This window comes from Pinus tabuliformis, chromosome 1_2, assembly GCF_031772625.1.
Source record: "Pinus tabuliformis cultivar Carrire ecotype Pingquan chromosome 1_2, CPIR1, whole genome shotgun sequence".
Lineage (NCBI taxonomy): Eukaryota > Viridiplantae > Streptophyta > Pinopsida > Pinales > Pinaceae > Pinus > Pinus tabuliformis.
In genome coordinates this window covers 1,071,590,286-1,071,662,374 of record NC_142298.1, presented here as the reverse complement: position 1 = coordinate 1,071,662,374, position 72,089 = coordinate 1,071,590,286, and the positions used below count along the sequence as shown (strand labels likewise).

At 36.9% G+C, this 72,089-nt stretch overlaps 1 protein-coding gene across 1 annotated transcript in view; it reads right to left on the bottom strand.

Moving 5' to 3' along the window:
• Nucleotides 1-71,185: 71,185 nt before the first annotated feature.
• Nucleotides 71,186-72,089, bottom strand: part of LOC149209834 (short-chain dehydrogenase reductase 2a-like) — a 1,479-nt gene continuing 575 nt past the window's right edge. Inside the window, exon 2 of the mRNA XM_089394325.1 lies at nt 71,186-72,089. This exon is cut by the window's right edge and continues 270 nt beyond it. Coding sequence (XP_089250451.1) covers nt 71,552-72,089 — 538 coding nt within the window. The 3' untranslated portion in view covers nt 71,186-71,551.

Below are 72,089 nucleotides of genomic sequence, written 5' to 3'. Positions count from 1 at the left end.
TTTTATAATGTATATGCTAATTTGGTGAGCCGAACCAGTGTGTATACACGCTTTTACCAAAGCGAACCAGCGTATGGATATGCAAATGCAAACTTAAAACAACACAACTATTTGAGACTTTAGTCTTAGCTATATCAGAACATTTTCAATGTAAGTCTCACGTTAGCATTTCGATCTAGACTATCCATGATCAAATCATATAATAATAATTCATTTCAGATCTCGATCCATCATTAGATCTCATTCCTCATCAATAGCTAAGGTTCATCCTTAGTTGAGATCAAGCAAAGCACAATAAACCCATAACATGCATATTTTCTTTTGATCTCACTCTTCATAAGATATTCATAACTTGCACATCTAGCCTAATGATCTTCTCCTCCTTATATACTCTTAGGCAGTTCTCAATACCTTGGACAAAAACCACTTAGGACCAATACCTTGGACCAAATACCTAGGATCAATACCTTGGACCAAATACCTCGAACCAAATACCTTGGACCAATACCATGGATCAAATTACCTTGGACCAAATACCTTAGACCAAAAACCTTGGATCAATACCATGGACCAAAATACTTTGGACCAAAACCTTGGTTTTCCAACGTGTCCATGCTTTTACTTTTGTTAAAGTGTGTGTATATGTATAGGCTCCTTTTGTTATGTTAACCCATGTGTATACACTGCTTGGAAAAAGTGAACCAACTTATACATATTAAACCACTCTCTTTCCTCAATCTTTGGAGTCTGATTTGTAAGTTTACCTATTGCACTATGAATTGTCATCTGTGTGGGTTGCCATCATGGACAACAACTGTATCATAATGATTCTTACTCTCTTTGTGTTATTCATTCAGTTGTTTATGAGAAGAGTTCTTATATTTCTTCTTCATGAGAATGTTTTATGAATAATGTATGATTATGAAGATCATGTTATAGATAATTTGTTTATATGAATCTAAGGGTTCTCAGTATTGATCTGATAAAGCATAGAAGAATAGTTTGATATTACGAGGTTGTTTAGACTATTAAGAAATGAGTATGGTAACATGAATAATATTGGTCCATGCCACGATAAATATGGACAATTAGATCTTATCTGTAGAAATAAAAAAAATTTTGGATTGCGAGCCTAATACGTTATTATTTCGAGATAGGCCAAAGAGTTATATTACAGAGAGACTCGATAGAAGAGCCTATTACGACCAGGGTTATATATCTCACTACAAAGGTAAAGATTTATGAGTGAAGTCTTCTGAGAGAGGAGAATTGTAAGTCATGCTCGAAGTAGAGGGATGATTCAACATTGCCTTGAGTCAGACAATGAAATGCTAGAAATAGCCCGAATTTGAAAGCTAAATGGAGTTCATGGCAAGTTTGAATCTCCTACAAGGAACTACAATAGAATTTGATTAGTCGACGAAGAATAATTCCGTGGAGTGGATTGTAGTGAACGAGATAAGATCCTCTTCATTTTAGTCTTTTTTTTTAAAGGGATAAAATAACCAACTCAAACATGCTCACTTCACTTGTCGTGAAGGAGCGCCTATTTTGGGGGTTCATCAAAGGTGGAAGTAAATATAAGTAATTAAACTTAAGCTTTTCTCTAAAGTGTTGAATATGTTTCTTGCATGTGGAAAATGATAAGAATTAAGGCTCTCATCTAGAAAATGAGACTACATATAAATATGTTTTTTGGTAAAAAAAATATAACTATTCTTGAATTTGATACTTTCATAGAGACAAGTAACTTGCGAAATAAAAAATTTACATGAAAAAGATCAAGAAGTGAGGATTAAAAATATAGGATGGATTGTAGAAACTCATTTTCTCACCATGGAAATTGAGGTGAGTAATAAATCTTGTAGTTTTCTTGAAAAGAAAACAATGGTTTTGTGCTTATTCGTGGTAAAATATTTCCATGGTGTTGGCAAATATTAGTTATTTAATAAATCGATGGAAAATATTCCCATGGATTCACATTCCCAAGAGAGTTCTTTTGAAAAAAATAATACTTAGTATTGAGCAAATATAATAACCTATGCATAGGTCAAATGGATAGAGATAATATAAGTCATCGGAATCTTCTTTGGAAAGGCTATGGTTTTCTTGTGCATGAAAGATAAGTCAATTTTGTTAATTCCTTTGCTAGAATTTCCAAAAGTTACCAGTTTTGGTGGGTAAAAATATAAATGATTTGTGTGTTGTATTTTGGATAGTTTGATTTAATTGCCTTCTTTAATTCATAAAAGGTTAAAATTATTGTTATTTTTAAAAGGCTTTCCTAGTTCTTCTGCCCAGAATAAAGGTTGATTATGATACTTTGTTGAAAGCAAATGCATGAGAATTTTGTTATGTTACTTTCTTGAAAAAAATCCATGATAACTTTCTGCATAACAGATAGAGAAACTATGTTGGGTTATTGAAAATATCTATGTGAAAAGAACACATATGTAGAAGCGAAGAGACAATAGTTGACTACATGCATGGATTTGTAGAACTATTATGTCATATCTTTTAAAAGATAAACACGGACTTGTGTGTAGAAAAGAATAAGTATTATGCGATATCCTTGAAATTAAAACAAGTAATTACTTGCAATGAATATGCTAGCTTTCATTTGTAAAATACATATATGCACATGCAAGAAATAATGAATAACACATTCTTTTTTCTTTAGAGCAACAGATGTCTTTGTGCATACAAAAGATTTTATAAGTAACTCTACATTGGGAAAGATATTTTTCACAAAGGGATTTGCATTTTCATGCAAAATAATGATGTCTATCATGTTAGCTTTTCCTTATAAGGGGAGATGTTTTTTTATCTATTATAATAATATCTATTGTATTGGCAAGATTACTCAGTTACATGCACAAGGAAAAAGCTAAGGGGTAGCTCTCTTTTAATAGGTTTTAATCCAATTACATGCACAAAAAATAAAGAGAATTTTCTAGCATCCTTTAAAAGAAATGGATGGTTACAGTGGTTTCCTTTGGATATGAATGTGTGTTAGTGTGAGAATTATTATATTAACCTGGTAATTATTTTGAAATTCTTGATAATTATTTGTTTATACATACACCATGTTCTTAGAAGAAGCATGTTCTGATATTATATCTACATCTCATGTTAGCACATGAATATATGTTAAAATATCATTTTTAAAGACTAGTTATTGATTGATTAATACTCTATCTAATCATGTTACCAAAGCTTGTTGATGACACATGAAAGGATGGTGACTTGTGAAAAAGAAAAATTATCTTTAACATTGTGGCAAATAAATAACTAATGGTCCATGATGATGAGTATAAGTTGCAGGATGGTCCACTAATGGGACAATCATGCAACAAGGATATAGATAGTGGTGATTTGTGGGAAAATGATGTCATGATGAATGTAATAGGTTTTAGTTAGCCATGTTGTATATTAATTATACTTCATTGTAATATTTTATAACAATGGATAAGGGATGGACTCCCTTATAAGCCATTGAGTCAGGGGTGAACTCCCTCATGAGAACTTAATAATAAAATTAAAAGTTTCCTAGTTTTCAACCTACGAGGTTTTAGGGTATATCATTGTTCAATGATGTGATTACTTTAATTTTGATTCCTTGCATAATGTGATGTTGATAATGTCAAGTATGTGATTAAATAATGTCGGTAAAGGAATCATGAAATCAATGCAAGGTTACATCATATAGTTTATGTTATTATACTACAAGAGTGGTTGTTAATGGTTATGCAAATTATTATTTCTCTAGTAAAGCTACTTTGTGTACTAATGAACATTCTATCTAATGGTTAACGAGTAATCCAAAATACTAATTTGGATAATTACATGTGGTAATTTGTGTAAAAAATTTCTAACTCCCTGCATTTTTCATATGAGGTTACCAAGGTATGTTACAAAGATATTTGTGAAATCTATAATCAAACTAAGTTTAGCAAAGAAAAATACCATATCAGTCTTTTCACAGAAGATGACTTTCCTTTCTATTTCATTAACAACTCATATATTATTATTTATTCTATGAACAATAGATTTCATAATATATTAGTTTAAGCAATTGATATCCCTGATTTCTACTTCAAGTATATTCATGGTAGCAGGCGGCTAGAAAAATGAAAAAAAATAATCACTAAATCATTGAAAGAAAAAGCATCCCTTATCGAGTTAAAATAAAATAAAAATGATGAAGTTTATTAAGAACAAATGGATCAAGAGATTTTATCCCTCTTGGTGCTTGATAAATCTAGAGTTAAGATGGATCTAGGATGGTTTCAATTGTGTGGTGCCAAAGAAAATATAATGAACATATGATTAATTTTATCAATACTATGTAACTTCATCTAATATTAATATAATCATTTTTAATATGCCAAATATATCTCAAATTAATCTAGTCATTTTAATTGTAAATTTTCTCATGTTGAGATGATAGATATTGTTAATAACTTTAATGATGAAATACAAATTTTGAATGTAAAGTGAAAATGTGATAGTGTTAAATGATAGAAAAAGTGAATAATAAGAATATAATCAATTATAAATAGTCTTCATTATGATTAATATCAAACTATTTTCCTCTACTATTCTTATTGTCACCCTTGTTACTTTCATCATCTTTTCCTATCTATTATATGAAAAGGATAGGTTAAATCATAATCCATTTAAATATTTAGCTTCAACTATTGTAGTAAACATCATACCTTGTTTGTGTTTCTCTCCAATATTAATAGGTTGAATTACTATAACACAAAAATCAATGTACATTGTCAATAATGTTTTGTTCTTACACAAAATCAATGCATAATGTTAATCCAATGAATTTAAAATTAATATACCTTCATACATCCAATTGAATCAAATCATAAATCAATGTCTACAACGAAGTCAATGCATCTGCTACAAGCAACCAAATAAGATTAGAAAAGAACATTTATAGTCAAATCAATGCATCTTGTGGAAGGAAGCAAATAAGATTATAAACCAACATCTACACTCAAATCAATGCATCTAGTGCAAGTAATAAAATAGGATTAAAAACCAACATCTACACTTAAATCAATGCATATAGCACAAGCAATCAAATAGCATTAGAAATCACCAGGTACACTCAAATCAATGCATCTAGTGCAAGAAATCAAATAGGATTAGAAATCACCATCTACACTGAAATCAGTGCATTTAGTGCAAGCTATCAAATAGGATTTGAAATCATCTACATTGAAATAAATGCATCTAGTGCAAGAAGTCAAGTATTATTAGAAATCAGCATGTACATTGAAATCAATGAATCTAGTGCAAGCAATCAAATGGGATTAGAAATCATCTACATTGAAATCAATGCATCTAGCACAAGCAATCAAATATAATTAGAAATCGACATCTACAATAAAATCAATACATATAGTGCAAACAATTGAGTAGGATTATAAATCAACATCTACACTGAAATCAATTCATCGAGTGTAAGAAATATTCTTCCCTCTCTCCGCCGCCCATCTATATCTATAACTACATCCATCTCTCCTCCTTTGTCTCTCTATCTCAATCTCCCAAACACACATGCTCTCTCACTCAATATATATCAATCTATAATTCCCTCCCTCCCTCTCTCCATCTCTCTCTTCTTTCCTCTCTTTACATTCTAACTATATCTAGATATCTCCCTTTATTTCTCTATATCACCTCCAAAACATGCACTTTATTTCTCTAATCTATATATCTATCCCTTTGTCCTTATCTTCATCTCTCACTCTCTCTATTCCGCTTCTATCCCTCTCCCCCACCTCTGTCTCTCCTCCCTCCTACTATCGTCTCTCCCTCTCTCTCCATCTTCCTTATCAATCCCTCTCTATCTCTCCCCACCTTTCTCTTTCTATTTCTTTCTTCCTAACTCCCTCTCTCTCACCCTCCAAATCCATCTCTATTTCCCTCCCCCTCTCCACTCTCTAACATCCTCTCTCTCTAACAAATTTAATATATCTCTCCCTTTTTCCTCTCTCGTCTTTGCCCCATTATCTTCATCTCTCCTTATTTGTCTCTTTATCTCACCCCAAAAAATACGCTCTCCCTCCATCTCTCCCTTGTGAGTATCTCTCTCTTTACTTCAAACTCTCTATGTATTTATTCATCCCTCCCTCTCTCCCCCTTCAACTCCATATCCCTATCCCTCCCTCTCTCATCCTCTCTCCCTCCCTCTGTCCTCTTGTCTCTCAAGTTTTCTCTTTCGTAATTCCTCTCTCTTCTTTTCTCTCCTACCTCCCTCTATCTTCCCCCACCTCTCTCTCTCTCTCTCTCTCTCTCTCTCTCTCTCTCTCTCTATTTTCCCTACAATACTCTCTCTTCACCCATATCGATCTCACTCTCTCTCTCTTTTCCCTCCAATCCCCTCTCTTCCCCATCATACACACACTCTCTCTCTGTCTCTCCAAATATGTTACTATATCCCTCACTTTCTACTTCTCTCTACTTCTCTCCCCCCTTCTCTCTATCTCCCATTATTTTTCTCTTTATCTCACCCCTAAACACACATTCTCTCTCTCTCCATATCTCCCTTTTCACACCGTCTCACTCTCTCCACTTCTCGCTCTCTATGTCTTTCTTCTTCCCTCCCTCTCTCCCCCTCCAACTCCATCTTTGTATCCATCCCTCTCTCGTCCTCTCTCACAATTCATCTCTCTCCCTTTTTCTACTACCGGTCTCTTTGTTCCCCCATACATCTCTCTCTCTATGCCCTCCAATCCTCTCACTATCTCCATTCCTCTCTCCTTCTCTCTCTCCCCCCTCCATCTTTGTTTCCCCCTCTCCCTCTCTTAACCTTCTCTAACTCTCTCACTCATATCCCTCTCTCTCTTTTCATTCCTCCTCTCGCCTCTCCTTCACTTTACCTCCATCTCTCCCTGGTCACACCCCTATTTCTCTACGTCTATCACTCTATGTCTTTGTTATTCCCTCCCATATATATCTAGAGTTAATATATATTACAATATAACAAATTTAATATTGTATTAACCCAAGGTTATTAAATTTAATAATATTAGTATTATAATATATTAATATGAATATTATAATTAGTAATAATAATATTATTAATCCTTTAATATTAATATTACGGTTAATATTTTTTTTTTGCATGTTATTAATAAGAATTTGGGCCATGGTATTTGGCTCATAGGCTTCACCTAAATAAAACCTCTTTTTTGAGTGTTAGTAAATATAAAGAGGTTTATGGAGTAAACATTTGTAACAAACCTCCTTAGCCTACCTGAGAATTTAGCCTTAAAGACTCATAAATTTAAAATTTTGGGTTCATTCACAGCTAAAGATTTGCCCCTCCTTGCAGATCTTGTCTTCGAAAATTACCTCAACCATATTATTACTAGGCCATAGTACAATTTTCTCATTAATTGTTTTACTGGCTCTCTTAAATGGAACCTTAGATTCATTAACATCTTAGATGCATGTGATCGACCATTGAACTTATGATGGTAGTCATTCTATCAACATATCTAGGTAAATTTTCACCAACAATAGTGGACATTAATTTCATGATCATTATAGTGTTGTAGACCAGTATTTCATTCCCATGCATACTAGTTATACATGCAACACAGATACTTAACCCATTAGTCATAGAATAAGATACATATTCCTCAATTGGAGAGTTTTCATAAACAGATATTACTTTAGAGCATTATGAGCATACCATATCTCTATAGTGGATGTAATACGATAAGTTAGAGAATCCACAGTCATCTCACATATTCATACATAATCTCAGCATAACCCATATTGCTTCCGCTATTAACTCTATTCTTAGATGTAAAAGAGGTCATATGTATAATACTGCCATCACATTCATAGTAACCCATTAGCACAGGTAATCTAATTATGTGCAATATGCTACCCTGCATGGGTATTAAAATTGTCAATTCATTTAATGTACTTCTACTGATAACTTCACACTAGAAAGCCACATGCAAGTCGATCATGAGAAGTTTTAAGCAGTGACACCAGTATCAACAACTAATTACCCTGATACCACCATTTCTCATACACATTAAAGGTCACATACATAAGACACAAATAATACCTTATGTATACAACTGGGCTTCGTGGGTCAACCATTTCAATGGTAGGAAATCAACGTAGAGATAAGAAATCAACCATCAACGCATTTGGACTAACTGTTTTATTTTCATAATGAGTAAGGATTAATATAGAATCCATACAATGTAAGAGAATCTCATGAGAGTAGAGGAAAACACAATTAAGTCTATTAATACATAAACCTATGTAATTCACACGACCTTCTAATGGTGAGGAAACTTGGGAAATCATCTCATAGAAAAACTGGAATAATAATAGAAACTTGTGAAAATATTGTCGTAAACAAATTGGAAACTATAATTGAGAGAGCAAGTAAGAGTCAACATACAACCATTCTAGGAAAATGACACCAACTAAATATCACTTGGAGGGAGGAGCACCACGACCTAGCCATGAATCACCTCTGATTCCCCCCCCCCCCCCGAGCCGAAAATCTTGCCAAGGATCCACTGCCCTCAATTGATCGATGCACTGGGTATTTAATACCCTCTTTCATGATTTAGTTACCATTAGCGGTAGATCTTGCATTATGTATTTTTCCATTTGCCTAGGTATTATCCGGAAAATATCGTCTTTATCTCCCATGACGCTTTTCCATATAAAATATTACCTCTTCCACAAAGATTTTATGTTCGATGGATCTTTATCTCCCATCCATCTAATGGATATCTAATCCATCCAAGCTTATCTAGAATCAGATCTAGAAGCTTATCATGAAAGATTCATCTCTATCCCATTCCTCATGGGATTTGGCAAACATCTCATCTCTCTTGGTTCTCCACCCTGCAAGTGATTTATTTTGTTAATTTATCTAATAGCACATTTTCTTTTCATATTATATATCACCTAGATTTCCTCAACTTATGTTTAGAATACTTTAACCCACAAGGGAGGGTATCAAACCTATCTTTCCTCAGCTTAGGTTTAGAGACATTTAACACACAAGGGAGGATATCACACCTAGCCTTAACTTAGCTTAGGTTTACAATAATGTAGTACACATGGGGGGGTTGGTTGTTACAATATAAATAGAGGTTTTATTTATTTACCATATCTCTGGTTTATTTATATTGATATTTATTTATCATATATCTTTTATTTACCTTGGTATTTGGCCCATAGGCTTCGTTGGGAGGGTGGAGGGCAAGGGTTACAATATAAATAGATGTTTTATTTATTTACCATATCTCTCATTTATTTATATTGATATTTATTTATCATATATCTTTTATTTACCATGGTATTTGGCCCATAGGCTTCGTATATAATTAGATGTTAATTTCTAATCCTATTTGATATATTTTTATTGATTTACCATGCCTCTTTATACTTATTTTATATTTATTTATTTACCATGTCTCTTTTATAAATATGGTATTGGGCCCATGGTATTAATAATTTTTTTCCCCATGGTATTTGGTCGATAGCCTTCACCTAAATAAAACCGTTTTCATAAATATAAAGAGGTTTATGGAGTAAATATAAAAAAATGTTTTATTTGTTTACCATACCTTTCATTTATTTATATTTATATTTATTTACCATACCTCTTTTTTGAGTGTTAGTAAATCTCCTTATCCTTTATATTTATATTATGTTTATACATAATAATAATTACATTGATTTTTAAATAGGGCCTATATGAGATTAAAAATGTTAAATGTTAGAGACTATGTTTATGTTCACATTTATGTTTAGGTTTACATGTTTATATATTTATGTGTTATGAGTATAAGTTTTTACATGAGATCTACCCCATACAGGTTGAGATTAAAAATATTAAATGTCAATCACTATGTTTATGTTTACATTTACATGTTTACATATTTATGTGTTTATGAGTTTAAGTTTTTACATGAGATCCACCCCATTGTAAAGGCACAATTAAAATTCTAGAAGGCTTATTCCAAAATAAAAATTCCTATCAATATAACTACATTTTTCATTATTTAATTATCTAATAATTTAGTAATACTAAATCTCAATTTATAGTAATAAAAATAAAAATATATTATTCATTATTTAACATTTCATCTTTTAATAATATTATAACAATATATCATTATTAACAAATTAGCTTTCTTATTTTATTAATATTTTAATAATTTTTTGTTGTATTCAAAATGTTAGAGATGTACTATAAGCATTTAACTTGGTAAATATAAAGTAAAAATTAAAATTAAAATAACCCAATGTTAAAGTAAAAATTCTAAGTTATTATTTTTATTTTTGTTATTTTTTGTTGGGTAGTTAAGATAAACGTAGTTTTTGAGCTAGGATTATGAGAACCCATGCTATTGAGCTATGATATTCATGTCTAATATATGCTATTTAAGGGGGAAAAATTTTGTTAATTTTTGTTGGGTAGTTGAGATAAACTTGACTTGATCAAGTTGTCCATAATTTTTGAGCTCAAGGTTTATGAGAACCCATAGTATTGAGTCATCGTATTCATGTGGAATATAGCTTATTTAAGGGGAAAATTATACAATCTTAGATCCATCTACTGTACATCTACCAACCCTTGAGAGAGATCAAATCTATTTACATAAGTGATTTGATCCCTATGTGCTTGGTAGATATAGAATAATGATAGATCTAGGTTAGCTTAGACTGAATGATTTTCTTCCAAATCTATTTATATTCTTATATAGTAGAATTTGTGTGATGCTCAGAATATTCATGATATAGTGTTTTCAAAGCCCCTTATAAATTTATTTATTCTCTTCAATACTAGGGTTTCTCTCAAAATATTCATGATATTCATAAATCATCATCATTAGCTTCGCATTCATAGATGAAGCTCTAATCTACACTTTGTCTAAAAAATTATGGACTTATGGTGTTGGGTCCCTATAATACTATTGATTATCCCATTACTATTGTATTTATACCCCTTATTTATATTTTTGTGCCCCTATTACCCCCATATTGTTATTTCTGTGCCCCATAGAATCCCTCTATTTTTATTTTTGTGGCTTTATATTACTATTGTTAGGTCGGCTGGATTATATTGTGACTCCCTAGACTGCTATATATAGAAAGGAGGTTTTGTCATTTGTATCATCCAAGAATTGTTCATTCATGTAATGTAAAGGAGGTTGCCCCCTCAAAGAGGCTGAATTCTAAGGCGTTGATCTATCTTTTCTATCTTTTCTTGAGCTGGTTTCATAACATTTGGTATCAGAGCTTTAGATTCTAGGGTTTCGCTGCTCCAAACAGGTCATCGTGGAATTTTCGCTATAACTTTTTTTTCTGTGATGTTTCAAAAGTCGCAAAAAAAACACATTTGAGAAGAAATCGCGTTGAAGCTTGGGTCCGAATTTCAGAGCTTTTCGCGCGATATTTGCGGAGATATGATCTGAGGAAGTTGGTCTTTTTGCAGACTCCTGAATTACATTCAAAACAGGTGACCTGGGGAAAATCGTCATAACTTTCTCTCTGGGGATCGGATTGAAATTTCATTAGAAGGTACAGAAAGAGGACGGACTGTAGTTTCTTGTATGTGTGTTTTAGATTCAAAGGTTGAAACAGTGACTCGTGGCATGTCATACAAGTTTGCTCTACTGAACCAGTCTAAAAACAAGTCACTGTGGGAGATTTCACATAACTCTTCCTTGAAGAATCCAATTTGGCTCAGACTTGTGGCATTAGAAAGAGGACACAGAAGGCTACTACAGGTAGAAATTTCAAAACTAGATGATTCGAAATTACAGAGATACATCAGATTCAATATCAGGCTTCTATAAAGTGAAAAAAGGTGTGTAGTTTTTTTTTAATTTTTGTGTAAGCTTGGTTTAACGGAATTCAAAGGGCATAGTAAAGCATTATTATCGGTAACTGATGCCCTGAGGAAAGAAAATGCAAACACCTAGTAAGGAACCTGAAAGCTCTAGCATGACTCATGAAGAAGAGGAAGAAATGCTACATGATATATCAAAATTACAAGAACAAGTGCAACAAATGTCACGCTCACAAAAGCTAACAGAAGCTAATATATGTGAAGTGGAATCTAAGATAAATGGTGTGGAATCTAAGATGAAGGGCATGGAAGCTAAGATGGATGATTCGAAGACAGATTTGAAGAGAGACATGGCAGATTTGAAGATAGATTTGAAGACAGACATGGAAGAATTGAAGAAGTTGCTACAAGAAAGGGTCACTAATGGTGAAAAGGTAGTAAAGGAAACTCATGATGAGAACAAAAGAAATGTTAATCATGATTCCATAGACACTAATGTTGGATCGAAGAATCACCATATTCCAAAAATCGATATGAGGAAGTTTGATGGCAAGGATCCCGCCACATGGATATTACAGATGGAGCAATTCTTCGATCTCAATAATGTGCAAAACGCACAAAAGGTACGTATGGCAACTGTATATTTGGAACCAAATCAGTTTGTATGGTATCAATGGCTTTGCTCTCGTAAACAATTTATCACTTGGGCAATTTTTACGGAAGAATTGATAGCACATTATGAAGATACAAAAAGCAACACTTTTTTTAGCCAATTGATAAGTCTCAAACAAAAGGGTTCAGTAATGGAGCACATTGAGGAGTTCCAAAAATTGAACATAAGGGTAAAAGATATTCCAGAGGAGCATAGGATTGATGTGTTCATAGGGTCTTTAAAGGATAATATCCAACATGATGTTCGCCTTTGGGAACCTGATTCATTAGAGAAGGCATTCAGGTTAGCAAGAAAAATGGAAAGCAAAATTATGGCAACCAGGAAGCATACCACTCACAACTATAAAGATGGAAGTGTTGTTGCCCCTAGTCTTCCACAACCTATAAGGTTGACACCACAACAATTGGAAGAAAAAAGAGAAAAAGGGCTTTGTTACAGTTGTGATAGCAAATACACTAAAGGTCATAAGTGTGCTGAGAAGAAATTATTCTACATAGATTGTGAAGAGGAAGAAGAAAAGGAGCAAGAAAGGTCAAAAGAAGAAGATATACTCCAGGAACAAAGCCTAGATGAAGAACAAATAAATCCGACCATATCTTGTAATGCATTGGCGGGAATTACCACTCCTCAAACCATCAAGATAGAAGGACAAATCAAGAAGAAAAAGGTAATAGTGTTGATTGATTCAGGAAGCACCCACAATTTTATTCATTGTAGGGTAGCAAAAGAATTGAATTGCTTCCTATATCCAGCACCAGAGTGTCAAGTGATGATTGCAAATGGAGGAACAATAAATTTCTCTGGAAAGTGCCATAATATCAAGCTATCCATGGGAGAATATGTATTGACTAGCCCAATGCTTTCCATTCCAATGGGAGGTGCGGATGTTGTACTAGGAGTCCAATGGCTACAATCCTTGGGTACAATAGCTTTTAATTTTCAAGAACTTTTCATCAAATTTTCTATGGAAGGAAAGGAAGTTGAATTAAGGGGTATTGCAGGGAAACCAGGAAAGATAATCAGCTCTAATGGTATGACAAAGCTTCTAAAAAAGGAGCAAAGAGGTGTAATTGCACAATTATGCTCGCTAGATGTTTCCACATTGGAATCATCTATTTCTCCAGATCTCCAAAAAGTCCTGGACAATCATTCCAAGGTATTTGAGACTCCCAAGGTCTCCCACCTATGCGTGATCATGATCATGCTATTCATCTGATTCCAGGAAGTGTTCCTCCAAACATCAGGCCGTACAGATATCCCTATGTCCAAAAAAGTGAAATTGAACGTATGGTTGCAGAAATGCTAGAGGCTGGTATAATTCAACCGAGTCAAAGTTCTTTCTCAGCTCCAGTAGTATTGGTGCACAAGAAGGATGGATCATGGCGCATGTGTCCGGATTATAGGGAGCTCAACAAGCTCACTATTAAAGATAAGTTCCCCATTCCTGTTATTGATGAATTACTGGATGAATTGCATGGATCAATTTACTTCACCAAGTTGGATCTTCGTTCGGGATATCATCAAATCAGAATGAAGATTGAAGACATTCCGAAAATGGCATTTAGAACTCATGAGGGTCATTATGAATTTTTGGTCATGCCTTTTGGCCTTACCAATGCACCTTCAACATTTCAAGGTTTGATGAATTCAATTTTCAAACCATTCCTTAGAAAATTTGTGTTAGTATTTTTTGATGATATACTAATCTACAGCAAGTCTTGGAAGGATCATGTTGAACATGTTGACAGGGTGCTACAACTATTGGAGGAGAAACAATTATATGCAAAAAGATCCAAATGTTTCTTTGGAGTCCAGGAGGTGGAATATTTGGGTCATATTGTATCTCATGAAGGAGTTAAGGTAGACCCTAGCAAAATTAAATCCATTAAGGAATGGAAAATCCCCACATCCATAAAGCATCTGCGAGGATTTCTTGGGTTGACAGGGTATTATCGCAAGTTTGTTAAGAATTATGGGAGAATAGCAGCACCTCTAACAACATTATTGAAGAAAGATTCATTTTCATGGACTTCGGAAGCAACAAATGCCTTTGAACATCTTAAAGAGGCAATGTGCCAAGCACCGGTCTTAGCTACACCGGACTTCACAAAAACCTTTATTGTGGAATGTGATGCTTCAGGAAATGGAATTGGTGCTGTTCTAATGCAAGATGAAAGACCCATTGCTTTTGAAAGTCGTCCAATCAAGGGAAAGTTTTTAAGCAAAGCTATTTATGAGAAGGAAATGTTGGCAATACTCCATGCACTTAAGAAATGGCGACCCTACCTAATGGGAAGACACTTCAAGGTAAAAACGGATCATGATAGCCTTAAATACTTTTTAGAACAAAGATTATCCTCTGAAGAGCAAAAAAAGTGGGTCACAAAGATGTTGGGTTATGACTTTGAAATCATCTACAAAAAAGGGAAGCAAAATGTGGTGGCAGATGCACTCTCAAGAAAGGATGAGGATGTGGAAGCATTGTTGTGTGCCATTTCTATTATCCAACCAGATTGGATAAACGAAGCAAGGAAGGAATGGAAGAATGACGAAGAAGTGTGGGCACTTATTCGAAAGCTGCAACAAGATTCCAGTACTTCTGATACATTTCTGGAAAAATGATTCATTATGGTACAGAGATCGCTTATACCTCTGTAAGAATTCCCAGCTAAAACAAAAGATTCTTATGGAATTGCACAATTCTCCCTTAGGAGGGCACTCAGGATTTTTAAAAACTTACCACAGGGTTAAGAAGGAATTTTTTTGGGATGGCCTTAAATCAGATATTCAAAAGTTTGTGGCGGAATGTTTGGTTTGCCAGCAAAATAAAGTTGAAAAAAATAAGACACCGGGTCTATTACAACCTTTATCCATTCCAAGCCAACGTTGGGAGGAGGTTTCAATGGATTTTATCACAGGTTTACCCAAGTCTGAGGGAAAGAGTGTCATCATGGTGGTAGTTGACAGACTTACCAAGTATGCACACTTTTGTGCATTATCACATCCATTTAAAGCCAGTACAGTTTCTACTGCATTTATGGAAACAGTTCAAAAGCTACATGGAAACCCAAAGATTATTGTAAGTGACAGAGATCCCATTTTCACTGGAAATTTTTGGACATAATTATTTTCTTGTCTTGGTACTCAGTTAGCTCATATCTCATCTTATCATCCTCAATCTGATGGGCAAACTGAGATAGTAAACAAAAGTTTGGAAGGATATTTTCGTTGCTTTGTATCTGATAAAGAGACACAATGGGTCAAATGGTTGCCTCTGGTTGAATGGTGGTATAACACTTCCTTCCATACAGCAACAAAAATGACCCCATTTACGGCACTTTATGGGTATCAACCACCATCCACCACATCATATTTAAGAGAAAATTCTAAGGTGCAGGAAGTGGAACATCACATCGAACATCAACAACAAGTCCTCCAACTCTTAAAGGATAACCTCGTGTTGGCACAAAATAGAATGAAATAACAGGCAGATCAACATCGCAGTGAAAGAAGTTTTGATGTAGGTGATTGGGTATTCCTATGGCTACAACCATATAAGCAAATGTCCCTAAAGCAAGCTAAGAAGGATAATAAATTATCACCAAAGTATTATGGTCCGTACAAGGTGTTGCAAAAGATTGGTACTATGGCATACAAATTGGAGCTTCCTGCAGCTTCTCGATTGCACCCAGTTTTCCATGTTTCATGTTTAAAGAAGGTTATAGGTGACAAGATCCCAATTCAAACAATATTGCCAGAACTTGACGGGGAAGGAAAAATTATATTGGAACCGGAAGCAGTCACAGAAACAAGAACTCGACAGCTACGAAATCGATCAATTTCAGAGTATCTTATCAAGTGGAAGAACTTATCCGCTGAAGATTCCACATAGGAGGATGAGAATTTTATGCAGAAGTATCCAGAACTACTCAAGCGTTGAGGACAACACTTTTTTGAAGGAGAGGGGCATGTTGGGTCCCTATAATACTATTGATTACACCATTACTATTGTAGTTATACCCCTTATTTATATTGTTGTGCCCCTATTACCCCCATATTGTTATTCCTGTGCCCCATAGAATCCCTCTATTGTTATTTTTGTGGATTTATATTATTATTGTTAGGTCGGATGGATTATATTGTGACTCCCTAGACTCCTATATATAGAAAGGAGGTTTTGTCATTTGTATCATCCAAGAATTGTTCATTCATGTAATGTAAAGGAGGTTGCCCCCTCGAAGAGGCTGAATTCTAAGGTGTTGATCTATCTTTTCTATCTTTTCTTGAGCTGGTTTCATAACATATGGACTTAAGAATTCTTTTAGTGTAGAAGACTAGATTTCACAAACTAATTTTGAAGTACTTCCATATTATGTAGAATATTGTATAGATAAGAGTTTGATTTTTAAATTTAGTTCAAAAGACTCTTTCTCATTTTTTCTATTAATTTGAATGTATGGCTTATTTATTATTAGGTTTTTACCAAATCATTTGGTTTAATATTTTATATTAATGGTTGTTGTTTAGTTATTTTTTTCTTTCCCTATTTTTTCAAATTGGTCATTTTAGAATTTGTTTTTTATTAGTGGTAAACAACGAGGTGTTTTTTTTCTTGTGATAGATTTATTTTTATATTTGAAAGGAATGTGTTTTATTTTAAATATTATAAGTTGTGATAATAGTTGTTGATTAAAAAAAATTGATGGGGTGATAACCTTGTCACTAACCATTTGAAAGGAATGGGTTTTACATTAAATATTATAAGTTCTTAATTTAATATTTACAATACTTATTGATATAAAAAAAATCAATGGGATGTTAATATTCTTATTAACTCTTGATAAAATATAATGAAATAATGCCAACTTGAGCCCAATATTTGTTATGAATCCTGCTCAAAAAGATAGGAAAGATAGATCAACGCCTTAGGATTCAGCCTCTTCGAGGGGGCAAGCTCCTTTTACATTACAGAAATGAACAATTCTTAGATGATTCAAATAAAAAAACCTTATTTCTATATATAGGATTCGTAGGGGTCACAATATAACCAAGAGGACCTAACAATAATAATATAAAGGCACAAAAGTAACAATAGTGGGATTCAATGGGGTGCAATAATAACAATATGGGGACAATAGGTGAACAACAATAACAATAACGGATACAATGGCAATAGTAATGGGGGAATCACTAGTATTATAGGGAGCTAACATGCCCCTCTCCTTCAAAAAAGTGTTTTCCTCAACACTTGAGTAGTTCTGGATGCTTTTGTATAAAATTCTCATCCTCCCATGTGGAATCTTCAACATGTAAGTTCTTCCACTTGATGAGATACTTTGAAATTGATCGATTTCATAGCTGTGGAGTCCTTGTTTCTTTAATTTCTCTAGGTTCCAATATGACTTTTCCTTCCTCATCAAGTTCTGGAAATATTGTTTGAACTAGAACCTTGTCACCTATAACCTTCTTTAAGCATGAAACATGGAAAACTGGGTGCACTTGGGAAGCTACAGGAAAATCCAATTTGTATACCATAGTACCAATCTTTTGCAACACCTTGTACGGACCATAATACTTTGGTGATAATTTATTATCTTTCTTAGCTTGCTTGAGGGACATTTGTTTATATGGTTGTAGCTGTAGGAATACCCAATCACCTACACCAAAACTTCTTTCGCTGCGATGTTGATCTGCATGTTGTTTCATTTTATTATGCGCCAAGGTGAGGTTATCCTTTAAGAGTTGGAGAACTTGTTGTTGATTCTTGATGTGATCTTCCACTGCTTGAAACTTAGAATTTTCTCTTAGATATGATGTGATGGATGGTGGATGATATACATAAAGTTCCATAAACGGGGTAATTTTTGTTGCAGTATGGAAGGAAGTGTTATACCACCGTTCAGCCAGAGGTAACCATTTGACCCATTGTGTCTATTTATTAGATACAAAGCAACGAAGATATGCTTCTAAACATTTGTTTCTATCTCATTTTTCCCATTAGTTTGAGGATGAAAGATGAGCTATGACCTAACTGAGTACCAAGACAAGAAAATAATTTTGTCCAAAAATTTCTAGTGAAAATGGGATCTTTGTCGCTTACAATAATCTTTGGATTTCCATGTAGCTTTTGAATTGTTTCCATAAATACAATAAAAACTGTACTCACTTTAAATGGATGAGATAATGCACAGAAGTGTGCATACTTGGTAAGCCTGTCAACTACAACCATGATAACACTCTTTCCTTCGGACTTGGGTAAACGTGTGATAAAATCCATTGAAACCTCCTCCCAATGTTGGCTTGGAATGGATAAAGGTTGTAATAGTCCTGCGGTCTTAATTGTTTCAACTTTATTTTGTTGGCAAACCAAACATTCCGCCACAAATTTTTGAATATCTGATTTAAGGCCATCTGAAAAGAAATCCTTCTTAACCTTGTTGTAGGTTTTTATAAATCATGAGTGCCGTCCTAAGGGAGAGGTGTGTAATTCCATGAGAACCTTTTGTTTGATTTGGTAATTCTTACATAGGTATAACCAATCCTTGTACAATAAGGAATCATTTTTCTAGCTAAATGTATCAGATGTACTAGGATATTGTTGTATCTTTTGGATGAGTTCCCACACTTTCTCATCATTCTTCCATTCATCCCTTGCTTTGTTTATCCAATCTGGTAGGATAATAGAAATGGCACAAACAAATGCTTCCACATCCTCATCCTTTCTTGAGAGTGAATTTGCCACAACATTTTTCCCTCTTTTGTAGATGATTTCAAAGTCATATCCCAACATCTTTGTGACCCATTTTTGTTTCTCTTCTAAAGATAATATTTGTTCTAAAAAGTAGTTAAGACTATCATGATATGTTTTTACCTTGAAGTGTCTTTCCATTAGGTAGGGTTGCCATTTCTTAAGTGCATGTAGTATTGCTGGCATTTCCTTGTCAAAAATAGCTTTGTGTAAATACTTACCTTTGATTGGATGACTTTTGAAAGAAATGGGTCTTTCTTCTTGCATTAAAACATCACCAATTCCATTTCTTGAGGCATCACATTCCACAATAAAGGTTTTTGTGAAGTCCAGTGTAGCTTAGATTGGTGCTTGGCACATTTCCTCTTTAAGATGTTCAAAGGCCTTCGTTGCTTTTGGAGTCCATGAGAATGCATCTTTCGTCAGTAATGATGTTATAGGTGCTGCTATTATCCCTTAATTCTTAAGAAACTTGTGATAACACCCTGTCAACCCAAGAAATCCCTGTAGATGCTTTATGGATGTGGGGATTTTCCATTCCTTACTGGTTTTAATTTTTCTAGGATTTACCTTAACACCTTCATGAGATACAATATGACCCAGATATTCAACCTCTTGTACTCCAAGGAAACATTTGGAGATTTTTGCATATAATTGTTTCTCCTCCAATAGTTTGAGCACCATGACAACATTTTGGACATGATCCTTCTAATACTTGTTGTAGATTAGTATATCATCAAAAGATACTAACACAAATTTTGTAAGGAAGAGTTTGAAAATGGATTTCAACAAACCTTGAAATGTAGAAGGTGCATTAGTAAGGCCAAAAGGCATGACCAAAAGTTCATAATGACCCTCATGAGTTCTAAATGTTGTTTTTTGAATGCCTTTAGAGTCCATTCTGATTTGATGATATCCTCAATGAAGATCCAACTTGGTAAAGTAAATTGATCCATGTAATTCATCCAATAATTCATAAATCACAAGAATGGGAAATTTATCTTTAATAGTAATATTATTAAGCTTCTTATAGTCTGGACACATGCACCATGATCCATCCTTCTTATGAACCAATACTACTAGAGTAGAGAAAGAACTTTGACAAGGTTGAATTATCCCACCCTATAGCATTTTTGCAACCATACGTTCAATTTCACTCTTTTGGACATAGGGATATCTATAAGGCCTGATGTTTGGAGGAACACTTCCTGGAATCAAATTGATAGCATGATCATGATCACGAATAGGTGGAAGGCCTTTGGGAGTCTCAAATACCTTGGAATGATTATCCAAGACTTTCTAGACATATGGAGAAATGGATGATTTCGATGTGGGAACCTCTAGTAAAAATAATTGTGCAATTATGCCTCATTGTTCTTTCTTTAGAAGCTTTTTCATTCCGTTAGAGCTGATTATCTTTCCTGATTTCCTTGTGATATCCCTTAATTCAACTTCCTTTCCTTCTGCAAATAATTTCATGAAAAGTTCTTGAAAATTAAAATCTATTGTACCCAAGGATTGTAGCCATTAGACGCCTAGTACAACTTCAGCACCACCCATTGGAATGAAAAGCATCAACCTATTCAATACACATTCTCCCATGGATAGCTTGATGTTATGGCACTTTCTTAGATCAATTTATGGTTCCTCCACTTGCAACCATCTCTTGACACTATGGTGCTGGATCTAGGAAGCACTTCAATTCCTTGGCTATCTTACAATGAATAAAATTATGGGTACTTTCGGAATCAATCAACACTATTACCTTTTTCTTGTTGATATGCCCTTCTATCTTGATATTTTGAGCAGTGGTAATTCCATCCAATGCATTACAAGATATGGTCAGACTCATTTCTTCTTTTTCTAGGGTTTTTTCCTCATGTATATCCTCTTCTTTTGATGTTTCTTGTTCCTTTTCTTCCTCCTCTTCACAATCTATGTAAACTAATTTCTTCTCAGCACACTTACGACCTTTAGTGTATTTGATATCACAATTGTAACAAAGCTATTTTGCTCTTTTTCCTTTGATTTGTTGTGGTGTCAACCATGGAGGTTGTGGATGGCTAGGGGCAGCAACACTTCTATCTTTATGATTGTGAGTGGTAGGCTTCCTTGTTGCCATAATTTTTCATTCCATTTTTCATGCCAACCTAAATGCCTTCTCCAATGAATCTGGTTCCGAAAGGCGAACATCATGTTGGATGTTATCTTTTAAAGTCCCTATGAACACATCAATCCTATGTTCCTCTGGAATATCTTTTACCCTTATATTCAATTTTTGGAAGTACTCAATGTGCTCCATAATTGAACCATTTTGTTTAATATTTGCCAATTGGCTAAAAAAAGTGTTTCTTTTTGTATCCTCATAATGTGCTATCATTTCATCCATAAAAAATAGCCCAAGTGACAATTTGTTTATGAGAGCAAAGCCATCGATACCATACAAACTGATTTGGTTCCAAATATAAAGTTGCAATGCGTACCTTTTGTGTGTTTTTCACATTATGGAGATCTAAAAATTGCTCCATCTGTAGTGTCCACGTTTCGGGATCCTTGCCATCAAACTTCCTCATATCGATCTTTGGAACATGGTGGTTCTTCGATCCAATGTTAGAGTCCATGAAATCAATGCTCTCGTTTGGTGGGAAAGCAAAGTGCAAAGCAGCAAGAATGTTGGTAATATTTATTCCTCTTGGCCTAATTTCATTTCTGCATTAAAGGCACAATTTTATTCGTTGGGTTACATGCAAAAATCTTTAATGAACTGGCAGTATTTAAGGCAAGGCAAAGGTTAGGATGTTTAGAGTTTCACAGAAGAATTTAGGAAGCAAGCACTAAATTTGGGTATTGCACTTGATACACCTGAAATTGTAACTAAATGCATTGGATCGTTACATAATTATATTAGGCATTAATTTTTATTGCTTGAACCAACCACCATTGATGCGACCAACATAAAGGCCATCCACATTAAGAATAGGGGAAAATATGACAGAGATGACCAATCAAAGAGAATGACAATAGTCAAGAGAAGGGGAGCACAACCCTTTGTACACATTGTGGGAAAGAGGGGCATGATGAAGAGAATTACTAGAAGCTGCGCCCTAATTTGAGACCTGAGACGAATGACAGAAATGGGAAACAAAATGCCATCACCACCATACAACAAAGCCAAGATTCTGAGTCAGATGAAGATGAGAAAATCACAACTACGGGATTTGCACGAGGTAGGCCCGTTGACTTGGGGTCTAACTCCAGTTATGAGACAAATTTTGCAACCTTTGGGATTGTGACAGGAGGACCCATAGATTTGGGGTCTGATTCTGGCTATGAATCAAGGATTTCAACCGATATGACAAAAAGGACACTTCCCTCATCAAGACTCTAAGAACTTGAAGAGATCAATCATTGCATCCAAGCAGAGAATGTTGAACTAAGGAGGCTTCTATAGGGGGCGACGGATGAAAACCAAGCCAAGGATGAGGCCTCGGAACAGCCGCAACATAGCTATCGGGAGATAAAAAGTGATTCTTCAATTTCATATGATTTTCATGATGATGAGTTTGCTGCTTTTGAAAAATGTACTACAGGGATTGGATCCAAACTAATGAAGAAAATGGGATATTAAGGAAGGGGCCTCGGCATCAAAGGCCAAGGCATCATGAATCCCATCAAATTCAAGGAGTTGCCACATTATGCAAGACTCGAATATATCTGAAAGGAGATGGAGAAAAGCTCTGATATAGCCAGCAATTAGCCAATGACAGATGATGAAATTCCTTCCTCACAATCCAACGATAGTGAGGGCTCCATGAGCACCTTTTCGAGGAAGACCAAGGGGAAGCACCCTAAGGCCACCCTAAAATTTTGGAGGAGATCAGCAAACATGTTTTTCAAGACAAGGAGAGAAGATTTTTTTGAAGAGGGTGATTTTGGTCCAATATCCGAATTGGGAAAGTTTTATATCGATTTTTCACCTCCCGGAGATGAGAATCCAATGATGGTGTCGTTTTTGCAGCAGAGCTCTCCAATTTTCAGTGAATTTTTCAGCATGGAGGTATAATGCTCCATTTTTGTAACTAATTAATGTAACTACTTTTGATGCCATCCATTGATCGAGTAGGGCCTAGAGATGTAGTACAGGAGGGATGAACTCCATTACCAAGTTCTTGTCTTCTTGTCTTCTTATGCTCTTCTTCTTCTTTCTCTCACATGTGCACATTTAAAGTTTCTCTTTGGTTAAGCTACAAACTATATATGTAATTATTTAAATGCATCTATAAACAAAAGATAACCTGGATCAAGCATACCCCCTCTTTTTCTTCTCAAGCTTATAATTTTTCTTTATGGCTTCCACGAGAGCCAAATCGCCACTTTTTCTTGCTATCATTGTAGGGTTTGTTCCCTTATAGGGAAGCCAAGAGATTCTATGGATGAGATCCATTGTGATGGGAATAGGATCCTCCAGCCATAAGTACCCATCATGCACTAGACAAAGCAGTTGCCTGATGAAAAAAATGGAGATGGGCACGCGGTGAAAGTGTGGTATGCACATCAGATGAAGCAACCCGACCTTCAGCACACTGCGTAGCCATTTTCATGGTTGTAATGTGATCACCAGATGCTCCTTATTGTGTTTCATCAGACTCTCCATCTCTAAGTGTGGGAACTTCTTCCTATCCGCGAGGTCCCAGTCTTCAATTTTTAGGGTGGGTATGCATCCTAGGAGCTGACCCTCAAAGGTAATTCCATCAGGGAGGAGAAGGGTCTAGAGTGCACTCTTCGTTACATAGCACATTTTGGTTGGACATCCACCTCCACATCTTCTTCTTCCTCTATCTCAGCAATCAGAGCCTATAAGTCCTCCTCCTCTTCATCTATCTCAATGGTGACAGCCTTGCCCTTTCCCTCCATTGATAGCTTACTGAACCACGGATTCCTTGGGGACATGCGAATTTGTCCCATTGACTGCTTATATTTTCTCGGTCTTGGCATCCAAGGTGATTTCAGGATTTCTAGCTCAATCCCAGTATCCTCAGGAATATCGTGTACCCTATGGGTTGGCACAGCCTCGCCGACAGTTCCTTCTTCAAAGCCCAAACCTCTCCTCGTATCCTTCATCTTGTCTATAGTGTATGTGGTCTGTTGCAAACTTAGGGGCTCAAATATGGCTCAGTGCTCAACACTCTATGTTCTATTCAACTGCTCAAGTCTCAAGTGAACAGGTGTTGCCTCATGGCTAGACCCTAGAGTTTTATAGCACCTTTTGAATACAAATTCAACTGTTCCCCCGAATTCCGAGCCATCAATGCTTTCTTGGCGGCAGATTTTCCAAAATCTTGCCCATAACTACTGTCTTAAATGTCCACCGCCAACTCCATTTGGCCTCAAACCAGACATCTCGTCATGAACAGTTCCATCAACGGTCACTTCCCAGCCTACCCGTGCAGTAGCGCAGTCCTCTGTGCACGGGCGCGAACCTTATGACATGTTGATTCTGCATGCACCTCCCTTACTTCGCACCTCCCAAATAGACTCGTTTATAGTCCCACGCTCTCTTTCAACTGCCTGGAGTGCTAGGACTATGCTTCCTAAGGCTAGTCAGGTGGTAGCACCACCTGTGCAATGCTTCAGCTCGCCTTCCAGTATAGTCCACAGAAAATCCTCAATCACCCTTGCGACAGCCGGTGCCATGCATTCTATCGTATGTAGTGCGCTCTGTTGGTTACTGCATTTGGTGAGATGCAGTCATAGTCATGGCAGCAGAGTCATAAATTCTCGGCGACAGTCTTCTAATTCAGTGGTATGATCATTCGCACCTTGCCTTGCCATCCTTGGTTTATCGACGAGACATTCTTGCTTCATCACGTTTTCTCTTGACCATTGCGTCCATCAAAATGATTTTCTTCCTTAGTTTTACCAAGTCTTTTTTGAGTTCCTAAAGTCGAAGGTTCCCTCGTCGAATGGCTTCCTGAAGCCTTATGTGTTTGACCTCGCGTAGCTATGTGATTTCTTTGTCCTGGGCTTCGCTCACTGTCACATCTGCGGGTTCTATTACGTGTGCATTCCTCTTTCATTCTCTTCACAAATTACGATCCCTGCTCTATTCCGGACCTTTGGAATCATTTCCGCGGTTAGGCTTTTGCTCATGGTTCTATAGGCCCATTGAACCATTGGTACATGTAGGTCCGAATCAGTGAATTTTTCCTGGTGAACCCTGTTCAGTGCTTCGCACACCCTATCGAATGCTTCGTCATGGATAATCCTTGGTGCACTTTGCCTTCTCGGGTGCTACATTTTGTTATGATTCTCTATTCTATGAGTGGGGTGCACTTGTGTGGGCTGCATGTCATATGTCTGTACCCATCAGGAAAGGTGGGCATGCAAGTTGTTCTAACCCTAGTAACTGGCTCTCATCCTTAGCAGGGGTTTTCCAAATTGTAGGTGCATCATCCTCTTGCATCCGTGCCAATCCTCAAAACTTCTTTGATGTGTACCCCACCATCTTCCGGGTGTTGTGTGCAATGCCCATTTCAGAGCATCGAACCACTATTGTTCTGGTACTGTGCTTTCAAATTTGTTCAGGAATTCATCCAATGCTGTCAACCCATCATACATAGGTAGATCCCTTGCCTTTGTTGTCATGTAGTGTAGTGATCTCATCATTGTATTATAGTTGAGCGTTGTTACTTTTTCCAGCCGATTCTACCATTGTTCTATTTCTTCATTAGAATCTGAAGTGCAGGAGCTTTCGTGCTCCCACGAAGTCCATCCATATGTAGTCAGATTCACCCAATCATGCTCTCATGCAGTTATCTTGTAGATGAAATCGATATCGTCATCACTATCATCATTGCACATCGGTTCAGTGTATCGCATTCCTTCGGCTGGATCTAGTCATACTACTACACGTAGTGACTTTTTCTCATAAATCATTTTTGCGTTTATTCAGGTTTATGACTCCATTCATATCGGTGGCCTAGTCTATTCCTAGTAGCACAGGATAGGGATTACTGTCTTCAACAATCTCTATCACTTCCAAATCTGCCTGTGCGCTCACACCTTCAATATCTACTATTGCCCTTTGCAATCTTCCCATGGGCAAGATCTTCTGTTGGTTTGGCATTCGCAACTGAATAGGAGACCACTGTAACATGGGTCTGCTCATGTGTTCCCAAGTTTGTTTTGGTAGTACATTCGCATCTGATTCGAGATCCAAGATTACTTGATCCATTTCATATTCGCCGATTTGCGCAGACAACCTCATTTCCCTTCCTGTGTGCAATGCATGCTTTCCAAGTTTCAGAACCATGCGCGGTTCTCTTGACCCTGCGCACCTAGTGATAAGTTCATGTAGTCCTTTTACTACCTTGCATGCATGTAGCAGTTTCATGCATGTCTCCAGAAAGGTTGTGAGCATTGAAGGATCCATCCCTAGTTCTAGTTGATCCTTACTACCTGAAGTGGAGGCCTCCAAGAAGCTCTTCTTAGCTTCCATGAATGTTTCCTTTGCGCATTCTAAATAAAATTTTGGTTCCATTATAGGAGCCTTACGAACCCATGAACTTTCTTCTGACTGCTTACCTTTATCATCACTAGTGGTCATACTGCTCCTGAGCATCATGTTTACGTTCAGGTCTTCTTCGCGTGGTTCGGAACTCATCATCTACAAAGTCTGATTCAGAGGGGGCTGGAGTACCCCTTTTCACGCATCCTCGCTATCAACGAAGGGCAGTCTTTTGCCTCATGATCAAACTGAGTACAGTACAAACATGATGTCCTTGTCAAGTTTGTACATTTGTGGGCATAGTGCCCTCGCCCTTTGGAATTGTAACAGATTAGTTGTCTGTGACCCATTTCTAGTCTCATTCCACCTTGACCTGGACCGCGCCCCTGAAATCTAGTGTGTGCCATTCCTGCATTTGGTTCGAGGGCTCACGTTTCAATCTACACCCTGTAGGCAGGAGTCTGATCCATCATTAGTTCGTAGCTTCTGCAAGTGCGTTCATCGTGGCCTACCGACCTACAGAAATTACAAAACAATTTTTGGGACATCTGCGTATACTTTTGCAATAGATAACAATTATCCATAGTGCATTTTCCTCCTATCTGACAGATTCCACACCATAGTGTAGGTGCCGTGCTGGGTCCTGCTTTCACCTTAGGTATTAACGACATCGTCCCTCCTCCCACCAAGAAATTTTCGAACACTGGACAATGGTCCTTGTCATGTCCTTCGCCTTTGAATTTCATGCACCATACCTCCTCACGCGCCTTTGGCCGAGGTGTCCTATCCTGTTTCAAACTTTGCATCTCTAGACATAGATTTTGCAGTTACGCATGGATTTGTTGGACTCCTAGACCATGGTCTTGTATAGGGGTCTCATGTAATCTCATTGCCATCTCCAAAGCTTCAGCCTAGGTGGAAAGTTTTTTCTATGACAATGTCGTCCTTAGATGCGGTGTTAGTGACACTACAAACCATGCGCCGTATTGTCCATCCATCAAAGTCATATTGGATTCACGAATCATACCCTTCAGTCTTTGGTCCAAATGCCAGGGGGTCTCACCTGGGAGCATCACGATCTCCTTAAACCCGATAATTGACTTTGGCCTGAAGAATTCTGTTTTCAGCGCGATCTAGATTTATGCAATTCCTGCATTTGGATGATCATTAGAATGCTTGATGTACCAAGTTAATGCATGATCCTCTAGCGCGCTAACCAGCATAGCCTTTTTTATATTGTCATCCACAACTCCTTGTGCTTCCCATACCGCCCTTACCACGAACTAGAATTGGTTAAGATCTTCATTCCCTACTCCTCTTAATACTGGTAGTTTGATCACGTTCGCCATACTGAACTGTTTTGGTGGCAGAGGTGGGGTGGGTGGAGATGGAGGGGAGGGGGCTGAGATGGGTGGCGGCGTAGGTGGGGGTGGTAAGCATGGAATTCGCTACCTTATCAAACTGATCACACTTCTCGGAGAAAATTTCATGAGCTCTTCCTCACTTTCCCACGAGGGTGAAATTAAGGGACTGGTGTCTAATTCTTCACTACCTCCGCTTATGTAGATCTTACCACTTCGTGTAGCCCCAAACATTAATTTATTCCCATATCTCGCTTTTCACACAATAGCATCTTAATCCAAGTGTTCAAAGATTTAATATACTTACCTCATGGTCCTTTGAGGAAGCCTCACTCCACCTCAATGTAGCTGACAGTCATATCTACCACGAACTTAGTGATAAATCCTCCTATAATTCGGTCGAGCCAATGGTCCACAGCTCACGCGATCTTATCTCCTGATGCTTCTAATCTGCACACTAATTCTAGAGACCACACGATTGGTTTGTCAAGACTACACCTTCTTTGACTGTTTGCTAGCTTCGCGATCCACTCATATAGCTTAGAAGAAAAGGATACAAAGAAAATTTCATGTATTTCCATATATAAGTAGCGCTCCAACTACTGTTCCTTCGATACTCACGGATTCTAGTGATTCGAACTCGTGAATATTCTTGTCCAACCACTCTTCAATTTATTTCTTCATTGGATTCCATTGACATGACATTAGACATCCCTTATGCAGATCTCGATCCCAACAATTGAACCATTTGTTGGCTTGTATGGGCTTGACCTAGGTTCAAAGGTGATTTAGCCAAAAAAATCTTCGTACTACGGGCCCTTTCGGCAAGAGTCCGTGGATCGCGGACTGAGGTCTCACCCAAGTAGTATGGGAGGGTGCTCAAACCAGGTTTCCACACCTTGGGGATGTTTGATAAACTCTGGCGGTACGCAGTTTGACCCTACACGCACGTGTCTACATGCATCTATTAGTTCCACGCAACCCATGATGCTGCCTTCATGCAGCCCTACTCGGGGCGCGATCCGTATTATTACCCAAGCTCTTTACTCTTAATGTTATATACCTAGGGGGGATAATATGGGGTACAAAGGGAGGTACCCAAGGTAATAGTGTAATAATGGGATGGGCCATAGTAATAAATAACGTGGTTAACCCGCATCATGTAAGGGACCACAAGTAGTTAGTAATAATGTAATGGGCCCTTGGTATCAGTTCGATGGTATGAGGGAACCATGGTAATAACCCATGGTATTATATGTATGAGGCCTATATAGAGGTTAGAGACTCCACATGGAGGAAGGTCAAGGATTATTGTATGAACAAGCATATGCCTTGTGGAGTGTTCTCCTTCCTTAAGGAGTGAATGTATGGTGTTGCCCTACCTTAATGGTTGATCAATAAAGAAACATTTTTATTCTATATTTCTATCTTGTTATTTCTTAGGTATATTTTTATTTTCATATATTTCGATATCAAAGCTATAACAAGTGGTATCAGAGCACTTTCTTCGGCAAAAGCGGAGAATATTTTTCTTTAATTTTTTGCAGGATTTTTGGGGTGGTGAGTTTGCAAATCAGATTTGTACATTTTGGGACAAATATGCAAAATCTAATTGTATATCTGGATTCTTTCTTAAAAAATACCCGATTTAAAAAAACAATTGGCCAAATCGGAGTTCAGATGAAGGAAATATCGTTGATTTAATAATCAGTGGTGTTGCAGACAATTTTTTGGGGCAGCAAGTTTCTGGTGTAGATCTGGACGTCCTGGTGCAAGATCTATAAAATTTAATTGCAGATCTGAATTCTTTGTGAAAAAATACCCGATTTAAAAATAAAAAATAAAAAATAAAATCAGTCGAATCAGAGTTCGGATGAGGGAGATATCGTAGATTTAAAATCAGCTGTTTTTTTCAGAAATTTTGGTGCCGGCGGGAGAGTTGCAACACAGATCTTAAATTCCAGTGCCTAGATCAAGATTTCTATCACATGGGCAGATGCAGAATGGTTGTTCCATTTCCAAAATTAGGTCATAATAGGGATTCTGAGCAATGTTGACGGAATTGTGGCCATTTCAAATTTTCTCCAAATTTTTTTGTGATGGCAGACCTAGATTAGAGGAACGTGTATAAATTTGATGGCTATCATCTAGCCAGATGGCTAGCACAAATGGAGAAATATTTGAGTGTGGGAAAAATGTACTTGAACCACGAAAGATGGCAATGGTGGCAGTGTCATCAAAAATGCCATCCAAGGACAACTACTTGGCAGATGTTCAAAAAAAATATTCGTGATCACTTTGACCGTAAATCTAACCTTGTGGATAAGCTCACACAGACAGACACAGAGCCTATCAAAGATTTTATTTTTACAGGAAAGAAGGAAACCAAGCAACCTAAAGGGTTATTTTCTGCTGGTATCTCCTTATTATAGGTTCATGGATTGATTCAGAAAGAGAAGATCATTATTTCTATAAATCCTAGTGGCAAGCATAATTTTATCGTTGTTAATTTGGAAAAAAAATTGCAAGTTCCAGGAAAAGACATTGAAAACACATAGGTGGACGATGAGGATGTTCAAGTGTATAGGGATTTGAAGATTTCTATGGATAAGTATGTGTTGCATGGTGATTTTTATACTTCAGAGATGGATAATATGGATGTTGTTTTGGGATACCTGTTGATGGAATCAGTTGTTACTATAAATATTAACGTGTAGAAGAAATTCCTGAAGCTCTGGTATAAAAAGAAGAAAATTACGTTACAGGATATTTCCATTAATAAACAGGTAGAGTCCAAGGAGGCTGAAGTAGAAGATTTTCTAGGGGTTGACATAACAGATGATGACCCAATGATGATTGACAATCAAACACAAAGAGAGGTTGAAGCAGAAAATGTTACAGGTGCTGATACATCGGATGAGGGCTCAGTAGTTGAAGTAATATTGGAAGATAAGCCACCACAATAGGCACCAAAACATAACAGTCAGGCTCCAGTAAGGGATGAATTAAAGAAAAAGACATTGTGGGTTAAAACTTCAACATATCATCACCCACATCACCCTGCAAGACAACAACCAACAAGATGGAAACCAATTAGCCATAAGGACAACAAGCCTCGTAGGACAGATAGAGAGGAGTGAAGATCCACCTACTACACATCAACACAAGAGATCTACCATGGTAAACTTCCATCTCAAGTGAGTGAGGCACTAGTGAGATCGAGGGTTCACCTTTCTCTTGGATGGCTAGATGTATGTGCATGGTACCAGCGGACTACTCTTTTGAGTAGATCTTATTATTTGTGTTCTTCCCATGTTTTGGTGGCACAACATGCTAAGGGGAGTGGAATATTATATACCTAGGAGCGATAATATGGGGTACAAAGGGAGGTATCCACAGTAATAATGTAATAATGGGATGGGCCATAGTAATAAATAAGGTGGTCAACCCATATCATGTAAGGGACCACAAGTAGTTAGTAATAATGTAGTGGGCCCATGGTATTAGTTCGATGGTATGAGGGAACCATGGCAATGACCCATGGTGTTGTATGTATGAGGCCTATATAGAGGCTAAAGACTCCACATGGAGAGATGTCAAGGAATATTATATGAACAACCATATGGCTTGTGGAGTGTTCTCCTTCCTTAAGGAGTGAATGTATGGTGTTGCCCTAACTTAAGGTTTTTGATCAATAAAGAAGCATTTATTTATTTCTCTCTTATTATTCTTGGGCTTATGTGTATTATCTTATATTTTATGGGTTAGATCTATAACAAGTGGTATCGACCAATTTTTTTTTTTTAAATTGGGTATTTTTCACAAAGAATTTAGATCTGCAATTAGATTTTGCGGATTTTACCCCAAAATGTGCAGATCTAATATGCAAACTCACCGACCCAAAAAATTCCTGCAAAACAAAAAAAAAATTCTCCACTTTTGCCCAAGTAAGTGCTCTGAGACCACTTGTTATGGATCTAACCCAAAAATATATGATAATAGAAATAAACCAAAGAAACAATAAGAGAGAAATAGATAGAAAGAATCATTTCATATTATTTATAGGTTTATTTGCATTGTCTTATATTTTCATATCAGATCTATAACAAGTGGTATTAGAGCACTTTCTTGGGCCAAAGTGGAGAATTTTTTTTTATGTTTTGCAGGAATTTTTTTGATTGGCGAGGTTGTAGATCATATATGTACAATTTAGGGGAAAATATGAAAAATCTAATTGCAGATCTGAATTCTTTGTGAAAAATACCCGATTTCAAAAAAAAATCGGCCAAATCGGAGTCCGGATGAAGGAGATATCACTGATCTAAGAATCAGTGGTGTTGCAGAAAATTTTTCAGGGCAGTGAGTTTGCAGCACAGATCTAGACATTCTAGTGCAAAATCTACAGAATCTAATTTCAGATCTAGATTGCTTGTGAAAAATTACCCAATTTCAAAAAAAAAATCAATCGAATCGGAGTCTAGATGAAGGAGATATCGCTTATCTAAAAATCAGTGGTGTTGCAGACAATTTTTCAAGGCAACGAGTTTGCGGCATAGATCTGGACGTTCTGGTGAAAAATCTACAGAATCTAATTGCAGATCTAGATTTTTTGTGAAAAATTACCCAATTTCAAAATGAAAAATCAGTCGAATCGGAGTCTGGATGAGGGAGGTATCGCTGGTTTAAAATCAACTCTTTTTTTAGAATTTTTGGTGACGGGAGGAGAGTTGCAGCGCAGATCTGAAATTATAGTGGATGGATTAGGATTTCTATCACATGGGTAGATGCAGAATGGTTTTTCCATTTCCGAAAATAGGTCATAATAGGGGTTATGAGCAATATTGACGGAATTGTGGCCATTTTAAATTTTCACGAAGTAAGCGAAATTTTTTCAAAATATTTTTCATGGCGGATCCTAATTTTACGGCGGAAGATGATAACCCTACTATTGAAGAATTCATAAAAAGAATAAAGTTCAAATATGGGGTATTTTGGAGGCTATAGTACCGCTTAATTTGAAACAAAAGGCTGACATATGGTGGAACTCACTTGGCATCAAATAGTTGTCCAAATTTTCGTATGAAGAATTTGAAAAAATCCTTATGGGCAAATGGTCTCAAGCTAGAAAACAAGATAAGGGGAAACATGTGGGGTTATTTCCTACTGTTATATCCTTATTGCAGGTTCATGGATTGATTTAGAATGAGACGATTGTTGTGTCTATAAATCCTAGTTGCAAGCAAAATCTCATAAATGTCAACTTGGCAAAAAATTACAAGTTCCAGCAAAACACATTGAACACACATAGGTGGACAATGAGGATGTTCAACTATATAAGGATTTCAAGATTTCTATAGATAAGTATGTGTTGCATGGTGATTTTTATACTTTAGAGTTGGATAATATGGATGTTGTTTTGGGATATCCTTGGATGGAATCCATGGGCACTATCAATATTAATGTGTAGAAGAAATTCCTGAAGCTCTCGTATAAAAAAAAGAAAATTACATTACAGGATATTTCCATCAATAAACAGGTAGAATCCACAGCGGCTGAAGCATAAGATGTTCCAGGGACTGACATATCAGATGATGAGCCATTAATGATCGACAATTAAACACAAATAGAGGCTGAAGCAGAAAAGGATATAGGTGTTGATACATCAGATGAGGGCTCAGTGGTTGAAGTAATATTGGAAGATAAGACACCACAGGAGGCACCACAACATGCACTAGATAACAGTCAGGCTCCAGTAAGGGGTGAATTAAAGAAAAAGACACCGTGGGTTAAAACTTCAACATATCATCACCCACATCACCCTGCAAGAAAACAACCAACAAGATGGCAACCAATTAGCCACAAGGACAACAATCCCCACAGGACGGATAGAGAGGAGCGAAGATCCATCTACTACACATCAACACAGAAGAGCTGCCAAGGTCAACTTCCATCTCAAGTGAGTGAGGGACCAGTGAGATCGAGGGTTCACCTTTCTCTTGGATGGCTAGATGCACGTGCATGGTACCAATGGACTACTCTCTTGAGTAGATCTTATTATTTGTGTTCTTCCCATGTTTCGTGGACAAAACATGCTAAGGGGGGTGGAATGTTATATACCTAGGGGGGATAATATGGGGTACAAAGAGAGGTACCCAAGGTAATAATGTAATAATGGGATGGGCCATAGTAATAGATAAGGTTGTTAACCCATATCATGTAAGGAACCACAAGTAGTTAGTAATAATGTAATGGGCCCATGGTATTAGTTTGATGGTATGAGGGAACCATGGTAATGATCTATGGTATTGTATGTATGAGACCTATATAGATTTGCCCCTCCTTGCAGATCTTGTCTTCGAAAATTACCTCAACCATATTATTACTAGGCCATAGTACAATTTTCTCATTAATTGTTTTACTGGCTCCCTTAAATTGAACCTTAGATTCATTAACATCTTAGATGCATGTGATCGACCATTGAACTTATGATGGTAGGCATTCTATCAACATATCTAGGTAAATTTTCACCAACAATGGTGGACATTAATTTCATGATCATTATAGTGTTGTAGACCAGTATTTCATTCCCATGCATACTAGTTATACATGCAACATAGATACTTAACCCATTAGTCATAGAATAAGATACATATTCCTCAATTGGAGAGTTTTCATAAACAGATATTACTTTAGAGCATTATTAGCATAGCATATCTCTATAGTGGATGTAATACGATAAGTTAGAGAATCCACACTCATCTCACATATTCATACATAATCTCAGCATAACCCATATTGCTTCCGCTATTAACTCTATTCTGAGATGTAAAAGAGGTCATATGTATAATACTGCCATCACATCCATAGTAACCCATTAGCACAGGTGATCTAATTATGTACAATATGCTACCCTGCATGGGCATTAACATTGTCAATTCATTTAATGTACTTCTACTGATAACTTCACAATAGAAAGCCACATGCAAGTCGATCATGAGAAGTTGTAAGCAGCGACACCAGTATCAACAACTAATTACCCTCATACCACCATTTCTCATACACATTGAAGTTCACATACATAAGACACAAATAATACCTTATCTATACAACTGGGCTTCGTGGGTCAACCATTTCAATGATAGGAAATCAACGTAGAGATAAGAAATCAACCATCAACGTATTTGGACTAACTTTTTTATTTTCATAATGAGTAAGGATTAATATAGAATCCATACAATGTAAGAGAATCTCATGAGAGTAGAGGAAAACACAATTAAGTCTACTTACACATAAACCTATGTAATTAACACGACCTTCTAATGGTGAGGAAACTTGGGAAATCATCTCATAGAAAAACTGGAATAATAATAGAAACTTGTGAAAATATTGTCGTAAACAAATTGGAAACTATAATTGAGAGAGCAAGTAAGAGTCAACATACAACCATTCTAGGAAAATGACACCAAATAAATATCACTTGGAGGGAGGAGCACCACTACCTAGCCATGAATCACCTCTGATTCCCCCCCCGAGCCGAAAATCTTGCCAAGGATCCACTGCCCTCAATTGATCGATGCACTAGGTATTTAATACCCTCTTTCATGATTTAGTTACCATTAGTGGTAGATCTTGCATTATGTATTTTTCCATTTGCCTAGGTCTTATCCGGAAAATATCATCTTTATCTCCCATGACGCTTTTCCATATAAAATATTACCTCTTCCACAAAGATTTTATGTTCGATGGATCTTTATCTCCCATCCATCTAATGGATATCTAATCCATCCAAGCTTATCTAGAATCAGATCTAGAAGCTTATCATGAAAGATTCATCTCTATCCCATTCCTCATGGGATTTGGCAAGCATCTCATCTCTCTTGGTTCTCCACCCTGCAAGTGATTTATTTTATTAATTTATCTAATAGCAGATTTTCTTTTCATATTATATATCACCTAGATTTCCTCAACTTATGTTTAGAATACTTTAACCCACAAGGGAGGGTATCAAACCTATCTTTCCTCAGCTTAGGTTTAGAGACATTTAACACACAAGGGAGGATATCACACCTAGCCTTAACTTAGCTTAGGTTTACAATAATGTAGTACACATGGGGGGGTTGGTTGTTACAATATAAATAGAGGTTTTATTTATTTACCATATCTATGGTTTATTTATATTGATATTTATTTATCATATATCTTTTATTTACCTTGGTATTTGGCCCATAGGCTTCGTATATAATTAGATGTTAATTTATAATCCTATTTGATATATTTTTACTGATTTACCATGGTATTTGGCCCATAGGCTTCGTTGGGAGGGTGGAGGGCGGGGGTTATATAAATAGAGGTTTTATTTATTTACCATATCTCTCATTTATTTATATTGATATTTATTTATCATATATCTTTTATTTACCATGGTATTTGGCCCATAAGCTTCGTATATAATTAGATGTTAATTTCTAATCCTATTTGATATATTTTTATTGATTTACCATGCCTATTTATACTTATTTTATATTTATTTATTTACCATGTCTCTTTTATAAATGTGGTATTGGGCCCATGGTATTAATAATTTTTTTCCCCATGGTATTTGGTCGATAGCCTTCACCTAAATAAAACCATTTTCATAAATATAAAGAGGTTTATGGAGTAAATATAAAAAAATGTTTTATTTGTTTACCATACCTTTCATTTATTTATATTTATATTTATTTACCATACCTCTTTTTTGAGTGTTAGTAAATCTCCTTATCCTTTATATTTATATTATGTTTATACATAATAATAATTACATTGATTTTTAAATAGGGCCTACATGAGATTAAAAATGTTAAATGTTAGAGACTATGTTTATGTTCACATTTATGTTTAGGTTTACATGTTTATATATTTATGTGTTATGAGTATAAGTTTTTACATGAGATCTACCCCATACAGGTTGAGATTAAAAATATTAAATGTCAATCACTATGTTTATGTTTACATTTACATGTTTACATATTTATGTGTTTATGAGTTTAAGTTTTTACATGAGATCCACCCCATTGTAAAGGCACAATTAAAATTCTAGAAGGCTTATTCCAAAATAAAAATTCCTATCAATATAACTATATTTTTCATTATTTAATTATCTAATAATTTAGTAATACTAAATCTCAATTTATAGTAATAAAAATAAAAATATATTATTCATTATTTAACATTTCATCTTTAAAAATATTATAACAATATATCATTATGATTATATAATTATTTTTTTTAACAAATTGACTTTCTTATTTTATTAATATTTTAATAATTTCTTTTTTGTATCACAAATGTTAGAGATGTACTCTAAGCATCTAAGTTGGTCAAAATAAAGTAAAAATTAAAATTAAAAGAACTCAATGTTAAAGTAAAAATTTTACGTTATTATTATTTTTTTGTTAATTTTTGTTGGGTAGTTAAGATAAACGTAGTTTTTGAGCTAGGATTATGAGAACCCATGCTATTGAGCTATGATATTCATGTCCAATATATGCTATTTAAGGGGGAAAAATTTTGTTAATTTTTGTTGGGTAGTTGAGATAAACTTGACTTGGTCAAGTTATCCATAGTTTTTGAGCTCAAGGTTTATGAGAACCCATAGTATTGAGTCATTGTATTCATGTAGAATATAGTCTATTTAAAGGGACAATTTTTTTTAGATCCATCTTAACTCTAGATCTACGAACCCACGAGAGAGATCTAATCAATTTACATATTAAGTAATTTGATCCGTATGTGCTTGGTAGATATAGAATTAAGATGGATCTAGGCTAGCTTAGACTCAATAATTTCCTTCCAAATCTATTTATATTCTTAGATAGTTGAATTTGCGTAATTCTCATAATGTTCATGATATAGTGTTTTGAAAATCCCTTCTAAATATGTTTATTCTCTTTGATACTAAGGTTTCTGTCAAAATATTCATGATATTCATATATCGTCATCATTAGCTTTCCATTCATAAATGAATCTCTAATCTAGACTTTGTCTAAAAAATTATGGACTTATGGTGTTGGGTCCCTATAATACTATTGATTATCCCATTAATATTGGAGTTATACCCCTTATTTATATTTTTGTGCCCCTATTACCCCCATATTATTATTTCTGTGCCCCATAGAATCCCTCTATTTTTATTTTTGTGGCTTTATATTACTATTGTTAGGTCGGCTGGATTATATTGTGACTCCCTAGACTCCTATATATAGAAAGGAGGTTTTGTCATTTGTATCATCCAAGAATTGTTCATTCATGTAACGTAAAGGAGGTTGCCCCCTCAAAGAGGCTGAATTCTAAGGCATTGATCTATCTTTTCTATATTTTCTTGAGCTGGTTTCATAACATTTGGTATCAGAGCTTTAGATTCTAGGGTTTCGCTGCTCCAAACAGGTCATCGTGGAATTTTCGCTATAACGTTTTTTTCTGTGACGTTTCAGAAGTCGCATAAAAAACACATTTGAGAAGAAATCGCGTTGAAGCTTGGGTCCGAATTTCAGAGCTTTTCGCGCGATATTTGCGGAGATATGATCTGAGGAAGTTGGTCTTTTTGCAGACTCCTGAATTACATTCAAAACAGGTGACCTGGGGAAAATCGTCATAACTTTCTCTCTGGGGATCGGATTGAAATTTCATTAGAAGGTACAGAAAGAGGACGGACTGTAGTTTCTTGTATGTGTGTTTTAGATTCAAAGGTTGAAACAGTGACTCGTGGCACGTCATACAAGTTTTCTCTACTAAACCAGTCTAAAAACAAGTCACTGTGGGAGATTTCACATAACTCTTCCTTGAAGAATCCAATTTGGCTCAGACTTGTGGCATTGGAAAGAGGACGCAGAAGGCTACTACAGGTAGAAATTTCAGAACTGGATGATTCGAAATTACAGAGATATATCAGATTCAATATCAGGCTTCGATAAAGTGAAAAAAGGTGTGTAGTTTTTTTTTTAATTTTTGTGTAAGCTTGGTTTAACGGAATTCAAAGGGCATAGTAAAGCATTATTATCGTTAACTGATTCCCTGAGGAAAGAAAATGAAAACACCTAGTAAGTAACCTGAAAGCTCTAGCACGACTCATGAAGAAGAGGAAGAAATGCTACATGATATATCAAAATTACAAGAACAAGTGCAACAAATGTCACGCTCACAAAAGCTAACAGAAGCTAATATATGTGAAGTGGAATCTAAGATAAATGGCGTGGAATCTAAGATGAAGGGCATGGAAGCTAAGATGGATGATTCGAAGACAGATTTGAAGAGAGACATGGCAGATTTGAAGATAGATTTGAAGACAGACATGGAAGAATTGAAGAAGTTGCTACAAGAAAGGGTCACTAATGGTGAAAAGGTAGTAAAGGAAACTCATGATGAGAACAAAAGAAATGTTAATCATGATTCCATAGACTCTAATGTTGGATCGAAGAATCACCATATTCCAAAAATCGATATGAGGAAGTTTGATGGCAAGGATCCCGCCACATGGATATTACAGATGGAGCAATTCTTCGATCTCAATAATGTGCAAAACACACAAAAGGTACGTATGGCAACTGTATATTTGGAACCAAATCAGTTTGTATGGTATCAATGGCTTTGCTCTCGTAAACAATTTATCACTTGGGCAATTTTTACGGAAGAATTGATAGCACATTATGAAGATACAAAAAGCAACACTTTTTTTAGCCAATTGATAAGTCTCAAACAAAAGGGTTCAGTAATGGAGCACATTGAGGAGTTCCAAAAATTGAACATAAGGGTAAAAGATATTCTAGAGGAGCATAGGATTGATGTGTTCATAGGGTCTTTAAAGGATAATATCCAACATGATGTTCGCCTTTGGGAACCTGATTCATTAGAGAAGGCATTCAGGTTAGCAAGAAAAATGGAAAGCAAAATTATGGCAACCAGGAAGCATACCACTCACAACTATAAAGATGGAAGTGTTGTTGCCCCTAGTCTTCCACAACCTATAAGGTTGACACCACAACAATTGGAAGAAAAAAGAGCAAAAGGGCTTTGTTACAGTTGTGATAGCAAATACACTAAAGGTCATAAGTGTGCTGAGAAGAAATTATTCTACATAGATTGTGAAGAGGAAGAAGAAAAGGAGCAAGAAAGGTCAAAAGAAGAAGATATACTCCAGGAACAAAGCCTAGATGAAGAACAAATAAATCCGACCATATCTTGTAATGCATTGGCGGGAATTACCACTCCTCAAACCATCAAGATAGAAGGACAAATCAAGAAGAAAAAGGTAATAGTGTTGATTGATTCAGGAAGCACCCACAATTTTATTCATTGTAGGGTAGCAAAAGAATTGAATTGCTTCCTATATCCAGCACCAGAGTGTCAAGTGATGATTGCAAATGGAGGAACAATAAATTTCTCTGGAAAGTGCCATAATATCAAGCTATCCATGGGAGAATATGTATTGACTAGCCCAATGCTTTCCATTCCAATGGGAGGTGCTGATGTTGTACTAGGAGTCCAATGGCTACAATCCTTGGGTACAATAGCTTTTAATTTTCAAGAACTTTTCATCAAATTTTCTACGGAAGGAAAGGAAGTTGAATTAAGGGGTATTGCAGGGAAACCAGGAAAGATAATCAGCTCTAATGGTATGACAAAGCTTCTAAAAAAGGAGCAAAGAGGTGTAATTGCACAATTATGCTCGCTAGATGTTTCCACATTGGAATCATCTATTTCTCCAGATCTCCAAAAAGTCCTGGACAATCATTCCAAGGTATTTGAGACTCCCAAGGGTCTCCCACCTATGCGTGATCATGATCATGCTATTCATCTGATTCCAGGAAGTGTTCCTCCAAACATCAGGCCGTACAGATATCCCTATGTCCAAAAAAGTGAAATTGAACGTATGGTTGCAGAAATGCTAGAGGCTGGTATAATTCAACCGAGTCAAAGTTCTTTCTCAGCTCCAGTAGTATTGGTGCACAAGAAGGATGGATCATGGCGCATGTGTCCAGATTATAGGGAGCTCAACAAGCTCACTATTAAAGATAAGTTCCCCATTCCTGTTATTGATGAATTACTGGATGAATTGCATGGATCAATTTACTTCACCAAGTTGGATCTTCGTTCGGGATATCATCAAATCAGAATGAAGATTGAAGACATTCCGAAAATGGCATTTAGAACTCATGAGGGTCATTATGAATTTTTTTTCATGCCTTTTGGCCTTACCAATGCACCTTCAACATTTCAAGGTTTGATGAATTCAATTTTCAAACCATTCCTTAGAAAATTTGTGTTAGTATTTTTTGATGATATACTAATCTACAGCAAGTCTTGGAAGGATCATGTTGAACATGTTGACAGGGTGCTACAACTATTGGAGGAGAAACAATTATATGCAAAAAGATCCAAATGTTTCTTTGGAGTCCAGGAGGTGGAATATTTGGGTCATATTGTATCTCATGAAGGAGTTAAGGTAGACCCTAGCAAAATTAAAGCCATTAAGGAATGGAAAATCCCCACATCCATAAAGCATCTGCGAGGATTTCTTGGGTTGACAGGGTATTATCGCAAGTTTGTTAAGAATTATGGGAGAATAGCAGCACCTCTAACAACATTATTGAAGAAAGATTCATTTTCATGGACTTCGGAAGCAACAAAGGCCTTTGAACATCTTAAAGAGGCAATGTGCCAAGCACCGGTCTTAGCTACACCGGACTTCACAAAAAACTTTATTGTGGAATGTGATGCTTCAGGAAATGGAATTGGTGCTGTTCTAATGCAAGATGAAAGACCCATTGCTTTTGAAAGTCGTCCAATCAAGGGAAAGTTTTTAAGCAAAGCTATTTATGAGAAGGAAATGTTGGCAATACTCCATGCACTTAAGAAATGGCGACCCTACCTAATGGGAAGACACTTCAAGGTAAAAACGGATCATGATAGCCTTAAATACTTTTTAGAAAAAAGATTATCCTCTGAAGAGCAACAAAAGTGGGTCACAAAGATGTTGGGTTATGACTTTGAAATCATCTACAAAAAAGGGAAGCAAAATGTGGTGGCAGATGCACTCTCAAGAAAGGATGAGGATGTGGAAGCATTGTTGTGTGCCATTTCTATTATCCAACCAGATTGGTTAAACGAAGCAAGGAAAGAATGGAAGAATGACGAAGAAGTGTGGGCACTTATTCGAAAGCTACAACAAGATTCCAGTACTTCTGATACATTTCTGGCAAAATGATTCGTTATGGTACAAAGATCGCTTATACCTCTGTAAGAATTCCCAGCTAAAACAAAAGATTCTTATGGAATTGCACACTTCTCCCATAGGAGGGCACTCAGGATTTTTAAAAACTTACCACAGGGTTAAGAAGGAATTTTTTTGGGATGGCCTTAAATCAGATATTCAAAAGTTTGTGGCGGAATGTTTGGTTTGCCAGCAAAATAAAGTTGAAAAAAATAAGACACCGGGTCTATTACAACCTTTATCCATTCCAAGCCAACGTTGGGAGGAGGTTTCAATGGATTTTATCACAGGTTTACCCAAGTCTGAGGGAAAGAGTGTCATCATGGTGGTAGTTGACAGACTTACCAAGTATGCACACTTTTGTGCATTATCACAGCCATTTAAAGCCAGTACAGTTTCTACTGCATTTATGGAAACAGTTCAAAAGCTACATGGAAACCCAAAGATTATTGTAAGTGACAGAGATCCCATTTTCACTGGAAATTTTTGGACATAATTATTTTCTTGTCTTGGTACTCAGTTAGCTCATATCTCATCTTATCATCCTCAATCTGATGGGCAAACTGAGATAGTAAACAAATGTTTGGAAGGATATCTTCGTTGCTTTGTATCTGATAAAGAGACACAATGGGTCAAATGGTTGCCTCTGGCTGAATGGTGGTATAACACTTCCTTCCATACAGCAACAAAAATGACCCCATTTATGGCACTTTATGGGTATCAAGCACCATCCACCACATCATATTTAAGAGAAAATTCTAAGGTGCAGGCAGTGGAACATCACATCGAACATCAACAACAAGTCCTCCAACTCTTAAAGGATAACCTCGTGTTGGCACAAAATAGAATGAAATAACAGGCAGATCAACATCGCAGTGAAAGAAGTTTTGATGTAGGTGATTGGGTATTCCCATGGCTACAACCATATAAGAAAATGTCCCTAAAGCAAGCTAAGAAGGATAATAAATTATCACCAAAGTATTATGGTCCGTACAAGGTGTTGCAAAAGATTGGTACTATGGCATACAAATTGGAGCTTCCTGCAGCTTCTCGATTGCACCCAGTTTTCCATGTTTCATGTTTAAAGAAGGTTATAGGTGACAAGATCCCAATTCAAACAATATTGCCAGAACTTGACGAGGAAGGAAAAATTATATTGGAACCGGAAGCAGTCACAGAAACAAGAACTCGACAGCTACGAAATCGATCAATTTCAGAGTATCTTATCAAGTGGAAGAACTTATCCGCTGAAGATTCCACATAGGAGGATGACAATTTTATGCAGAAGTATCCAGAACTACTCAAGCGTTGAGGACAACACTTTTTTGAAGGAGAGGGGCATGTTGGGTCCCTATAATACTATTGAATACCCCATTACTATGGTAGTTATACCCCTTATTTATTTATATTGTTAGGTCGGATGGATTATATTGTGACTCCCTAGACTCCTATATGTAGAAAGGAGGTTTTGTCATTTGTATCATCCAAGAATTGTACATTCATGTAATGTAAAGGAGGTTGCCCCCTCGAAGAGGCTGAATTCTAAGGTGTTGATCTATCTTTTCTATCTTTTCTTGAGCTGGTTTGATAACATATGGACTTAATAATTCTTTTAGTGCAGAAGACTAGATTTCACAAACTAATTTTGAAGTACTTCCATATTATGTAGAATATTGTACAAATAACAGTCTGATTTTTAAATTTAGTTCAAAACACTCTTTCTCATTTTTTCTATTAATTTGAATGTATGGCTTATTTATTATTAGGTTTTTACCAAATCATTTGGTTTAATATTTTATATTTATGGTTGTTGTTTAGTTATTTTTTTCTTTCCCTATTTTTTCAAATTGGTTATTTTAGAATTTGTTTTTTTATTAGTGGTAAACAACGAGGTGTTTTTTTTCTTGTGATAGATTTATTTTTATATTTGAAAGGAATGTGTTTTATTTTAAATATTATAAGTTGTGATAATAGTTGTTGATTAAAAAAAATTGATGGGGTGATAACCTTGTCACTAACCTTTTGAAAGGAATGGGTTTTACATTAAATATTATAAGTTCTTAATTTCATATTTACAACACTTATTGATATAAAAAATATCAATGGGATGTTAATATTCTTATTAACTCTTGATAAAATATAATGAAATAATGCCAACTTGAACCCAATATTTGTTATGAATCCTGCTCAAAAAGATAGGAAAGATAGATCAACGCCTTAGAATTCAGCCTCTTCGAGGGGGCAAGCTCCTTTACATTACACAAATGAACAATTCTTAGATGATTCAAATAAAAAAACCTTATTTCTATATATAGGAGTCTTAGGGGTCACAATATAACCAAGAGGACCTAACAATAATAATATAAAGGCACAAAAGTAACAATAGTGGGATTCAATGGGGTGCAATAATAACAATATGGGGACAATAGGTGAACAACAATAACAATAACGGATACAATGGCAATAGTAATGGGGGAATCACTAGTATTATAGGGAGCTAACATGCCCCTCTCCTTGAAAAAAGTGTTTTCCTCAACACTTGAGTAGTTCTGGATGCTTCTGTATAAAATTCTCATCCTCCCATGTGGAATCTTCAACATGTAAGTTCTTCCACTTGATGAGATACTTTGAAATTGATCGATTTCATAGCTGTGGAGTCCTTGTTTCTTTAATTGCTCTAGGTTCCAATATGACTTTTCCTTCCTCATCAAGTTCTGGAAATATTGTTTGAACTAGAACCTTGTCACCTATAACCTTCTTTAAGCATGAAACATGGAAAACTGGGTGCACTTGGGAAGCTATAGGAAAATCCAATTTGTATACCATAGTACCTATCTTTTGCAACACCTTGTACAGACCATAATACTTTGGTGATAATTTATTATCTTTCTTAGCTTGCTTGAGGGACATTTGTTTATATGGTTGTAGCTGTAGGAATACCCAATCACCTACATCAAAACTTCTTTCGCTGCGATGTTGATCTGCATGTTGTTTCATTCTATTCTGCGCCAAGGTGAGGTTATCCTTTAAGAGTTGGAGAACTTGTTGTTGATGCTTGATGTGATCTTCCACTGCTTGAAACTTAGAATTTTCTCTTAGATACGATGTGATGGATGGTGGATGATATCCATAAAGTTCCGTAAACGGGGTAATTTTTGTTACAGTATGGAAGGAAGTGTTATACCACCATTCAGCCAGAGGTAACCATTTGACCCATTGTGTCTATTTATTAGATACAAAGCAACGAAGATATGCTTCTAAACATTTGTTTTCTATCTCATTTTTCCCATTAGTTTGAGGATGAAAGATGAGCTATGAGCTAACTGAGTACCAATACAAGAAAATAATTTTGTCCAAAAATTTCTAGTGAAAATGGGATCTTTGTCGCTTACAATAATCTTTGGATTTCCATGTAGCTTTTGAATTGTTTCCATAAATACAATAAAAACTATACTCACTTTAAATGGATGAGATAATGCACAGAAGTGTGCATACTTGGTAAGCCTGTCAACTACAACCATGATAACACTCTTTCCTTCGGACTTGGGTAAACGTGTGATAAAATCCATTGAAACCTCCTCCCAATGTTGGCTTGGAATGGATAAAGGTTGTAATAGTCTTGCGATCTTAATTGTTTCAACTTTATTTTGTTGGCAAACCAAACATTCCGCCACAAATTTTTGAATATCTGATTTAAGGCCATCTGAAAAGAAATCCTTCTTAACCTTGTTGTAGGTTTTTAGAAATCATGAGTGCCGTCCTAAGGGAGAGGTGTGTAATTCCATGAGAACCTTTTGTTTGATTTGGGAATTCTTACATAGGTATAACCAATCCTTGTACAATAAGGAATCATTTTTCTAGCTAAATGTGTCAGATGTACAAGGATATTGTTGTATCTTTTGGATGAGTTCCCACACTTTCTCATCATTCTTCCATTCATCCCTTGCTTTGTTTATCCAATCTGGTAGGATAATAGAAATTGCACAAACAAATGCTTCCACATCCTCATCCTTTCTTGAGAGTGAATTTTCCACAACATTTTTCCCTCTTTTGTAGATGATTTCAAAGTCATATCCCAACACCTTTGTGACCCATTTTTGTTTCTCTTCTGAAGATAATATTTGTTCTAAAAAGTAGTTAAGACTATCATGATATGTTTTACCTTGAAGTGTCTTTCCATTAGGTAGGGTTGCCATTTCTTAAGTGCATGTAGTATTGCTAGCATTTCCTTGTCAAAAATAGCTTTGTGTAAATACTTACCTTTGATTCGATGACTTTTGAAAGAAATGGGTCTTTCTTCTTGCATTAAAACATCACCAATTCCATTTCTTGAGGCATCACATTCCACAATAAAGGTTTTTGTGAAGTCCAGTGTAGCTTAGATTGGTGCTTGGCACATTGCCTCTTTAAGATGTTCAAAGGCCTTCGTTGCTTTTGGAGTCCATGAGAATGCATCTTTCGTCAGTAATGATGTTATAGGTGCTGCTATTATCCCTTAATTCTTAAGAAACTTGTGATAATACCCTCTCAACCCAAGAAATCCCTGTAGATGCTTTATGGATGTGGGGATTTTCCATTCCTTACTGGTTTTAATTTTGCTAGGATTTACCTTAACACCTTCATGAGATACAATATGACCCAGATATTCAACCTCTTGTACTCCAAGGAAAAATTTGGAGATTTTTGCATATAATTGTTTCTCCTCCAATAGTTTGAACACCATGACAACATTTTGGACATGATCCTTCTAAGACTTGTTGTAGATTAGTATATCATCAAAAGATACTAACACAAATTTTGTAAGGAAGAGTTTGAAAATGGATTTCATCAAACCTTGAAATGTAGAAGGTGCATTAGTAAGGCCAAAAGGCATGACCAAAAGTTCATAATGACCCTCATGAGCTCTAAATGTTGTTTTTGGAATGCCTTTAGTCTCCATTCTGATTTGATGATATCCTCAATGAAGATCCAACTTGGTAAAGTAAATTGACCCATGTAATTCATCCAATAATTCATAAATCACAAGAATGGGAAATTTATCTTTAATAGTAATCTTATTAAGCTGCTTATAGTCTGGACACATGCACCATGATCCATCCTTCTTATGAACCAATACTACTAGAGTAGAGAAAGAACTTTGACTAGGTTGAATTATCCCACCCTATAGCATTTTTGCAACCATACGTTCAATTTCACTCTTTTGGACATAGGGATATCTATAAGGCCTGATGTTTGGAGGAACACTTCCTGGAATCAAATTGATAGCATGATCATGATCACGAATAGGTGGAAGGCCTTTGGGAGTCTCAAATACCTTGGAATGATTATCCAAGACTTTCTAGACATATGGAGAAATGGATGATTTCGATGTGGGAACCTCTAGTAAAAATAATTGTGCAATTATGCCTCATTGTTCTTTCTTTAGAATCTTTGTCATTCTGTTAGAGCTGATTATCTTTCCTGATTTCCTTGCGATATCCCTTAATTTAACTTCCTTTCCTTCTGCAAATAATTTCATGAAAAGTTCTTGAAAATTAAAATCTATTGTACCCAAGGATTGTAGCCATTAGATGCCTAGTACAACATCAGCACCACCCATTGGAATAAAAAGCATCAACCTATTCAATACACATTCTCCCATGGATAGCTTGATGTTATGGCACTTTCTTAGATCAATTTATGGTTCCTCCACTTGCAACCATCTCTTGACACTCTGGTGCTGGATCTAGGAAGCACTTCAATTCCTTGGCTATCTTACAATGAATAAAATTATGGGTACTTCCGGAATCAATCAACACTATTACCTTTTTCTTGTTGATATGCCCTTCTATCTTGATATTGTGAGGAGTGGTAATTCCATCCAATGCATTACAAGATATGGTCAGACTCATTTCTTCTTTTTCTAGGGTTTGTTCCTCATGTATATCCTCCTCTTTTGATGTTTCTTGTTCCTTTTCTTCCTCCTCTTCACAATCTATGTAAACTAATTTCTTCTCAGCACACTTACGACCTTTAGTGTATTTGATATCACAATTGTAACAAAGCTATTTTGCTCTCTTTCCTTTGATTTGTTGTGGTGTCAACCATGGAGGTTGTGGATGGCTAGGGGTAGCAACACTTCTATCTTTATGATTGTGAGTGGTAGGCTTCCTTGTTGCCATAATTTTTCATTCCATTTTTCATGCCAACCTAAATGCCTTCACCAATGAATCTGGTTCCCAAAGGCGAACATCATGTTGGATGTTATCTTTTAAAGTCCCTATGAACACATCAATCCTATGTTCCTCTGGAATATCTTTTACCCTTATATTCAATTTTTGGAAGTACTCAATGTGCTCCATAATTGAGCCATTTTGTTTAATATTTGCCAATTGGCTAAAAAAAGTGTTTCTTTTTGTATCCTCATAATGTGCTATCATTTCATCCATAAAAAATAGCCCAAGTGACAATTTGTTTATGAGAGCAAAGCCATCGATACCATACAAACTGATTTGGTTCCAAATATAAAGTTGCAATGCGTACCTTTTGTGTGTTTTTCACATTATGGAGATCTAAAAATTGCTCCATCTGTAGTGTCCACGTTTCGGGATCCTTGCCATCAAGCTTCCTCATATCGATCTTTGGAACATGGTGGTTCTTCGATCCAATGTTAGAGTCCATGAAATCAATGCTCTCGTTTGGTGGGAAAGCAAAGTGCAAAGCAGCAAGAATGTTGGTAATATTTATTCCTCTTGGCCTAATTTCATTTCTGCATTAAAGGCACAATTTTATACGTTGGGTTACATGCAAAAATCTTTAATGAACTGGCAGTATTTAAGGAAAGGCAAAGGTTAGGATGTTTAGAGTTTCACAGAAGAATTTAGGAAGCAAGCACTAAATTTGGGTATTGCACTTGATACACCTGAAATTGTAACTAAATGCATTGGATCGTTACATAATTATATTAGGCATTAATTTTTATTGCTTGAACCAACCACCATTGATGCGACCAACATAAAGGCCATCCACATTGAGAATAGGGGAAAATATGACAGAGATGACCAATCAAAGAGAACGACAATAGTCAAGAGAAGGGGAGCGCAGCCCTTTGTACACATTGTGGGAAAGAGGGGCATGATGAAGAGAATTACTAGAAGCTGCACCCTAATTTGAGACCTGAGACGAATGACAGAAATGGGAAACAAAAGGCCATCACCACCATACAGCAAAGCCAAGATTCTGAGTCAGAGGAAGATGAGAAAGTCACAACTACGGGATTTGCACGAGGTAGGCCCGTTGACTTGGGGTCTAACTCCAGTTATGAGACAAATTTTGCAACCTTTGGGATTGTGACAGGAGGACCCATAGATTTGGGGTCTGATTCTGGCTATGAATCAAGGATTTCAACCGATATGACAAAAAGGAAACTTCCCTCAGCAAGACTCTAAGAACTTGAAGAGATCAATCATTGCATCCAAGCAGAGAATGTTGAACTAAGGAGGCTTCCATAGGGGGCGACGGATGAAAACCAAGCCCAGGACGAGGCCTTGGAACAGCCGCAACATAGCTATCGGGAGATATAAAGTGATTCTTCAATTTCATATGATTTTCATGATGATGAGTTTGCTGCTTTTGAAAAATGTACTACAGGGATTGGATCCAAACTAATGAAGAAAATGGGATATTAAGGAAGGGGCCTCGGCATCAAAGGCCAAGGCATCATGAATCCCATCAAATTCAAGGAGTTGCCACATTATGCAAGACTCGAATATATCTGAAAGGAGATGGAGAAAAGCTCTGATATAGCCAGCAACTAGCCAATGACAGATGATGAAATTCCTTCCTCACAATCCAACGATAGTGAGGGCTCCATGAGCACCTTTTCGAGGAAGACCAAGGGGAAGCACCCTAAGGCCACCCTAAAATTTTGGAGGAGATCAGCAAACATGTTTTTCAAGACAAGGAGAGAAGAATTCTTTGAAGAGGGTGATTTTGGTCCAATATCAGAATTTGGAAAGTTTTATATCGATTTTTCACCTTCCGGAGATGAGAATCTAATGATGGTGTCGTTTTTGCAGCAGAGCTCTCCAATTTTCAGTGAATTTTTCAGCATGGAGGTATAATGCTCCATTTTTGTAACTAATTAATGTAACTACTTTCGATGCCATTTTTAATAAATGAAGGCCTCCCCATTGATCGAGTAGGGCCTAGAGATGTAGTACAGGAGAGATGAACTCCGTTACCAAGTTCTTGTCTTCTTGTCTTCTTATGCTCTTCTTCTTCTTTCTCTCACATGTGCACATTTAAAGTTTCTCTTTGGTTAAGCTACAAACTATATATGTAATTATTTAAATGCATCTATAAACAAAAGATAACCTGGATCAAGCATACCCCCTCTTTTTCTTCTCAAGCTTATAATTTTTCTTTATGGCTTCCACGAGAGCCAAATCGCCACTTTTTCTTGCTATCATTGTAGGGTTTGTTCCCTTATAGGGAAGCCAAGAGATTCTATGGATGAGATCCATTGTGATGGGAATAGGATCCTCCAGCCATAAGTACCCATCATGCACTAGACAAAGCAGTTGCCTGATGAAAAAAATGGAGATGGGCACGCGGTGAAAGTGTGGTATGCACATCAGATGAAGCAACCCGACCTTCAGCACACTGCGTAGCCATTTTCATGGTTGTAATGTGATCACCAGATGCTCCTTATTGTGTTTCATCAGACTCTCCGTCTCTAAGTGTGGGAACTTCTTCCTATCCGCGAGGTCCCAGTCTTCAATTTTTAGGGTGGGTATGCATCCTAGGAGTTGACCCTCAAAGGTAATTCCATCGGGGAGGAGAAGGGTCTAGAGTGCACTCTTCGTTACATAGCACATTTTGGTTGGACATCCACCTCCACATCTTCTTCTTCCTCTATCTCAGCAATCAGAGCCTATAAGTCCTCCTCCTCTTCATCTATCTCAATGGTGACAGCCTTGCCCTTTTCCTCCATTGATAGCTTACTGAACCACGGATTCCTTGGGGACATGCGAATTGGTCCCATTGCCTGCTTATATTTTCTCGGTCTTGGCATCCAAGGTGATTTCAGGATTTCTAGCTCAATCCCAGTATCCTCAGGAATATCGTGTACCGTATGGGTTGGCACAGCCTCGTCGATAGTTCCTTCTTCAAAGCCCAAACCTCTCCTCGTATCCTTCATCTTGTCTATAGTGTATGTGGTCTGTTGCAAACTTAGGGGCTCAAATATCGCTCATTGCTCAACACTCTATGTTCTATTCAACTGCTCAAGTCTCAAGTGAACAGGTGTTGCCTCATGGCTAGCCCCTAGAGTTTTATAGCACCTTTTGAATACAAATTCAACTGTTCCCCCGAATTCCGAGCCATCAATGCTTTCTTGGCGGCAGATTTTCCAAAATCTTGCCCATAACTACTGTCTTAAATGTCCGCCGCCAACTCCATTTGGCCTCAAACCAGACATCTCGTCACGAACAGTTCCATCAACGGTCACTTCCCAGCCTACCCGTGCAGTAGCGCAGCCCTCTGTGCACGGGCGCGAACCTTATGACATGTTGATTCTGCATGCACCTCCCTTACTTCACACCTCCCAAATAGACTCTTTTATAGTCCCACGCTCTCTTTCAACTGCCTGGAGTGCTAGGACTATGCTTCCTAAGGCTAGTCAGGTGGTAGCACCACCTGTGCAATGCTTCAGCTCGCCTTCCAGTATAGTCCACAGAAAATCCTCAATCGCCCTTGCGACAGCCGGTGCCATGCATTCTATCGTATGTAGTGCGCTCCCTTGGTTACTGCATTTGGTGAGATGCGGTCATAGTCATTGTAGCAGAGTCATAAATTCTCGGCGACAGTCTTCTAATTCAGTGGTATGATCATTCGCACCTTTCCTTGCCATCCTTGGTTTATCGACGAGACATTCTTGCTTCATCACGTTTTCTCTTGACCATTGCGTCCATCAAAATGATTTTCTTCCTCAGTTTTACCAAGTCTTTTTTGAGTTCCTAAAGTCGAAGGTTCCCTCGTCGAATGGCTTCCTGAAGCCTTATGTGTTTGACCTCGCGTATCTATGTGATTTCTTTGTCCTGGGCTTCGCTCACTGTCACATCTACGGGTTCTATTACGTGTGCATTCCTCTTTCATTCTCTTCACAAATTACGATCCCTGCTCTATTCCGGACCTTTGGAATCATTTCCGCGGTCAGGATTTTGCTCATGGTTCTATAGGCCCATCGAACCATTGGTACATGTAGGTCCGAATCAGTGAATTTTTCCTGGTGAACCCTGTTCAGTGCTTCGCACACCCTATCGAATGCTTCGTCATGGATAATCCTTGGTGCACTTTGCCTTCTCGGGTGCTACATTTTGTTATGATTCTCTATTCTATGAGTGGGGTGCACTTGTGTGGGCTGCATGTCATATGTCTGTACCCATCAGGAAAGGTGGGCATGCAAGTTGTTCTACCCCTGGTAACTGACTCTCATCCTTAGCAGGGGTTTTCAAAATTGTAGGTGCATCATCCTCTTGCATCCGTGCCAATCCTAAAAACTTCTTTGATGTGTACCCCACCATCTTCCGGGTGTTGCGTGCAATGCCCATTTCAGAGCATCGAACCACTATTGTTCTGGTACTGTGCTTTCAAATTTGTTCAGGAATTCATCCAATGCTGTCAACCCATCATACATAGGTAGATCCCTTGCCTTTGTTGTCATGTAGTGTAGTGATCTCATCATTGTATTATAGTTGAGCGTTGTTACTTTTTCCAGCCGATTCTACCATTGTTTTATTTCTTCATTAGAATCTGAAGTGCAGGAGCTTTCGTGCTCCCACGAAATCCTTCCATATGTAGTTAGATTCACCCAATCATGCTCTCATGCAGTTATCTTGTAGATGAAATCGATATCGTCATCACTATCATCATTGCACATCGGTTCAGTGTATCGCATTCCTTCGGCTGGATCTAGTCATACTACTACACGTAGTGACTTTTTCTCATAAATCATTTTTGCGTTTATTCAGGTTTATGACTCCATTCATATCGGTGGCCTAGTCTATTCCTAGTAGCACAGGATAGGGATTACTGTCATCAACAATATCTATCACTTCCAAATCTGCCTGTGCACTCACACCTTCAATATCTACTATTGCCCTTTACAATCTTCCCATGGGCAAGATCTTCTGTTGGTTCGGCATTCGCAACTGAATAGGAGACCACTGTAACATGGGTCTGCTCATGTGTTCCCATGTTTGTTTTGGTAGTACATTCGCATCTGATTCGAGATCCAAGATTACTTGATCCATTTCATATTCGCCGATTTGCGCAGACAACATCATTTCCCTTCCTGTGTGCAATGCATGCTTTCCAAGTTTTCGAACCATGCGCGGTTCTCTTGACCCTGCGCACCTAGTGATAAGTTCATGTAGTCCTTTTTACTACCTTGCATGCATGTAGCAGTTACATGCATGTCTCCAGAAAGGTAGTGAGCATTGAAGGATCCATCCCTGGTTCTAGTTGATCCTTACTACCTGAAGTGGAGGCCTCCGTGAAGCTCTTCTTAGCTTCCATGAATGTTTCCTTTGCGCATTCTAAATAAAATTTTGGTTCCATTATAGGAGCCTTACGAACCCATGAACTTTCTTCTGACTGCTTACCTTTATCATCACTAGTGGTCATACTGCTCCTGAGCATCATGTTTACGTTCAGGTCTTCTTCGCGTGGTTCGGAACTCATCATCTACAAAGTCTGATTCAGAGGGGGTTGGAGTACCCCTTTTTCACGCATCCTCGCTATCAACGAAGGGCAGTCTTTTGCCTCATGATCAAACTGAGTACAGTACAAACATGATGTCCTTGTTGGGTTTGTACATTTGTGGGCATAGTGCCCTCGCCCTTTGGAATTGTAACAGATTAGCTGTCTATGACCCATTTCTAGTCTCATTCCACCTTGACCTGGACCGCGCCCCTGAAATCTAGTGTGTGCCATTCCTGCATTTGGTTCGAGGGCTCACGTTTCAATCTACACCCTGTAGGCAGGAGTCTGATCCATCATTAGTTCGTAGCTTCTGCAAGTGCGTTCATCGTGGCCTACTGACCTACAGAAATTACAAAACAATTTTTGGGACATCTGCGTATACTTTTGCAATAGATGACAATTATCCATAGTGCATTTTCCTCCTATCTGAAGAATTCCACACCATAGTGTAGGTGTCGTTCTGGGTCCTGCTTGCACCTTAGGTATTAACGACATCGTCCCTCCTCCCACCAAGAAATTTGTGAACACTGGAGAATGGTCATTTTCATGTCCTTCGCCTTTGAATTTCATGCACCATACCTCCTCACGCGCCTTTGGCCGAGGTGTCCTATCCTGTTTCAAACTTTGCATCTCTAGACATAGATTTTGCAGTTATGCATGGATTTGTTGGAATCCTAGACCATGGTCTTGTATAGGGGTCTCATGTAATCTCATTGCCATCTCCAAAGCTTCAGCCTAGGTGGAAAGTTTTTTCTATGACAATGTCGTCCTTAGATGCGGTGTTAGTGATGCTACAAACCATGCGCCGTATTGTCCATCCATCAAATTCATATTGGATTCACGAATCATACCCTTCAGTTTTTGGTCCAAATCCGAGGGGGTCTCACCTGGGAGCATCACGATCTCCTTAAACCCGATAATTGACTTTGGCCTGAAGAATTCTGTGTTCAGCATGATCTAGATTTATGCAATTCCTGCATTTGGATGATCATTAGAATGCTTGATGTACCAAGTTAATGCATGATCCTCTAGCGCGCTAACCAACATAGCCTTTTTTATATTGTCATCCAAAACTCCTTGTGCATCCCATAGCGCCCTTACCACGAACTAGAATTGGTTAAGATCTTCATTCCCTACTCCTCTGAATACTGGTAGTTTGATCACGTTCGCCATACTGAACTGTTTTGGTGGCAGAGGTGGGGTGGGTGGAGATGGAGGGGAGGGGGGTGAGATGGGTGGCGGCGTAGGTGGGGGTGGTAAGCATGGAATTCGCTACCTTATCAAACCTTATCAAACTGATCACACTTCTCGGAGAAAATTTCATGAGCTCTTCCTCACTTTCCCACGAGGGTGGAATTAAGGGACTGGTTTCTAATTCTTCACTACCTCCGCTTATGTAGATCTTACCACTTCGTGTAGCCCCAAACATTAATTTATTCCCATATCTCACTTTTCACACAATAGCATCTTAATCCAAGTGTTCAAAGATTTAATATACTTACCTCATGGTCCTTTGAGGAAGCCTCACTCCACCTCAATGTAGCTGACAGTCATATCTACCACAAACTTAGTGATAAATCCTCTTATAATTCGGTCGAGCCAATGGTCCACAGCTCACGCGATCTTATCTCCTGACGCTTCTAATCAGCACACTAATTCTAGAGACCACACGATTGGTTTGTCAAGACTACACCTTCCTTGACTATTTGCTAGCTTCGTGATCCACTCATATAGCTTAGAAGAAAAGGATGCAAAGAAAATTTCATGTATTTCCATATATAAGTAGCGCTCCAACTACTGTTCCTTCGATACTCACGGATTCTAGTGATTCGAACTCGTGAATATTCTTGTCCAACCACTCTTCAATTTATTTCTTCATTGGATTCCATTGACATGACATTAGACATCCCTTATGCAGATCTCGATCCCAACAATTGAACCATTTGTTGGCTTGTATGGGCTTGACCTAGGTTCAAAGGTGATTTAGCCAAACAAATCTTGGTACTACTGGCCCTTTCGGCAAGAGTCCGTGGATCGCGGACTGAGGTCTCACCCAAGTAGTATGGGAGGGTGCTAAAACCAGGTTTCCACACCTTGGGGATGTTTGATAAACTCTGGCGGTATGCAGTTTGACCCTACGCGCACGTGGCTACATGCATCTATTAGTTCCACGCAACCCATGATGCTGCCTTCATGCAGCCCTACTCGGGGCGCGATCCGTATTATTACCCAAGTTCTTTACTCTTAATGTTATATACCTAGGGGGGATAATATGGGGTACAAAGGGAGGTACCCAAGGTAATAGTGTAATAATGGGATGGGCCATAGTAATAAATAACGTGGTTAACCCGCATCATGTAAGGGACCACAAGTACTTAGTAATAATGTAATGGGCCCTTCGTATCAGTTCGATGGTATGAGGGAACGATGGTAATAACCCATGGTATTATATGTATCAGGCCTATATAGAGGTTAGAGACTCCACATGGAGGAAGGTCAAGGATTATTGTATGAACAAGCATATGCCTTGTGGAGTGTTCTCCTTCCTTAAGGAGTGAATGTATGGTGTTGCCCTACCTTAATGGTTGATCAATAAAGAAACATTTTTATTCTATATTTCTATCTTGTTATTTCTTGGGTATATTTTTATTTTCATATATTTCCATATCAAAGCTATAACAAGTGGTATCAGAGCACTTTCTTCGGCAAAAGTGGAGAATATTTTTCTTTAATTTTTTGCAGGATTTTTGGGGTGGTGAGTTTGCAAATCAGATTTGTACATTTTGGGACAAATATGAAAAATCTAATTGTAGATCTGGATTCTTTCTTAAAAAATACCCGATTTAAAAAAACAATTGGCCAAATCGGAGTTCAGATGAAGGAGATATCGCTGATTTAATAATCAGTGGTGTTGCAGGCAATTTTTTGGGGCAACGAGTTTCCGGTGTAGATCTGGACGTCCTGGTGCAAGATCTATAAAATTTAATTGCAGATCTGAATTCTTTGTGAAAAAATACCCGATTTAAAAATAAAAAATAAAAAATAAAATTAGTCGAATCAGAGTTCGGATGAGGGAGATATCGTTGATTTAAAATCAGCTGTTTTTTTCAGAAATTTTGGTGTCGGCGGAAGAGTTGCAACACAGATCTTAAATTCCAGTGCCTGGATCAAGATTTATATCACATGGGCAGATGTAGAATGGTTGTTCCATTTCCAAAATTAGGTCATAATAGGGATTCTGAGCAATGTTGACGGAATTGTGGCCATTTCAAATTTTCTCCAAATTTTTTTGTGATGGCAGACCTAGATTAGAGGAACGTGCATAAATTTGATGGCTATCATCCAGCCAGATGGCTAGCACAAATGGAGAAATATTTCAGATTGAATTACATCATGGATGATGAGACTCAACTGAGTGTGGGAAAAATGTACTCGAACCACGAAAGATGGCAATGGTGGCAGTGTCATCAAAAATGCCATCCAAGGACAACTACTTGGCAGATGTTCACAAAATATATTCGTGATCACTTTGACTGTAAATCTAACCTTGTGGATAAGCTCACACAGACAGACACAGAGCCTATCAAAGATTTTATTTTTACAGGAAAGAAGGAAACCAAGCAACCTAAAGGGTTATTTTCTGCTGGTATCTCCTTATTGTAGGTTCATGGATTGATTCAGAAAGAGAAGATCATTATTTCTATAAATCCTAGTGGCAAGCATAATTTTATCATTGTTAATTTGGAAAAAAAATTGCAAGTTCCAGGAAAAGACATTGAAAACACATAGGTGGATGATGAGGATGTTCAAGTGTATAGGGATTTGAAGATTTCTATGGATAAGTATGTGTTGCATGGTGATTTTTATACTTCAGAGATGGATAATATGGATGTTGTTTTGGGATACCTGTGGATGGAATTAGTGGTTACTATAAATATTAACGTGTAGAAGAAATTCCTGAAGCTCTGGTATAAAAATAAGAAAATTACGTTACAGGATATTTCCATTAATAAACAGGTAGAGTCCAAGGAGGCTGAAGCAGAAGATTTTCTAGGGGTTGACATAACAGATGATGAGCCAATGATGATTGACAATCAAACACAAAGAGAGGTTGAAGCAGAAAATGTTACAGGTGCTGATACATCGGATGAGGGCTCAGTAGTTGAAGTAATATTGGAAGATAAGACACCACAATAGGCACCAAAACATAACAGTCAGGCTCCAGTAAGGGATGAATTAAAGAAAAAGAAATTGTGGGTTAAAACTTCAACATATCATCACCCACATCACCCTGCAAGACAACAACCAACAAGATGGAAACCAATTAGCCATAAGGACAACAAGCCTCGTAGGACAGATAGAGAGAAGCAAAGATCCACCTACTACACATCAACACAAAAGATCTACCATGGTAAACTTCCATCTCAAGTGAGTGAGGCACCGGCGAGATCGAGGGTTCACCTTTCTCTTGGATGGCTAGATGTATGTGCATGGTACCAGCGGACTACTCTTTTGAGTAGATCTTATTATTTGTGTTCTTCCCATGTTTTGGTGGCGCAACATGCTAAGGGGAGTGGAATATTATATACCTAGGAGCAATAATATGGGGTACAAAGGGAGGTATCCATAGTAATAATGTAATAATGGGATGGGCCATAGTAATAAATAAGGTGGTTAACCCATATCATGTAAGGGACCACAAGTAGTTAGTAATAATGTAATGGGCCCATGGTATTAGTTCGATGGTATGAGGGAACCATGGTAATGACCCATGGTATTGTATGTATGAGGCCTATATAGAGGCTAAAGACTCCACATGGAGAGATGTCAAGGAATATTGTATGAACAGACATATGGCTTGTGGAGTGTTCTCCTTCCTTAAGGAGTGAATGTATGGTGTTTCCCTAACTTAAGGTTTTTGATCAATAAAGAAGCATTTATTTATTTCTCTCTTATTATTCTTGGGTTTATGTGTATTATCTTATATTTTATGGGTTAGATCTATAACAAGTGGTATCAGCCGATTTTTTTTTTTGAAATTGGGTATTTTTTCACAAAGAATTCAGATCTGCAATTAGATTTTGCGGATTTTACCCCAAAATGTACAGATCTAATCTGCAAACTCACCGACCCAAAAAATTCCTGCAAAACAAAAAAAAAAATTCTCCACTTTTGCCCAAGTAAGTGCTCTGAGACCACTTGTTATGGATCTAACCCAAAAATATATGATAATAGAAATAAACCAAAGAAACAATAAGAGAGAAATAGATAGAAAGAATCATTTCATATTATTTATAGGTTTATTTGCATTGTCTTATATTTTCATATCAGATCTATAACAAGTGGTATTAGAGCACTTTCTTGGGCCAAAGTGGAGAATTTTTTTTTATGTTTTGCAGGAATTTTTTTGATTGGCGAGGTTGTAGGTCATATATGTACAATTTAGGGAAAAATATGCAAAATCTAATTGTAGATCTGAATTCTTTGTGAAAAATACCTGATTTCAAAAAAAAATCGGCCAAATCGGAGTCCGGATGAAGGAGATATCACTGATCTAAGAATCAGTGGTGTTGCAGACAATTTTTCAGGGCAGTGAGTTTGCAGCACATATCTAGACATTCTAGTGCAAAATCTACAGAATCTAATTTCAGATCTAGATTTCTTGTGAAAAATTACCCAATTTCAAAAAAAAAATCAATCGAATCGGAGTCTAGATGAAGGAGATATCGCTTATCTAAAAATCAGTGGTGTTGCAGACAATTTTTCAGGGCAACGAGTTTGCGGCATAGATCTGGACGTTTTGGTGAAAAATCTACAGAATCTAATTGCAGATCTAGATTTTTTGTGAAAAATTACCCAATTTCAAAAAAACAATCAGTCGAATCGGAGTATGGATGAGGGAGGTATCGCTGGTTTAAAATCAACTCTTTTTTCAGAATTTTTGGTGACGGGAGGAGAGTTGCAGTGCAGATCTGAAATTATAGTGGATGGATTAGGATTTCTATCACATGGGTAGATGCAGAATGGTTTTTCCATTTCCGAAAATAGGTCATAATAGGGACTATGAGCAATATTGATGGAATTGTGGCCATTTTAAATTTTCACGAAGTAAGCGAAATTTTTTCAAAATATTTTTCATGGCGGATCCTAATTTTACAGGGGAAGATGATAACCCTACTATTGAAGAATTCATAAAAAGAATAAAGTTCAAATATGGGGTATTTTGGAAGGCTATAGTACCGCTTAATTTGAAAGAAAAGGCTGACATATGGTGGAACTCACTTGGCATCAAATAGTTGTCCAAATTTTCGTATGAAGAATTTGAAAAAATTCTTATGGACAAATGGTCTCAAGCTAGAAAACAAGATAAGGAGAAACATGTGGTGTTATTTCCTACTGGTATATCCTTATTGCAGGTTCATGGATTGATTTAGAAGGAGACGATTGTTGTGTCTATAAATCCTAGTTGCAAGCAAAATCTCATAAATGTCAACTTGGCAAAAAATTACAAGTTCCAGCAAAACACATTGAACACACATAGGTGGACAATGAGGATGTTCAACTATATAAGGATTTCAAGGTTTCTATGGATAAGTATGTGTTGCATGGTGATTTTTATACTTCAGAGTTGGATAATATGGATGTTGTTTTGGGATATCCTTGGATGGAATCCATGGGCACTATCAATATTAATGTGTAGAAGAAATTCCTGAAGCTCTGGTATAAAAAAAGAAAATTACATTACAGGATATTTCCATCAATAAACAGGTAGAATCCACAGCGGCTGAAGAAGAAGATGTTCCAGGGACTGACATATCAGATGATGAGCCATTAATGATCGACAATTAAACACAAATAGAGGCTGAAGCAGAAAAGGATATAGGTGTTGATACATCAGATGAGGGCTCAGTGGTTGAAGTAATATTGGAATATAAGACACCACAGCAGGCACCACAACATGCACTAGATAACAGTCAGGCTCCAGTAAGGGGTGAATTAAATAAAAAGACACTGTGGGTTAAAACTTCAACATATCATCACCCACATCACCCTGCAAGACAACAACCAACAAGATTGCAACCAATTAGCCACAAGGACAACAATCCCCACAGGACGGATAGAGAGGAGCGAAGATCCATCTACTACACATCAACATAGAAGAGCTGCCAAGGTCAACTTCCATCTCAAGTGAGTGAGGGACCAGTGAGATCGAGGGTTCACCTTTCTCTTGGATGGCTAGATGCACGTGCATGGTACCAATGGACTACTCTCTTGAGTAGATCTTATTATTTGTGTTCTTCCCATGTTTCGGGGACAAAACATGCTAAGGGGGGTGGAATGTTATATACCTAGGGGGGATAATATGGGGTACAAAGAGAGGTACCCAAGGTAATAATGTAATAATGGGATGGGCCATAGTAATAGATAAGGTTGTTAACCCATATCATGTAAGGAACCACAAGTAGTTAGTAATAATGTAATGGGCCCATGGTATTAGTTTGATGGTATGAGGGAACCATGGTAATGATCTATGGTATTGTATGTATGAGACCTACATAGAGTCTAGAGACTCCACATGGAGGGATGTCAAGGATTATGGGGGATAATATGGGGTACAAAGGGAGGTATTCAAGGTAATAATGTAATAATGTGATGGGCCATAGTAATAAATAAGGTGGTTAACCCATATTATGTAAGGGGCCGCAAGTAGTTAGTAATAATGTAATGGGTCCATGGTATTAGTTCGCTGGTATGAGGAAACCATGGTAGTGACCCATGGTATTGTATGTATGAGGCCTATATAGAGGCTAGAGACTGCACATAGAGAGACGTCAAGAAATATTGTATGAATAGGAATATGGATTGTGGAGTGTTCTTCTTCCTTAAGGAGTGAATGTATGGTGTTGCCCTACCTTAAGGGTTTTGATCAATAAAGAAGCATTTATCTATTTCTCTCTTATTATTCTTGGGTTTATTTGTATTATCTTATATTTTCTGGGTTAGATCTATAACACTTAACCTATTATTACTGATTACTTTAACTTACCCGTGTAAATCTAGTGATAATTAACAGTATATCCAGTATTCATATAAGTGCACGTGATAAACAAAATAGTATAAATGTATAAAATGCAATATAAAAGAATATGCACAGAAATTGGAATCAACTTCTCTTTATTCATTCAAGGTTACAGACTCGACACTGTCCTATGCACTCAGCTACAAGGATCTACGCACTCAGTTGCGGACTCTACTAGGCCTCTATGTACTCAGCTGCAGAGCCTCTTCCTACTACTACGACCCAATACCCTTAAACTCTTACTTTATGCTCGAACCATTTGTATTCATCTATCCCCTTCTTCGCTATCTTTACAACTTAGAGCCTCGCTCTATTTATACAATCCCATGGTCCGCGGACCATGGGTAGGCCAAGATGACATTACATTACATTACAAAACTTAGGGCATACAACCCTGTGACTCAACCTATACTTCACACTTTGCGCCGACAATTCACGAATTCTTACAACATATTTGACCAAAACTTAGGCTTTAAGGCCCAAAATGTGCTGTGGGGGCATTCCATGCCGAACCCCATGCAGTGCAAAATCTATAATGTCCTCAAGAAATACATCTTAAAATTACTGAAAAATTGGGTACCTTCTCAACACATCTACATCCTCAACCTCTTACCCTTGTCACTTGAAATGTGTATTACAAGCATCACACAACATTTTCTGCAACTACGCTTAGCCTACATAGCAGTAACCATCCTCATTGATGTAATCTTCTTCTTCCCTTGAAAAGTCATAATTTCCCCACTATCATTCACTTTGGTTCTGTGAAGGTATATCCAATCCATACCAAAAAGCATAATATATGATCCCAATGGAAATACATTCAAATTTATTGTTGTAGGCATACAATTTAACTCAAACGCACAAGCTCTTACCCAATGGTGAACTCACTTCTTTGTACCTATAGCAAACTGTACCATATAATATTCCACATGCACTTCTTTTCTCAAATAACACTTATCCACCAGGTCAGGATTAATATAAGTATAGTTACATCTAGGATCAATCAAAATAGAAACAACTTGATCACAAAGCTTACTGTTCATCTCAATGATCGATGCCTGATGATCTGCCTACTTGTGGTCCACAGATGCATAGATCCAAAGAATGTTATGACCAAAAGCACCAATTTTATGTGTCTCCTAAGTACTGTAAATCTAGGGTCTACCACCACTGTGATACTGAGGAAATCTCACTTACAATGATCCATACCATATATCTAGCACTGCAATGATTCCCTACCACTACCTCTAGCTTGCTGCTCTCCATGTCCCTTTGCAGCTATATTGAATCACTTATAAGGAAGTGCATTTTCTTTCTCACTTGCATATTGAGGTATTCCCCTCTTTGGTGGTCATTTTCCTTTACCTTTCTCATTTCTTTTTGAGTCATGTTTGGGCTCAACTTTGCACTTTGACTTCTCATAACAACGCTTCAAATTTCGGATGGCCTCCTCCAATGATTTAGGCTCAAAGAACTCAATCTGGTCTTTGTATGAAACTGCTAGTCCACTAATGAATCTCTAAAGCTTGGCCTTCTCCTCCTTGAGGTAAGGAACATATCTCAACAACTCCAAAAATCGGCCAGTATACTAATCATCTATCATATAACCTATCTGCAAGTCATAAAACTCTTTAGCTCTATCATCATAGTACCTATTAGACAAGTAATTCTTCTTAAACGGACTTTCAAATGCATTCCAAGTCAAATCCTCCTCATTTATACCTTTGACATTCTTCATGTCTTCCCACCAAATATCTGCTTTACCTTTGAGACTCGAAGTGGCTATCTTTGCCTTCATGTTTTTTGAATAATCATGTAATTGGAAGAATATCATCATACCCAACAACCATGCTTCTGCATGTTGTGATTTCTTCATCTCTCCATCAAAAGGTAGGTGTCTTTTCCTTCTTAAACTCATTTGAAAAGTATCCCCTATCACTCATCCTGTAAGGAAGATAACGATGACGATCATGATGCCTATCAGAACTAGAATTGGAATAGTACCTATGTCAATCACCTCTCCTATCCGGAGTGTCCAATAGCATGCCATCTCTAACTGTGTCAGATCTATCTAACCTATGTCTTGTAAGAGACCTACTTACATATTCCCCATTAGTTTTGTCCTCATGTCCATGGCTGATCGGAAGCGGTCCCCATCGCTGCAAATCTGACAAACTTTGAAGTAGTATCACGTTCACCTCTACTTGTTTCTCTTGTGCCTGAATGATTTTCTCATTATCTTCTTTGCAACTCCTTATTTCTTCCTTCAGGATTCTCAATGTGTCTCTCAAGTCAGAAGAGTGCCCCACACCACGCTGCCCATCTGATGCATAGGGAGATTCTATGTATTCTACCACCTTGCTAGCCATTTGATCTATTTCCTGAAAGGCATATTATGTCAGCTAAACCAAATCGCAATAAACCAACGTACCTCAGCATAATTTGGGAGGATACCTTGTTTGCAAGATCATCAAATCACATCAAGTTCCTCATGAAAACATTACTATGATCATGATCAACATGATGAAATGAAACATGCACATGGAATGCAAGTGTAAGAGATGAACATGAAACAACATGTATGCATGACCAAGCACCTTCACCCAAGGAGAGTGCAACCATGCTCTGATACCAATTTGTAACACCCCCTCCTCCAAGGTCCACCCAAGCAACCAAACAGCTGGGGTAAACATGTGATGAGAAAGGTTACTATAAGGGATTCGACTTCCTTGGTGACCTTAAGGAAATGCAATTGACAAAACATATCAAACAAACCCATACACATCAGCAACAACACGCTCAGGAGACATGTCAGCCACCCAGACATCCTATCCCTGAGTCCCACTAATGATTTAAGCCTTTTAACACCTGGTCTCTCTCATGTTATAGGCATGACAACATCCAACAACTAAAAGTCTCTCTCATAGGCATATGTGGCAACGATTCTGTACTTTTCTCAACAGGCCTGTTCTGGCGACCCCGCGATTTGAGCCACTTTTCTAGCCTAGAATCTTGTCTCTACCCAAAACTTGCTACAACCTTAAGAATCCATCAAATACATGATGAAAATGCTGATAAATCAAAAATCAACCTCAGGACTAGGCCTGAGCATCCCCAACCGGGACTGACATTCTGTCAAGAATTTGGCATCAATGGAACTTACAGGTCTAGAATACAAGACATAGCATAAATGACTAAAAGAACTTATGAAACATAACTAGAAGGATTTCCTCCTTTTCCATTGAACTACTATATCATCAATTAGGTCTTGCATACATCCATTTAACAATTACAAGTAAATACATGAATTAATAATGGCATGAACAAGTCATTTAACCATGCTTATAACCACCATATAACCATATAAATATCATAGATATGAAAACAATTAAATCCACATATAAACAAGTTCAAAAGTAAGAGAACTTAGCTTTTCTCTTTAATCATAGGAAAATCCCACGAGGTTCGGGATTTCCACGTACCATTCCACCATAGACATGGATGAACCAAATCTGTGTCTCAACAAGTCACCCCGGTGGCATACTCCAAGCATAAATGTGTGATCTCATAGAACAACCAATCCAAGAACAACCAAGGGATTCCATAGGTTATACCACCTCCACCCTCACCAAACCATGATCACATAAAAAATGGTGCTCCAATCACAACCGAACCGAACTTGGAATGCTATCTAGAATCCATCACTATCCTTGAGGTATTTCCCATCTCCTTGTCTCTCAAGATTTACCGCGATCTAATCACATATCACTAGGCCCTAAACTAAGACAAGTCTCTCAAGCTTTACCATAATCTAAACCTGGATCACTAGGCTTTAAATCAAGACTTCTCCCTCAGGCTTTACTATGTATCTCGCCAAAACTGGTCAATGGATTCCTAGGCCTTTGGGAATGAACCTTGAGACCACCTCCGCCACGAATTCTGAAATCCATCCAGTAAACAAAAGCTCAAAACCGAGAAAAACATCTCAACACCATGGAATCCGGAAAAAAGTAAAGGCTAGGCTAAAAGACACTATCATAACCTGCCAAAACCATGCCACTGACAGGAATAGAACCATACACTAACATGCAAAATCATGCATGTCCAAACCAGCTAGGAAATCACACATGAGAAAGTTTACCTGCAATTATTCCTACTAAAATTTCTTGATCCTTCTCTTCTTTCTTGATCCTTTCTTTCCATCCTTTCCCTTTGCTTGCTTTTCCTTTCTTGATACAAAGCTAGAGTGCTCCAAGAAAACTCTAAGTGACCAAGAGTGAGAGAGAGAGAATAATGACACAGCTCCAAACTTGAACTCACAAAAAGTTAGCAGAAGCTTTTCCACTGATCCTTAAAAGGATTTTTGTTAATGAGGCCTCTAATTTCTTCATTTTCCATTATTTTCCTTCAATGTCCTCCTCACATGTAACTTGTGACCTTTCACCTTACTTTTCTCCTAATTTCCTTTAGTTTCATAAATAGATGTGCCAAAAATGTCATTTTTTCTTTTAATTCCTTTTCCCTAGCCTTTGCCAATTTTCCTCAACTAAAACACACATTTAGTGATGCCCACTAGGATATCTTTGCCCAACATTCATCTTGGAATAAGTGTCCCTTAACCGTGGTCTATTTTGCCTTTATTAACTTTTATTACATGAACTTTTCACGAGGGTTGTTATAGTTTTATTCCTAAAAACTAAGTCTTTTGGATTTCTTTGTAGTTTACTATATTGGGTTTCTTAATGGCATACATTACACACATTCTATTGTACTTGTATTTAAATAGAAGTCATATTTCCGGAATCACTTCATTTCATTCATATACCACTGAGGGTTTCGATGTACACTACTATTTTTTGGAGAATGAATGATATAATTATGCTATGGCATTTTAATTGGTTCCATGGAACAATGTATATAGTTTATAAAAATATTTACTCTTTTCTCTAAATTCAAATCAATATGAATCAACCGTGCTTATGTTTACTTCTGTACATGTGGATGGAAAACATAATTTTCTCACAATTTCTTTTACTTTGTAAATGAGACTTATGCATTGTGCTCTATGTTGATTTCCTATTGGGTCCAAATTTTCGACTCTTAAGATTTTCTTTGCTTTAGTAAGTAAGAGGGTCTCCTATGACAGTGAAATATGGCCATAGAGCTCTTACTAGGGCTCAATTTTTTGTTTTTGTCATCTTAATACATCTCAGCTCACACCCAGTCATATCTTAGGTGATTAATTAATTTGGCTCTCCTTGCATGCTTCTTATGTGTATGTATCATTGTACATGCTTGATTATTTAGATCAAATTTGTTAAACTAACTTGTAGAATTCCTCTACGCCCCTACACCTGGGTGTCTCAACCAGAAGCAGCTCCCAGTCGTGTAGGGTAATGGTCATGTTGGTTTGTATGGAAACCTTTCCCAGTTTATAATTTTTGGCCTCATGTTTCACTCCACTCACAGAATCCAGTATAGTTCAGTAATGCTCGAGTAATAATAACTTGGGTATTTTTCTCTCATTCCTTTTCGTATTTTTCCTTGACTATAGTAACTATGATAACATATCCTTCACCCAATTTCCTAGCGGTCAGGGTATCTTTGTCCTATACAAATATAATCGGTTACCGTTATCCATGACTATTCTGTATACAGGTAACATATATTAACTAGATGGACGCATGCAGTAATGTATACTATACAAATGAATAACCAATAGAAATTCCGAGGAAGAACATGCAAACAGATTGTCACATACAGTAATGTATACTTTATAAATAAATGACAAATAAAAATTACCAAAATTTAAATAAATAACATGCAACGCTAGTTTCCTATATCTACTATTTAACTTGTTCCACCTACCACCCTAGTCACACTAGACTTTTATATATATATATCGTTATTTGCATAACATAAATTAACCATGACAATTTCCATTTCTTAGCCATTCAAATTATAAATTTAACGAATTACATGACTTCGAAAATTTGTAACTAATAGTGAACAAGAAGACCTCAATGCATCAAAATTATTTGCACATATCACCAGCATAACTTTTCTAACCAAACAATAAATGAAATGTCTAACCATGTATTGTCTGGAAATTCACTTAGGAAAACCACTATCCACCCAACCTTCAACTACTACCGCCAGTTCCCCACGAGCCAAGACCTTCTTGCCAATGAATCCACACCCTTGATGATTCTAGTCAAGGTGTTTGTATGCCTTACTTCCCTAGTAGATTTTTGCTTAGCAGTGCCCCGCTTTCTAGGGTCTTCCAACCTTAATAGCCTACTCTTTTCTATCTCTTTTGCTTTATCAAAAAAGGTACCTTCTAGGGTCTTCCAACCTTAATAGCCTACTCTTTTCTATCTCTTTTGCTTTATCAAAAAAGGTACCTTCCCCTTTTCTTTAAAGACTGCCTTTTTCTCCCACAATGCTTTATTCACCCTTACTCGGTGTTTTTCTCTACACGGAGTGATTTAATAGATTTTCACTCCAATCGTATTAAATTTGATTTATCAACTCCTAGGGATTCTTAGGAGTGATTTTAACGGAAGGTTAGTCTTGATTTTATCCATCAACCTTGGTTTCTCGATCTTGGCAATAATATATTTAATTCCAGTCTTTCTTTCCCAAGTAATTTTGAATCTTGTCATTTTCGTTAATAAAATTCATTATTACATATTCATAATTTATTGTTTATTCTAAGTCTAGTTCAACATAAAAATAATTCAATCTAAAAAGATATTTACATAGAAGCAAAGGGGTATTACAACAGAAGAATGGAAGAAAATGTACCTTCATCATAGCAAGAAAGGTGTGTAGAATTATTTGTCTTGTGTAGATATCCCTTTCAAATTCAACAATGTGTCATCTTCCCATCCTATCGTAATGACCTTATTGATTAAATACCTCCGTATTTCAACTATTGAATCAAACATGTCAATGGAATGGTATTTCTCTCAAATGTGTATAATATAAAATAAGTTCCTTTGCAAATCAAGAAAATAAAGAACATCATTCAAAAGAAATTCTAGAATCCAAGCCTAACTATGCTAATTCCTATCCATTTAAAAATTACATTGTGCCCTTTACATTGTCATATAATAAGATAAATAAATGTTTTGAAGCATAGTGTAGAAAGTAGAATTATCATTAAATGTTAAGAAACCAAACATCTCTGTAGGAATCAAATGAGCTTTTCAACAAATCTTCACTTATGTTAATATTGCAATGAGCAACAACTAGATGATCACATTCATGTGATTGACTTTAGTTTTCATTTTGTTCTTGTTTGTTTTTAATCTTCTCCCATGGATCTTTGCATGTCTTTTACCACATTGAACACAATGAAAATCAGACCTCTCAGCTTGATTGTTCCCATCCCCACCTTTGTCATTCTTATTTATGCATCTTATCTTGCTATCTTCTTCTTTAGAAGAATCATATGATCGATTCTTCTCTAACTAGATAATCATATTCATGTGCTTTACTTTAGTTTTCATTTTGTTTTTTTTGTTTTTCTAATCTTCTCCCATGGAGATTTGAATCTCTTTTACCACATTGAACACAATGAAAATCAAACCTTTCAGGTCGATTGTTCCCATCCCCACCTTTGTCATTCTTATTTCTGCATCCTATCTTACTATTTTCTTCTCTAGAAAAATCATATGATTGAGTCTTCTCTTTTTGAACGAGGAATACAATCACTCCATTGGGCTCAAAAAATTTTCACACCAAGAAGCTTTGATATATTTAATACGATGACCTACTACTTCACTTATAGTTGATATATCTAATAGGATGACCTACTCCTTCACTTATAGAACCATAAGTTTCTTTATCTTTATTTATGCATACAGAAAACTCCTTATTAACCATAGGTTTGATAGGTTTGTTATTATATCATAAAAATAATTAAAGATAAAAATATACTCTACTCTCTTATTTTTTTCATGACATTTTGGATTGTTCTTTCTGGCCATGAACATCAGACCAATAATTAATATAACAGTGATTTATAAAAAATAAAATAAAAAAATAATAGAAAGTAGTCCACGTGGGGATATAGAATAACAATTTCAACAATAAATTTGATGATCTTCACCATAACTCGAATACAAACTTCTACATCAATTCTCAGGTTTGAAAGGATGCCAATGGTCTTGGAAATATGCCAATGCTCAAACATCAATTCTCAGGTTTTAAAGGATATGCCAATGCTCTTGGAAATATGCCAATACTCAAATTCGCAGGTTTGAAAGAATAGGTCAATGGTCTTGGAAATGTGGCCATGCTCAAATTAGATGGCTAAAGTCCCATACTTTGACATGCCAAGTTTTCCAAACCTCAGTTTGCTTTAATTCAGGTCCTAAACCTCGTTTGCTTCAATCCATGACTTAAGTTTCGCATCAGAAATGGGAGCCAAGTTTTCAATTGTATCTGTAAATGAAATCTGGAGCCCCAATATATCTCCAAGAACTGTACAATCCTTCAAAACAACGCAGAATTGTTGAGAGATGACTGAACTAGAAAGCATTGCCAAGGATTACAGAGCTTCCGTGCTTGGGATTGGTCCCCTGAACTGCGCGCACGTTGAAATGGGGTTATTTCACTTTATGTTCGAACATTTTTCTCTTCGTACACTAAGCCACCTTCGCTTTATTCGATCCAACTTAACAATTAGATGTAAATCTCAATGAATAAACACAGTATTTTGATACACAAGAATAACTCATTTCAATGAATAAACACAGTACTTTGATACACAAGAATAACTCATTTCAACGCGACCATTTCATTTGCATTTCATTTAGAAATATATCAAACAGAAAGATTTTTCAATTACGATGGATTTGGGGTGCGTATGAGAGATATTGATAGGGATCCTATTTTCCTTCAATCCGCAAAGATAATCTATATCAAAGTGATAATGCAGCAAAATCCATTAGGTTAACGTCAATCAATTATTCGAGATTGGGTTTATCGCTGACGAAATCCACTATCCCGAAAAAATATATAATTTAACTTCAACATTTCACAAAATTTTTTCTTCCAGAACACCTAAATGTTGTCCAATTACATGATACGAAAAGTAGTCTAAACAGTAATATATTATCCTAAGGAAACAGAGGTTGAAATAACGGAAAAACAGTTCGAAGAAAAGTAGATTTTGAAAGGCCTACACACATGAGCATTAAGCTCTCTGCTATACTTGTACAGACATCATCGGTAGAAAAACAGTTCCACGAAAACTACACTTTGAAAGGTTTGCACACATGAGCAGGAAACTCTCTATTCGACTTGTACAGATGTCATCGGTAGAGTCCCCACGAGTGATTCACAACAGTGAACCCGCCGTCAACGACAAGGTTATGCCCACTAACATATTTAGACTCATCGCCGGCCAGGTACAGACCCGCCTCCGCAATATCCTCTGCTTTAAGAGTGTGTCCTTGTAAATTTGCAATACTGTCGCAGAAGCCCTCCATGGTAGCCTTATCCTTTTCAGAAATTGAGGAGGCGTCCCCTTGTTTGAAATACTGGACTGCAAGAGCCGTGGCCACGCCATAAGGGGAAACAGTGTTCACTCTGATCCCGTATTTTCCAAGCTCAGCTGCGCCATTTTTAGTCAATCCAAGGATTGCATGCTTGGATGCTGTGTAGGAGTAAGGAGCAGCTCCTCCCAGAATACCCGCCACGCTGGTTGTAGAGATGATGCACCCCTTCTTCCGCGGGATCATCACGCGGGCGGCGTGCTTAATGCCGTGCATCACTCCTTTCACGTTTACATTCATCACTCGATCGAATTGCTCCATATCATACTCTGCTACGCTCTTCACCAAAAAGCTG